The sequence below is a fragment of the Orcinus orca genome, chromosome X (assembly GCF_937001465.1).
Source record: "Orcinus orca chromosome X, mOrcOrc1.1, whole genome shotgun sequence".
In the NCBI taxonomy this organism is placed as follows: Eukaryota; Metazoa; Chordata; class Mammalia; order Artiodactyla; family Delphinidae; genus Orcinus; species Orcinus orca.
Genome location: NC_064580.1, coordinates 3,045,474 through 3,117,562, shown reverse-complemented (window position 1 = coordinate 3,117,562; position 72,089 = coordinate 3,045,474). Strand labels below are relative to the sequence as shown.

Genomic DNA, 72,089 nt, shown 5'->3' with positions numbered 1-72,089 from the left:
TAATTCAAAAAAAGTCATGTACCAAAATGTTCATTGCAGCTCTATTTACAATAGCCCAGAGATGGAAACAACCTAAGTGTCCATCATCGGATGAATGGATAAAGAAGATGTGGCACATATATAGAATGGAGTATTACTCAGCCATAAAAAGAAACGAAATTGAGCTATTTGTAATGAGGTGGATAGACCTAGAGTCTGTCATACAGAGTGAAGTAAGTCAGAAAGAGAAAGACAAATACCGTATGCTAACACATATATATGGAATTTAAGGGAAAAAAAATGTCATGAAGAACCTAGGGGTAAGACAGGAATAAAGACTCAGACCTACTAGAGAATGGACTTGAGGATATGGGGATGGGGAAGGGTAAGCTGTGACAAAGCAAGAGAGTGGCATGGACATACATACACTACCAAATGTAAAATAGATAGCTAGTGGGAAGCAGCCGCATAGCACAGGGAGATCAGCTCGGTGCTCTGTGACCACCTAGATGGGTGGGATAGGGAGGGTGGGAGGGAGGGAGACACAAGTGAGAAGAGATATGGGAACATATGTATATGTATAACTGATTCAGTTTGTTATAAAGCAGAAACTAACACACCATTGTAAAGCAATTATCCTCCAATAAAGATGTAAAAAAAAAAGTCTACAAACAATAAATGCTGTAGAGGGTGTGGAGAAAAGGGAACCCTCCTACACTGTTGTGGGGAATGTAAGTTGGTGCAGCCACTATGGAAAACAGGATGGAGGTTCTTTAAAAAACTAAAAACAGAATTACCATATGATCCAGCAATCCCAGTCCTGGGCATATATCCAGACCAAACTATAATTCAAAAAGATACATGCACCCCAGTTTTCATAGCAGCACTATTCTCATTGGAAACAAGTGTCCATAGACAGATGAATAAAGAAAATGTGGTACATATATATATAATGGAATATTACTCAGCCATAAAAAGAATGAAATAATGCCATTTGCAATAACATGGATGGACCTAGAGATTATCCGTTACCAAGTGAAGTAAGCCAGACAGAGAAACACAAATATCATATGGTATCGCTTATATGTGGATTCTGAAAAATAATACAAATGAACTTACTTACAAACCTCAAATAGACTCATAGACATAGAAAACAAACTTATGTTTATCAAAGTGGAAGAGGAGGGAGAGATAAATTAGGAATTTGGGATTAGCAGATACACACGACTATATATAAAATCGATAACCAATAATGACCTACTGTAGAGCACAGGGAACTATATTTAACGTCTTGTAATAACCTATAATGGAAAAGAATCTGAAAAAGATTATATATGTATATATATGTAGAACTGAATCACTTTGTTGAAACTAACCAACACTGTAAATTAACTATACTTCAATAATCATAAAAAAGGATGTTGTTATACGTCTAAGAACTGATGGTAAAAAAGACCGAACACTTCAGTCTGCTTTCAGATTTAACTTTCATCTGTATGATTTCTGTTCAAAAACAGTCAAGGTCCCTTTCAGTCCAGTTGCTACTAACATCTTAGGGACCGGTTCCAGAATTTCAGGAGGTTGAAAGCAGGCATGAGACTCAACTCTGACTTTCGACCTCAGTCCGTCTCACTCATCACCACAGCGCCACCTCACTGATTGCCTAGAGACCTAAGGGTATTAAGGTGGGCTGCCCTTGAATTTTATGTACGTCTGAACAGCCACACTTACAGAGGCTACACACAATCACCAAAGTTACACTGCTCCATCCGGCAACACACACAAATCCCACTACATTCCATATCAGGAAGATCACTTGGCAGGCTGTGCATTGCCCGTGGTCTCCAGGGGCATCTAGTTCAGTTCTGCTAGATGCAGATGAAGAGGCTGAGGTCCAGAGTAAGAGCCCTACTTGCCCAAAGCCACAGACCTCAACAGCAGCCTACGCGTAGAATCCAGGCTTCCTGACTATCAGTGAAAGATCACACTTCTCCCAGTGCTATTTTAGCGCTGCGCAGTTGGCGTGAAAACACTCTGACCACGGTGAACACTATACCTAGCCAAGCACGTGTGCTTTGAGCATGCATGCTTCCTTTTGCTCAGACGCTGAACAAGGTACACTAGCTACCCAGCCCTCCAACCAACTGGGTCAGAATTCAAAGAACCTGGAGCAGCCCTGAGGTCTAGAGGCTCCGATAAGAATATGATTCCCTCTACAACAAACATAAGAGTAACCACCACTGAATTAAGCACATACTACGTGAGCTCTCTATTAGACCGTGGACATGCGTTTTCTTTCGCCTAGGAAGAGGCCATCGGAGGATAAAGTTACTCGGGGTCATGCAAACCCAGCCTGGATTCTAGAATCCATGTTTTTGCTGTGGCACTGCTGTCCACCCGGGTTTCCAGGGTTATATGGAAGTTTCCTGCTCTGGGGGGTTGTCACCCTATCCTGAGCGTGGGCAGCCTTGCCTGAGGCTCTGACATAGGCCGGATATGTCTTATGAACCCCCTGCCTGCAATAGCTGGACCTGACTTGTGGACTCAGGCACTGCCTGCAGCACTGCTCCTTCAGGGATGGGTTTCTGGCAACAAGGCCATTCACTGTCCAGACCAGAAGCTCTGGGGTGGAGTTAGTTCACCCAGCCTGACCTACTTTTTTTTTTTTTTTTTTTTTTTTGCGATACGCGGGCCTCTCCCTGTTGTGGCCTCTCCCGCTGCGGAGCACAGGCTCCAGACGCACAGGTTCAGCGGCCATGGCTCACGGGCCCACCCGCTCCGCGGCATGTGGGATCTTCCCGGACCAGGGCACAAACCCATACCCCCTGCATCAGCAGGCGGACCCTCAACCACTGCGCCACCAGGGAAGCCCTGGCCTACCTTTAATACCTTCTCCACAATAACCTCTGATGAGCAATGTTTGGATGGTCCCCTACTGTGGGCCAGCATTACAGTAAGCTCCTAAAACTTATTGTTGAACTTGAGTCGTCTTCATGCACCCTGGACCCTCAGGTAGCCTCTCATTCAACCCCACATCATGGCCAAAAGCATGAAGAAATCTTCTGGTTTGTTGACAGAGTCCAAAAGGCCCCGTGCAAGAGCTACCCCAAGAAGCAACAAATGTGTGATGTACACAGAGACCCCGGGTTCCTGCAGAATCATAGTACACTTCACATTATCAGTGGGAAAGTCACCCAACACAGGTTTGTAAAGTCATATCAGTGGTGATAAGGAAGTTGGAAAAGTAGTGATCGGTAAGGTGGAGAGTCACAATTAGTCTCAGGTGAGAGCAGTTCAGTGTATGGGCCGCTACACCGTACATCAGTTCTTTACAATGGGCATGAAAGTCACCTGGGCCTCTTGCTCCAATGTGGTTTTTTAACTCAGAACAGCTGAGGTGGAGCCTGCCTTTCTATCAAGCTCCCCTAGCATGCTGAAAGCCACCGGTCCTCAGACTACACTCTGCATAGCAAGCCCATCGACCTCCTTGACGCAGGTTTCAAAAGGAAAGAATGGAGCTGGCTTACTTGGATGTAATCACGCATGTAGGTGGCTCTAGAACCTTCCAACTAAGCTGACGATCTTACCAGAAAAGTAATCACTCACAGAGGAAGAAAACCACGCCAGCACTGAGTCTCAGAGCTTGAGGCAGATGGAGCCTGGGGGTGAGGGGTCTGGAAACACACACAGAAATCCAGAGAGGGAGAGAATGCGCGGCCGTCATAGAAACAGCAACAACTTGTTCAACTGAGTAAACGATCTGTGTTTCCAGAGCAGAGAAGAAGGGAGCCGGGGGTATGTGAAGTGGGGCCCAGACACGCCCGAACCACACAGCAGACTCACCGGCGCAGAAAAGGCAAACTTCCAAGTCTTAACAACAAGCAACGGCAAGAAATCGGCACAGGCAAACCAAAGACGCTAGAGTGAGCGCAGGGTCACACGTGACCAGAAGGCCACCCGGTGAATTCCCACATGTGGGACGTGAACTCACCTGCTTGTCTTCAGCTTCCAGAAGGAGCGGAGCGAGGGAAATCCAGGCGTCCTAGTCTCAGAGGAAATGGCGGGCCCAGCGAGGAATGCAGGAAGGGATGAAGGACGGGAGATGGAAAACTCAGCCAAGGCTCAGGTCTGTTACCAACGTAAAAGCTGCCGTAAAGTGAGGACGTAAAGTTGGGCGGTGCTGACCCAATGAAAGGCCTGTATTCCTTCCTAACTGCATGGGGCAGAAAGAACGCGCCCGAGCTAAGTGGCTCTAGCTGTGGAAACCCGCAAACAGTACACAGCCCGAGGCACGCTGGTAGAGCCCCGTCTCAAAGGAGGTCCCATAACAGCTGCATCAGTGTCACCTGGGAACCTGTTAGGAAACGTAAGGTCTCCGCCCTGCTCCTAAGCGACCCGTCAGACACTGCGGGGCTGGCGCCCTGCAGCCTGTGGTTCTGCAAGCCCTCCAGGTGATTCTGATGCAGGCTCACTGCAGCAGGGTCCGCTGGCAGCATGGGGGAGACGCAAGGCCAGGTGTGGCAAAGGACAGTCGTTATAAGTGGGCTTGATGATGCCATTTTAAAGAGCTAGTGAACAGCAAAGCCTGTTTGCAGGGAGAAGAAACCCCAGGATACATCATGTAAGATCATAATTAGTAAAACAGGGTCCGTGATCCACGAAGTTGGGCAGTGCCATTTCTTTATCCGTTCATCTCATGATGTATTTTTAAGAGACCCACTGAAAGGAAGTGCTATCTGTTGCCCAGGCTTGTAAAGAGACCTTCTCAGAGGGGGGAAACAAACTTGAGGAAAACTAACGTGGTGGTGTAATGTGATGTATTTGACAGAAATATTGAGGAGTTTTATTTTAAGTATAAACACAAGTGTAAGACAAAAAAAAAGCAAAAACAACATGCGGCGGCTTTCATTACAGGCGCACCTTTTCTCACTGTGTTTGCTTTATTACTCTTCACAGATACGGCATTTTGTACAGATTGAACGTTTGGGGCAACCCTGCATCGAACGAGTGTATTGGCTCCATTTTCCAAGAGCATTTGCTCCCTTTGTGTCTCTGTGTCTTGTTTTGGCAATTCTCGCAGTATTTCAAGCTTTTCTATTAGGATTCTATCTGATATGGTGATCCGTTGTCTTTCATGCTACCACTGCCAAAAGATTGCCACTCTCTGAAGGTTTAGATGTTGGTGAGCATTTTTCAGCAATAAAGCAAGTTTTCATTCAGGTGTGTGCATTCTTTTTTAGACATAATGCTATTGTACACTCAATAGACTACAGTCCAGGGTACACATAACTTTTATAGGCTCTGTGAAACCAAAACGTTCCTGTGACTCCCTTTATTGCCATATTTGCTTTACTGTAGTGCTGTGGAACCACACCGGCAGCGTCTCCAAAGTCTGCCTGTGTACAGATTAATTCAGCCAGTACGAGCTAGACATCTGCTCTATTCAGACACTGAAGACGCAAATAAAACATAACGTCTTTCAAAATACTTGCAGTGTAGCGATAAGGGTGGGGCAGACAACAGGACGATACATTGAGTTGACAGAGCTGTACTAGAAGTTCGCCCAAGGAGCTACAGGAGCCTAGAGTTTCTCCAAAAAGCATCAGAGAACTCTTCTCAAAAGGGATTAATGCTTACTTTGACTCTGAAGAACAAAAGAGAAAACAACATTCTAGCAGAGGAAGTGCGCTGTGGGAAGATGTGAAGGCGCGAAATGCCTTCTGGGAAATGCTGGACGCTTGGAATGGCTGGGGGGAGAGGGGACGAGGCCAGAGAACAAGTGGGCAGCTCATGGTGGCCCTGGGTGTCATCCTGGTAATGCGGTGAGCCACAGAGGACCAGGAAGGGACGCAACCTTCAGAAGGACCACTCTGTCTCGCTCAAATGGGGAATGGATTGAAGAGAGGGCCAGGAAGGAGGCTGGCCAGATCAATAAGGAAACTAAGGAAAGTATGGCCACAACTCAAGTGACGGACTAGGACATAAAGCCCAGGAATGCAGAAATTACGCAGTTCTAAGGGATGTGGCAACACCTAGGCTACAAGCAAGCTCAGAACCACTCATGCAGCAGGACCCAGTGGGGGAGGGGCCCTAGCAACAAATGGCAATCAGTTTCATTCTTTTTACACACGAGAGACCATTTAAGGCTCTCCATGTCATAAGGTCTGTCTTACATTTCAAGTAGTAACAGTATCTATAATTCATTTATCAACATAAAACACAGCATGCTTTTAGTCTTCTTTTATATGTCTAGACGCTTATCTGCCTAATATAGTGATTTTTAATGCAATGTATTCGGTGGTAGTCAGTGTTCCTCTGTCCTTTTTTTTGAATAATTGTTTCTTTTTCTTTTTTCTTTTTTTGTTTGTTTGTTTGTTTGGCCAAGCTTCCTGGCTTGCGGGATCTTAGTTCCCTACCACGGACTGAACCTGGACCCTCAGCAGTGAAAGCACCGAGTCCTAACCACTGGACCACCAGGGAAGTCCCTCCTCTATTCCTGTAAGAGCTGCCTGTGAGGGCTTCCCTGGTGGCGCAGTGGTTGACAGTCCGCCTGCCGATTCAGGGGACGCGGGTCAGTACCGCCCAACTTTACGTCCTAACTTTACGGCAGCTTTGGCGTTCGTAGCAGACCTGAGCCTTGGCTGAGTTTTCCATCTCCCGTCCTTCATCCCTTCTTGCATTCCTCGCTGGGCCCGCCATTTCCTCTGAGACTAGGACGCCTGGATTTCCCTCGCTCCGCTCCTTCTGGAAGCTGAAGACAAGCAGGTGAGTTCACGTCCCACATGTGGGAATTCACCGGGTGGCCTTCTGGTCACGTGTGACCCTGCGCTCACTCTAGCGTCTTTGGTTTGCCTGTGCCGATTTCTTGCCGTTGCTTGTTGTTAAGACTTGGAAGTTTGCCTTTTCTGCGCCGGTGAGTCTGCTGTGTGGTTCGGGCGTGTCTGGGCCCCACTTCACATACCCCCGGCTCCCTTCTTCTCTGCTCTGGAAACACGGATCGTTTACTCAGTTGAACAACAGTTGTTGCTGTTTCTATGACGGCCGCCCATTCTCTCCCTCTCTGGATTTGTGTGTGTGTTTCCAGACCCCTCACCCCCAGGCTCCATCTGCCTCAAGCTCTGAGACTCAGTGCTGGCGTGGTTTTCTTCCTCTGTGAGTGATTACTTTTCTGGTAAGATCGTGCAGCTTCGTTGGAAGGTTCTAGAGCCACCTACATGCATGATAACAGCCAAGTAAGCCAACTCCTTTCTTTCCTTTTGAAACCTGCGTCAAGGAGGTGGAGGGGCTTGCTATGCAGAGTGTAGTCTGAGGACCGGTGGCTTTCAGCATGCTAGGGGAGCTTGATAGAAAGGCAGGCTCCACCTCAGCTGTTCTGAGTTAAAAAACCACGTTGGAACAAGAGGCCCAGGTGACTTTCATGCACGTTGTAAAGAACTGATGTACGGTGTAGCGGCCCATACACTGAACTGCTCTCACCTGAGACTAATTGTGACTCTCCACCTTACCGATCACTACTTTTCCAACTTCCTTATCACCACTGATATGACTTTACAAACCTGTGTTGGGTGACTTTCCCACTGATAATGTGAAGTGTACTATGATTCTGCAGGAACCCGGGGTCTCTGTGTACATCACACATTTGTTGCTTCTTGGGGTAGCTCTTGCACGGGGCCTTTTGGACTCTGTCAACAAACCAGAAGATTTCTTCACGCTTTTGGCCATGATGTGGGGTTGAATGAGAGGCTACCTGAGGGTCCAGGGTGCATGAAGACGACTCAAGTTCAACAATAAGTTTTAGGAGCTTACTGTAATGCTGGCCCACAGTAGGTGACCATCCAAACATTGCTCATCAGAAGCTATTGTGGAGAAGGTATTAAAGGTAGGTCAGGGCTTCCCTGGTGGCGCAGTGGTTGAGGGTCTGCCTGCCGATGCAGGGGGCGCGGGTTCGTGCCCCGGTCCGGTAAGATCCCACCTGCCATGGAGCCATGGCCACTGAGCCTGCGCGTCTGGAGTCTGTGCTCCGCAACGGGAGAGGCCACAACAGTGAGAGGCCTGTGTACCGCAAAAAAAAAAAGAAATGCATACCCAATGGCCACACTGCACAGCTTGTGGGATCTTAGTTCCACTATCAGGGATTGAAACCGTGCCCCCTGCAGTGAAAGTGCTGAGTCGTAACCACTGGATCACCAGGGAATTCCTTTAAGTCCTTTTAAATCTTCCTATTTTCCTGGGCCTGTAAGCGTCTTTCTCTAGCAAAGTCTAAATGGACACTTATTTCCATGTTTCAAGGTGAAAACTCATCTACTGACCTTGACAAACAAGTGACGTGTATAAATGAAATGCACAACACCTATAGACATTTGTTTTCTAAACCGGTTATGGGAAGAATTCATAAACACAGAAAGAGCTGAAGTCAGTGGAGGTTTTATTTCAATATTTAGTCAAAGCCTTTTTGTTTAATTGAAAAAAGATTTTTTTGGCTGCGTTGGGTCTTTGTTGCTGCGTGCCGGCTTTCTCTAGTCGCAGTGAACGGGGGCTACTCTTCGTTGCGGTGTGTGGGCTTCTCATTGTGGTGGCTTCTCTTGTTGCGGAGCACGGGCTCTAGGCACGCGGGCTCAGTTGTTGTGGCGCGTGGGCTGAGTAGTTGTGGCTCGCGGGCTCTAGAGCACAGACTTAGTAGTTGTAGCGCAGGGGCTTAGTTGCTCCACAGCATGTGGGATCTTCCCGGACCAGGGCTTGAATCCGTGTCCCCTGCATTGGCAGGAGGATTCTTAACCACTGTGCCACCAGAGAGGTCCCAAGCTTAAGTCTTTTTTTATTAAAGTGTTGAAATACGATTGTCTGGCGTTCTGTCAGCGGGATTCTAAAATAACTAAAGACAGGAACCAAATCTAAACATGATTAATAAAGGGTGTTAAGGAAACAGCAACAACTTTACTTTAAAAATACAATAATCACCTGAGGGAATACTATTACAGTTGTGATTGTGAATAAAAAGTGTTTTGAAGTATCTACTGGGATCATGAATTCATGTATATATAAATTTAAATTTAACATAACTTGAGCAATAATCATTTTTATTCCTGTTTTATTCATTCCTTAAGCATCATTGAGAGTGAAGAAATAGATATTTCAGTTAAAAAGTGTCATATTCTGTTTTTTGTTTTATTCCAATTTAAGCCAAGTTTATCAAAAAGCCTTGGTCATGCAGGACATGAGTATATTAGTCTATTAGTCTTCTTGGGTGGCCAGAACAAAATACCACAGATTGGATGGCTTAAACAACAGACATGTATCTCTCCCAGTCCCAGAGGCTGGAATCTGAGATCCAGGTATGGGCAGCGCTGGTTCCTCCTGAGGCCTCTCTCCTGGGCGTGTAGAGGGCCATCTCCTCCCTGTGTCCTCACGTGGTTGCCCCTCTGTGTGTGTCTGTGTCCTAATCTCCTCTTCTTATAAGGACACCAGTCCTATGGGATCACGACCCACCCTAATGAACTCATTTTTTTTCCCTTTCGATGAAGGGAACCTTCATCCCCTCTTTACAGACCCCCAACTTCCATCACAGTCTCATTCTGAAGTCCTGAGGGTTAGAACTTCAATAATTTTGGGGAAGGGGAGAATACACAACTCAGTCCATAAAAATGGATAGACCATGTCGGATCTCACTTCAGAAGTCACCAAGAGTTTTTCTCAAATATTGAGTATTGTGATAAAAATATCCATATTCTCGCCCACAAATTTAAAAATTGCCTCAATATATATGTAAAAATATATGAGGCAGGGGGCAGAAATGGGTGACCTCTTGACACATTTTAATGGAATACTCTACAAATTAGGAAGACAAAATTGGATAAGCATTGAATAAACATTGCATCAGAAATGACAATCCTTTAAGACTTTGAATATCAAAGGAAATAAGCAGGAATTCCTTCTAGATTAGCTGTATTAGGAAATATGCTGTTAGATTTGTATGCACATGGACTGTCAAGTATATATAATGCTAGCTATAGACCCACAGAATATATAGTGTAGATAGAACAGTAGACTGTTGGTGACCTAGAGTTATGAATTGTCTTCTATCCTATAGATTGCAAGCTACGTGCTTTATCTTTCAATTGATGGTGGTTCTCAAGTTGGGTAATTTTACCCCTGAGGAGAGAGCTGGAGTTGTTGGGGTTATTTCGGGTTTTTGGGTTTGTTTTTTCTGCGGTACATGGGCCTCTCACTGTTGCGGCCTCTCCCATTGCGGAGCACAGGCTCAGCTGAGCACAGCGCAGACTCAGCGGTCATGGCTCACGGGCCCAGCCGCTCCGCGGCATGTGGGATCTTCCCGGACCAGGGCACGAACCCGCGTCCCCAGCATCGGCAGGCGGACTCTCAACCACTGCGCCACCAGGGAAGCCCCTGGAGTTGTTTTTGGTTGCCATAACTGGGGCAGGGGGAGCTTCTGACATCTAGCGTGTGGAGGACACGCATGCTTCTATGAATTTCCCACGATACACAGGACAGCCCCCTGCGACCAAGTTGCAGCTGGCCGCAAATAGCAGTAGTGCCAAGGCTGAGAAATTCTGAGGACATTCCCAGTATTATCTGCAACATCACTCAAATTTTTTTTTCTTTTAGTTGAACTATAGTTGATTTACAATGTAGTCTTAGTTTCAGGTGTACAGCAAACTGATTCAGTTTTATATATATATATATACACACATGTATATATATACTCCTGTATATATAATTTTCAGATTCTTTTCCATTATACGTTATTACAAGATATTGAATAGAGTTCCCTGTGCTCTACAGTAGGTCTTTGTTGCTTATCTAGTTTATATATAGTAATGTGTATGTGTCGGTTAATCCCAAACTCCTAAGATACCGAGTTTTCCTCCTTTGACCCCCTTCACTAATCCAAGACAATTTGTTCGTTTAATTTTCTCTTATTCCAGCTTTCCCATGACTTTCCCAATTCACATTTGCCTTGAGGATTCCTCAAACTCATTTGGTCATTTCCCATGGGCATATGCAGGACTAGAGGGTTCTCCTCTGCTCCTGTGCTGTTATATCACGACTGTCCCTTGTGATGAATTGGCTCAATTTTCCGTCCACTCCTTCCCATCAGCCAGACAGCCCCTAATGAACAGTCTGAACGGCATGATCATTCATTCTTTTCCTGCCCCACTTTCAGCAGAACCTGAACGAATTTAAATGTCAGTGGCGTAGCTGCTAGAACAGGTGGATTGTGTTTCAAAATTGCTCTTGCTACTATATTTTAAATAATGTAAAGGGAAAGGTGTTTAAACGTGTCCTATGAAAGTACATAATAGGAAATATCTGTTCCCTCCTGCCTCCTCATTACAGTGATTTAGAATGAGGACTCAAATCTAATGAATAATAAATGCCTCAAGTAAAATTTCATTTCAATTAAAAACTAGGGCACAAGCCCACTTGTAAAATATTAGGATTTGGGAAATGGTTTTTAAACTACTGACTGGTTTTTCAAAACTTAGTTCTCTGAGTTATGCTACTGAAATAAACTCTGCTGTTTTCATGATTAGCTCACCTAATATATAAAGCTATCTTTTATCGTTTGGGGCTATTTAAAAATTTGCCTTTCCTTTCCTTTTTCCCCTCCCCTCCCCTCCCCACCTTTTCCCTTCCTTCCCTTCCCTTCCTTTCTTTTCTTTTTTCAAAACATATTTATTTATTTATTTGGTTGCACTGGGTCTTAGTTACAGCAGGTGGGCTTCCTAATTGTGGTACATGGGCTCCTTAGTTGTGGCTCGTGGGCTCCTTAGTTGTGGCATGTGAAGTCTTAGTTGCAGCATGCATGAGGGATCTAGTTCCCTGACCAGGGATTGAACCTGGGCCCCCCTGAACTGGGAGCGTGGAGTCTTAACCACTGCACCACAAGGGAAGTCCCCCTTTCTTTTCTTAAATGATGCTGCCATTTGATGGCCACCTGTATATTCATGAAAGAGGGTTTTAAGAGCTGCCAGCTGTCCACCATGACTAACTCTTACTTTTGAACTCCTTTGCTCAGAATCTGGAAAATTACATGGAGTAATCAGTTCCCGATTCTCCATTTTTTTAATAGATCTTTATTGCAGTAGAATTGCTTCACAATACCATGTCTGTTTCTGTTGCACAACAAAGCGAATGTCCCCGTATCCCCTCCCTCTTGAGCCTCCGTCTCATTCTCCCTATCCCACCCCTCTAGGTCCATCGTTTTAGTGAGTGAAAATTCTATGGAAATAGTAACGTTTGGAAGTTGGTCAGTGGCAAGCAAGGAAACATGAATAGGGCAAGGGATTATGGAATTCCCCAATTAGCTTCTGTGGCAGGAGTAGAATAACTCAGAGCATTATTGTGAATCAGATGTGGTGATGCAGTTCAAACGGGGAATGATGGACAGAGAGAGAAAGACTGTGCATGCTAATATGAATGTATTTAGTTTGTCCAATCCCCGGTGGGTACTGGTTCCGCTCTGCAGTCCTCTCTACGTATCCTCCAGTGTCCTCCAGCTAATGCATGCCCAGCTAATGCATGCATTTATCCTCTGCAGAGAATTGGGGGGAAATGGTTGCTGAAAGGGGCATCACTACATCTTAAGGTGCAATAAAGTCACTCTCTGGATTGGGCATTTATGCACAAAATAGCAATATTATTCTATTCAGCTGATGGAAATGCATCCTGGAGAAAAAAAAATAAATCCTCAAATCTCCCATATGTGTGCTGAGGTAGTGAGAATGTACCCAAATCAAAACTACCTTTATGGTTGTCTTTTCCACACAAATGGAGGTCTTTACCAGGTGCATTCTTCCATCCATTTGTACCAAAAATAGCCAAATTTCAACTGAAAATTGTGAGAATAAATCCAGGGTGATTTTGGTAAAATTGGAAATCAAAAGTTTCAGAGTTGTGATTTCCCATATTCAGAGGGAGTTAAATATCTAGTATCACATTTTTTAATCACTGGGCCTCAGAATTCTTTAACAATGGAGATAGATTTTAGCTATAGCTATAGTTATAGTATAGACATGTAGATACAGATAGATATAGACATAGATATGTATCCTCTATACATATATTTTCTCTGTGTACTCTTTATATATGTATATCTATCATGATTAACATCTATCTACCATCTATCATCTATGTCTGTCTCTCTATCTTTATCATCTATGTATCATCTATCATCTATATATCCATCTATCTGTCTATCTGTCCATCCATCCTCTTGTTTATACCTATCTATCTATCTAACTATATCATCTATGTATCATCTATCATATCTATCTATCCATCCATCCATCCTCTGTATTTATATCCATCCATCCATCCTCTTATATATACCTATCTATCTATGCTCAATCCTTATTATTTGCTGAATCCATATTTGCAAACTCACCAGCTCGCTAAAATTTATTTGTAACCTGAAATCAGTACTTGGACTTTTGAGGTCATTCTTAGGCATTCGCTGAGCGGGGAGAAATTTGTCACTTGTCATGCAAGTTTCCAAGTGATGCGGAACAAAGTTACTCTGTCTTCTCATGTCAATCCTCTTCCTGTAAAGTGTTCTTTTCGTGGTCTGTTGAATGCCATGCATTTCCTGTTCCTGTGCTTTTGAGTGGTGATTTTCCTGTTTACAGTGCGCCCCTCCCCACCGTAGGGCTGAGGTGCTGTCTAGTGTCTTAAGCACAAGAAGGCTGTGATGTGCTTCACAGAGAAAATACGTGAGTGAGAGAGAAGCTTTGTTCAGGTGTGAGTTATAGGCCGTGAGTTCGGTGTGGTCGAATTAACAATACCGATTCACTGAGGTGTCTTTAAACAGAAACACAGGTAAAACAAGGTTAGGTACTCATTGATGAAAATGTGGTGACCAGAAGTTCACAGGAACCTAACCCTGGAGTTCCCCTGGAACCAGTGGTCCAGTATTCACTAATTTGGGGCAACTTTACAGAGCATCACAACCATGAATAATGAGAACTGACTGTAAATGGTTATAAAAGTAATGCTTTCCTTCATAGTGTGTGTATTAGTGCCCTTGGGCTGCAATAACAAAACACCACACACAGGGCGGCTTAAAGAGCAGACATTATTTCTCCCAGTCCTGGAGGCAGGAACTATGAGATCCAGGTGTGGGCAGGGCTGGTTCCTCCCGAGGCCTCTCTCCTGGGCATGTAGACGGCCGTCTCCTCCTTGTGTCCTCCCGTGGTCGTCCCTCTGTGTGTGTCTGTGTCCTAATCTCCTCTTCTTATAAGAACCCCACTCCTATGGGATCAGGACCCACCCTAATGACTTCATCTTACCTTTATCACCTTTTTAAAGACCCCATCTGCTAATACAGTCCCATTCTGAGGTCTTGGGAGTTAGGGGTTCAGCACGTGAATTTTTTTTGTTGGGAGGAGGGTGACAGCAATTCAATCCAAAATGGTGTTGCTATGGTTTTGCTTGGTCTTACAGTCTGCATTAACTTTCTTGCTCTTTGCGTTTTGCAGAGAGATTATAAGAATCAAGAATACTAGGGGGGAGGTTCATGGTTTTGTTTTTGTTCATTGTTGTCTCCACCCTCCAATCATCTGAAGAGAGGCCATGTGAACCCACGCTGGAAAAGCTGAGGGGTATACGTGCTGCTGAGACCGATAATTTAAGTCATGTGAGTGTTCGATATGATAGTCAGAAAAGCTGTAAAGAGAACTGCCAAGCCAGTTTTTCACTTAGATTAACTCGTGAAGTGTGAGCCCCCCCCCGCTTGTGTTGAGCCAGTGCCTGTTTGCCATGATCATTTCCAGTTATGGCTCTCAAGTGCCTGGAATAATGGTCAGTGATTGGTACATTATAGAGGGACACAATCACAGTCAACACAGTCTCACAGATTGTGAGAACTTCAGAATTAGAGTAGTAATATATGTACAGTGTTGCTGGAGAATCCCTGATGTAAATGGGTGAGCACTCTAATTAACCTGGGTGTTGCAGGAAAGTGAATAGCAGCTGTTCTTAAAAACGATGAGTCATTCTTCTGTCTGTGATTTCCAGTCTTTGTTCAACGGTTTACTCTTTTTTTGTGTGTGCCAAAACTCCACTTTGTGTCGCCAAAATATTATTTGATATTTTCATTGACTTTTAAAAATTACTTTTTATTTTATAGACCAAAGCACAATTGATGTCTGACTCTTTGCACACAGGACTTTTTTTTTAATCCTGAAATATATATAAGTGGCAGGTATTAATAAATATCATGAGTGTGTGAGTGTGTGTGTGTGTGTGTGTGTGTGGTGGGTAGGCAGCTCTGGACTACACATCATGCAGTGTTGACTAACGTTAATCATTTAGGTATTTGGAGGTAGCCTAGAAGATTATGTACCTAATTTTGGTTATATCCGAGCAATATGGCATGTGACTTTATTTCAGTCTATGTACTTATGCATAATTGGTTTGACGATATTGACTTGGTTAGGAGTTGAGTCAATTAAGCAGTAAGGAGAGTTTTGCTGCTCTTGTATTGGTGATGAGGGTTCTTTCCCTGATGTAGTAACTTCTTACAAATTGCTTTGGAGTATTTACACGCAGCCTTAGTATTTTCCCTCAAATATGATTTTAGGATGAATGAAATGACAATCTAAGAGAGAGAGACGTTCTTTGCGCTGTTACCAATAAGAATGTAGGAGCTTCTGGTGACTTGAAAACCACGTGTCCATAATGCTATTATTTAACCTGGGAAGAGAATGATTAGTTAGTTATGCACGAACTGTGGTTAGTGTTATAGTTGAATGGGAGTGTTGAAGGTATTACTATTCCATCTGGATTTTAAAATCTTAAGTGAGTATAAAAAAAGTTTAGAAGACTTCAGATATCTCATGTGAAATAATAGAAAACATTTTATTGGTCTCATCCCAGGTTCCCGGCACAAGCTCCTAGGAGGTTCTTCTATTTTTTTTTAATTGAAGGATAGTTGATTTACAATGCTGTGCCTATCTCTGCTGTACAGCAAAGTGACCCAGTTATACACATAGAGACGTGCTTCCTTTTTATATTCCCCTCTGTTATGGTTTATCCCAGGATATTGAATATAGTTCCCTGTGCTCTACAGTAGGACCTTGTTGTTTAGCCATCCTATATATATAATAGTGTGCAACTGCTAATCCTAACTCCCAATCCATCCCTCCCTGCTGCCACCCCCCACCATGGCAACCACAAGTCTGTTCTCTATGCTTGTGAGTCTGTTTCTGTGTCATAGATAAGTTCATTTATGTCATATCTTAGGAGCATCTTTTGTTCTAATATCTGGTTTTTGCTCCCTTCCCAGACTCAAGCCTCCTGAATCCCTTGGAATTTCCTGGGTGATAGAAACGTCTTTTGTTCTATTGAGGTGCCTCTCAGTGGGCTCCTGCGTGGGGACTGGTCACCAGAGAGACCACGGCTAGATTAGAAGCTTGGAACTCCCCACCTCCAGAGAGGGTGGAGGGGCTGGAGGTTGAGTTTTGACTCGAAACTTGGTGAAACCTTCACAAAAATCCCGATAGTAGTGGGTTCAGAGAGCTTCCAGGCTTGTGACCGGGTCCACACGTCGGGAGGGTGGTGCACCCCAGCTCCTCGCGGACAGAAGTTCCTGTACTCGGGACACTTCCTCACCTCACCCTGGGTATCCCTTCCTCTGGCCGTTCATCTGGATCCTTTATGAAACCCCTTATTGTGTAATAAACTTGTAAACCTAAGCAACTGTTTCCCTGAGTCCTGTAGGCTGTTCTAGCAAATGATCAAACCCACGCAGCGAGTGGTGGGAACTCCGATTTATAGCTGGTCGACCAGAAGCACAGGTGACAACCTGGGTCTTGCTTTTGGCCCCTGGTGGCGGCTGTCTTGTGGGACCGAGCCCGTCACCGGTGGGTTCCGCACCAACCCCGGCTAGCGTCATCCTTGAACTACAGGACACCCAGCTGCTGTGGTGGAGAACTGCTTAGTGGGAGAAACCCACCCCCACACACATCTGGTGACCAGAAGTGTCAGAAGTGAAGTGTTCTGTGTGAGTAGTGAAGGGTAGGCACACAGAACTCACTTTTACCTGGGTATCTTTTACCGTATTTTTGAGATATGACTCTGTCTATTCAGGCTTAAAATAAAATGCATATGATCTATCATGAAGGAGGAGATGGGCTTTTTGGTTGGTTTGACTTTTTATTTATTTACTTTTTAAATTTTTATTTTATTATTATTACTTAAAAAGTTTTTATTTTATATTGGAATATAGTTGATTTACAATGTTGTGTTAGTTTCGGGTGTACGGCACCATGATTCGTTTATACATACACATGTATCTATTCTTTTTCAGATTTTTTTCCCATATATGTTATTACAGAATATTGAGTAGAGTTCCCTGTGCTATGCAGTAGGTCCTTGTTGGTTATCTATTTTATATATGGTAGTGTGTGTATGTTAATCCCAAACACCTAATTTATCCCTCCCCGCCCCCTTTCCCCTTTGCTAACCATAAGTTTGTTTTCTATGTCTGTGAGCCTGTTTCTCTTTTGTAAATAGGTTCATTTGTGTAAAATTTTTTTTTTTTAGATTCCACATACAAATGATATTATATGATATTTAGATGGTTTTTGCATGGAAAAGGCCACATGTCCAAAATTTCCTAACAACGATTTTAAAAAAGCTTTTTTTAAAATTAATTTATTTATTTACTTATTTTTGGCTGCGTTGGGTCTTCGTTGCTGCACGTGGGCTTTCTCTAGTTGTGGTGAGTGGGGTCTGTTCTTCATTGTGGTACGCGGGCTTCTCATTGCTGTGGTTTCTCTTGTTGCGGCGCACGGGCTCTAGGAGCATGGGCTTCAGTAGTTGTGGCTCGCGGGCTCAGTAGTTGTGATTCACGGGCTCAGTAGATGTGGCCCATGGGCGGGCTCGAGAGCACAGGCTCAGCAGTTGTGGCGCACATGCTTAGTTGCTCCGTGGCATGTGGGATCTTCCCGGACCAGGGCTTGAACCCGTGTCCCCTGCATTGGCAGGCAGGTTCTTAACCCTCCGCCACCAGTGAAGCCCTCCTAACAACGATTTTTTGCTTGGTTTTGCTTTTTGGGAGGGAACAGGAATACAGCATTGCTTTTTCTGGCTGTCTGACAAACACATGAATCAAAAGCACCCATTCCTAAAACTACATTAGACATGCTTTCCAACCGTATCAGAGCAGCGTTCATCCTCTTCCCTGAATTGAGGCAATGAAAAGGGACTCACCCTTTAGGAATGCTTGATTTCTTTGACTACAAGGCTGTGTTGTCCATGCAGAGAACGTTTAACGTGCGGACAAGCCTAGTTCACCGGAAGTGAATTGTTGCAGGACATCTCTATGCAGCCTGGACCCCCTAGGCATCCAAGGCTCACTCGTGACCCCCGTCCACTTGCCTTTGGGGAAAAATTGGCATTCTAGCCATCTGTGTTCCCACTTCCCTCACACCGGGGGTCTCGCTTCCGAGATGCTGTGTAAAGAGTAACATAAGTCACCTTCCTCAGCGCGTCTTCCCTATTTCATTCTTATTCACCACGACTTGCGAACGGCCTTGAGTAGTCAAGATGCAGTCTTATCGCCAGCACCCGGCACGTCCCACTGCAGGAGCATCCCAAGCAAAGATGCAGCCCCAGTGGAAACCAGTCTCTGTTACAAGGGAAACCGTTTCTCGGTGAGACCACAGACCTTGAAGAATGCCCACCTTAGGCTCCTGACCAAGTTCTCCCAGACCTGCTTAGAGGCAGTTTTCGGAACGTAAAAGGGTCATCAGTGCTCACACTGCAGGGAAGAATCACCTTGTTCCTCATGGAAGAGAAGTCTCCTTGGCTTGCAGCAGGTGGCAAGCCCGTCGTCAGCCCGTTAAGGTGTCAGACCCTGGGGACGGCAGGGACTGTCCCTGCTCTCTCCTGCCATGTGGATCTCCTCCAATGAAAGATGTGCTTTTAAAAACATTTTTTTTCATTTTAAATTTTTAGTTATTTTTCTAATTTTTATCTTTTATTTATTTTAAACATTGAAGTGTGGTTGCTGTACAATATTATATAAGTTCCAGGTGTACAATATAGTGGTTCACAGATTTTCAAAATTATACTCCGTGGATAGTTATAAAATATTGGCTCTATTCCTTGTGCTGTACAATACATCCTTGTAGCTTACTTATACCAAATAATTTGTACCTCTTATGCCCCTACCCCTATGTTGACCCTCCCTGCTTCCCTTTCCCCTCTGGTACCACTAGTTTGTTCCCTATCTCTGAGTCTGCTTCTTTCTTCTTATATTCACTAGTTTGTTATGTTTGTTAGATTCCACACATAAGTGATATTGTACGGTATTTGTCTTTCTCTGTCTGACTTACTTCACTGAGCATGATCATTTCTAGGTCCATCCATGTTGCTGCAAATGGCTTTATTTCAGTCTTTTTCATGGCTGCGTAATATTCCATTGTATACATGTACCACATCTTCTTTATCCATTCACCTGTCAATGGACATTTAGGTTGTTGCCATGTCTTGGCTATTGTAAATAGTGCGGCAACAAACTTTGGGGTGCAGGTATCAAAGATTTGCTTTTTTGAATCCAAGAAGACAGAGGGAGCTTTGCCAGCAGTTTTGGCCCTGGACCTTAAAGAACCACTCATTTTTACAGCACTAATATCTTTGTGATATTACAGCACTAATATCTTACAGCTTCACACACAAGAATCTCTTTTCCCAAAGTGAACTGAAATTCTGAGATGACCCTAAGAATTTTTTTTTTTTTTAATGTGGAAGAAAGGTGATTAAGTTTGAGTACAGCAAGGATGGTGAAAATTAGTAAATCACTGTCTTTTCTTTCCTGGCATTGAAGCCAATGTTCAGATGTATTTATCATTCTGGTGAAGGAGCTGCCCGTTTTAGAAATGTGCCTTTGTGGTTCAAAAAAGAGACATTTATATCATTTTTTTCTAGCCCCATGGTTGACCTTTCCATATTTGGAGTTCAGTTTTACTCAGAGATTCAACCAAGCTCAGACACCCACAGTCCCCAGCTATTTCTTTATGTGGAGTTACATTCCTAAGTCAGTTTGGTGTTAGACAATGGTTTTTTGTTTGTTTGTTTGTTCCCAGTTGGGTGATTCCATTTATAGCTTTTCCCACCCAGATTTCTTCAACAGATTTGATCCTAGTGAGAACACATGCTCTCTTAAAAGGAAGGAAGGGAGGAAGGAAGGAAAATTAATGTGTGAAAATTAGCTGTTCTATTCAGAAATGTTCATGTTATTCCACAGGCAATGTGATTTAGGAACAAAACATGTTTTTAAAAAAATAACTTACAGGGCTTCCCTGGTGGCGCAGTGGTTGGGAGTCCGCCTGCCGATGCAGGGGGCGTGGGTTTGTGCCCCAGTCCGGGAGGATCCCGCGTGCCGCGGAGCGGCTGGGCCCGTGAGCCATGGCCGCTGGGCCTGCGCGTCCGGAGCCTGTGCTCCGCAACGGGAGAGGCCACAACAGCGAGAGGCCCGCAAAAACAAACAAACAACAACAACAAAAATAATAATAATAATAACTTATAGATTTTTTTCATAACCAGCGTGGGTTGAGAATCAAACGTCTTCCTATGCCTTCTGAAACTCCCTGTTTACATTTTGTTCTTCTTTTTAATTAAATGTGGTCGATCTTCTATCAAACTTCTGCGTTTATCTGTCCTTCCCATTCAGAAGAGCAATCATTTATGATCCTATGATTACCTTGCAAAGCCACATCGAGAATAACTTGGGTGCCTGGGCAGCCACACCTAGAGATTTTCAACAGCATCATCCTCCCTGAGAAGCAAAGCTTTCTCACCACAGCGCCTTCTAAGCTAGGTTGTGTCCAGATTATTAGAACGTTTTCCTTTGGAATCTCATTTAGTTTTTGCACATGTTTTTATTCATCAAGAGCTTCTCTCTCCCCTTGTGAGGGGTGTAAGCTTCTGTTTCAGTGCAGGGAAACCCTTCTTCCTAGGAGTACCTAGAGCAGCTTCTGTTTCCTTGCCCCAAACCTAGCAGGTACCATCCTGAGCCGATGGGGATGGTAACTCATGCCGTGCAGACTTGCCACGGTGGACGGAAGGAGGAAGGCTGGGTAGCAGGTGAAAAAGAACAAACAGGACGATGTGCTTCGTTGCGAGGGATACTCCTTACTTAATTCTGATTCATTAAGGTTGTTCAGTTTAGATTAAGTAAGTACTTTCAATTCACATTTTCACACAGTGAATACATCGCTGACTGTCTTCACTGCATTTTAATATCTAAGTCAAGGTCACCTCAGCATTGGAAAAATCCATTTCCTAAAGCACGGGAATGCCTCTGTGCTTTAGCAGAACAAGGAATTCTGGAAACGGAAGTTGCCTTAGAGGTCATTTCATTCCCCACCCGTATCCTATAGTTGGAGGAAAATAGTGGTGCTTCGCAAAGATTAATGAGTTTTAGTTGGATCATGACTGAAATACTTCAGTCTGAATGAGCAGAAGGCCAATCATTTTTATATCCTGATTGTACAAAGTAAGTCTGCTATAAGTAATTTTAATAATGGGATTTGCACAGCTGCTGAGAAATGTGAGAGACATTATAAACAAACGCAACTTAAAACTACTTCTTTTAAATAATGTTTAAACCCCCTGAGTGTTCATTTTAAAATTTACTCTTTATTGAATCATTGAAGGGTATACACTTTAAATTACTAAGCAAGTGACAGAACCATAGTTAATCAATTTTATTTGCTATGCTCTGATTCAAGTATATGCCCAATTACTTTCTGATTGCTATTAGATAAGTTTCTACTTTAAGAAATAAAGTTTGAAAATAAATTATGTTTTCGATATTACTTATTTTTCTCCACAAATGTATACAGATGTCCACTGTCTGCCCTATTTAACGTTCTGACTTTAGCTCATTCAATAAACTAGTACCTTTTGCTAAGCACTTAAATGTCTAAATTAATTCAGTACAAGCAGAAATCCATTTTATAAGGCCAGCTAATTTTTTAGTTGACAAAAGCGCTCAGTATACCCTTAATACCCGAAATAATTAAGCTTATTCATTACTCAGTCAGCAAAGCTCCTTTCTGTAGGATATTTGTTCAGGACGCCTAAAATGAAGTGGCAGATGGCCATTACATACTGACCCTTAAAATCTGAAAGAGCCAATTGGCCATAATTGTGTTGTCACTCTTGCTGTTTTTGAAGCCACCTAGACTGTTGGACATACTGTAGAAAAATTAGAATTGTTAATTATACAAAATAAAACATTCAATCATCTGTGACTTGATAGCCTCATAACTTATGTCAACGGAACTGAAGACCATTTGGAAAATGGTCAATTCGTTACCGAAGTTCTATGAACGTTGCTACCCTGGTGGGTGTATTGGGTCCGACGTGAGCAGTGAGCTGAGATATAAACAGGCACAGAGGCTTCCTTTAGCTGATCCCCTATGGCCTGCGTCCAATCTTAGCCTTGTCATGGTTTTCCCACAAACAGCAGGAGACGGTGCCCATGAACACACACACAGACACACAGACACGCACACGCAGACTCCATCAAAGGGAAACCACATATCCCATCCTCCCCAAGCCCTGGCCGCTGTCATCTACTTCAGCAGGTGTCTGGCTCTCAATGGCGTTGAGTGATGAATGGGTAGAAGAGAGGGATGGAAGCCCTCCTCTCAGTTTATCCTGGAAGCCAAGGAGGATGGAGGCCTAAGAAAACCCACAGTCTCCCTCGTGCCATTGATTTTGAAGGCATTGAGCATCTTCCCTCATCTCCCCGACCCCGTCCTGCGTCCGTGGAAAGAACAAAGTGTGTGTTGGTTCTTTGCCGTTTGCTTTAAACACTCTCAGTCTGTGTGAATTCGTCCCCGGCAGAGGAAGCCAGCAGGGTCGTCCTACTTAATAACAGCTTGAGTGTCAGCGAGTTAGAAATATTCTCGTGAGGAAGAACTAACACATACCTTTTCTGTCTCTGAACATCATGCAGCTTCTTGAAAAGTTTATAAAACGTCTCTATAAAAGATCTCTGCACCTTAGTGGACAGACTAGATATCCACCATGTATCTTCTTCAGAGATCCAACCCTGCTGGTAGAATGAAGTGAACAAATTATTATTACTTTTCATCTTTTTGGTGATGTAGAGTTATGTACAATATTATATAAGTTTCAGGAGTACAACGTAGTGGTTCAATGTTTTTATAGGTTATACTCGGTTTGTAGTTATTATAAAATGTTGGCTGCATTTCCTGTGTTGTACAATATATCCTTGTAGCTTATTTTATACATAATAGTTTGTGCCTCTTTTTTTTTTTTTTTTTTTTGCGGTACGCGGGCCTCTCACTGTTGTGGCCTCTCCCGCTGCGGAGCACAGGCTCCGGACGCGCAGGCTCAGCGGCCATGGCTCACGGGCCCAGCCGCTCCGCGGCATGTGGGATCTTCCCGGACCGGGGCACGAACCCGCGTCCCCTGCATCGGCAGGCGGACTCTCAACCACTGCGCCACCAGGGAAGCCCAGTTTGTGCCTCTTAATCCCGTACTCCATCTTGCCCCTCCCCCCTTGCCTCTCCCCACTGGGAACCACTAGTTTGTTTTCCATCTCTGTGAGTCTGTTTCTTCTCCGTTGTATTCGCTAGTTTGTATTATTGTTGAGATTCCACACGTAAGCGAGATCATAGAGTGTCTCTTTCTCTGTCTGATTTATTTCACTCAGCCCGATACCCTCCAGGTCCATCCATGTTGTTGCCAATGGGAAAATTTCATTCTTTCTTATAGCCGAGTAATATTCCACTGTGTATATATATCACATCTTTGTTAACCATTCCTTAACCATAAAAATGTATTATTTTTTTTAAATTATGAAGTAACGACCATGAATCTAGTAGCTAGGCTTTCTTTGGCAAAGATTACTCCAAACAGCAGTTATTATTAAGGAAGAAAGCAACTTCATTATATTTATATCGTTGTATGATGTTTTTAACACGTCTTCTTTATCTCTGATATAAAGGAGAAAAAAAAAGTTAGTATAACTAGATACAGTCTTAATAGGTTTATTGGTCTAAATAGTTGGATGATATATTTTTTAAGTAAACTATTTCGGACAATTTCTATCCACTAATGAATTTTACCTGCCTTATATTCTACTGTATTGAACCCTTTCAGGAAGAATAAACTTGTCCGGATAATTTTTTTTGAAACAGCGACTGGAACCACTTTTTTAGTCTGGTAGAATTCTGACTAGTAAATTCTTTCCATCAAATTTTGATAGTTTTTAAGTCTCGCCAATATTCTTCATGTCACATTGTTTTAAAAATTAATCCAATGTGCCATTTTATGTTTACATACAAGTTTATGACTTGGAAAGAAAATCAGGGTAGAACGTTTGCTACAGCTCTTCATCTGGGCCTAAAACAATTTCTAGATCCATCACTAGAGTAGCCCCCGCTCACCACAACTACAGAAAGCCTGCACGCAGCGCTGAAGACCCAAAGCAACCAGAAAAATAAAATAAAATAAAATAAAATAAATAATGTCTGCAAGTGACCGTCGCACATCTGACCCTCTTGCCCTGCTACGATTCACAGCTATCTTTGGGGATAACAGCTGAAGCTACTCTTTATGAGGTATGTGTGTCCAACATTGCAGAAGTGCCTCTTTTTAGGTGAGATAAGCACTACAGTGCTACATACTCTGCCAACGTCCTGAGAAATGTGCAAATCACAACCGTCGGGTTATAGACGAGATGCAAATCATGAACGTAAATATGGTACATAGGGGAAGAGAAATCTTGAGTTTCCCATTCCGCGCACTTTTCACATTTCTACTTTCTTGGATCTTTTCTAATCTCCTTGGTGAAATTTTGTTCTGTTTTTTTCTATTTGTTTTCTTCTAAAAACAAGTTGAAACCTTATCTATTTTTCCCTCCCTCCCTCCTTCCTTCCCTCCTTCCTTCCTTCCTCCCTTCCTCCCTTCCTTCCTTTTTTCCTTCCTTCCTTCCTTCCTCCCTTCCTTCCTTCCTTCCTTCCTCCCTTCCTCCCTTCCTCCCTTCCTTCCTTCCTTCCTCCCTTCCTCCCTTCCTCCCTTCCTCCCTTCCTCCCTCCCTTCCTCCCTTCCTCCCTTCCTCCCTTCCTCCCTCCCTTCCTCCCTTCCTCCCTTCCTCCCTTCCTTCCTCCCTTCCTCCCTTCCTCCCTTCCTCCCTCCCTTCCTCCCTCCCTCCCTCCCTCCCTCCCTCCCTCCCTTCCTCCCTCCCTTCCTCCCTTCCTCCCTTCCTTCCTTCCTTCCTCCCTTCCTTCCTTCCTTCCTTCCTTCCTTCCTTCCTCTCTTCTTTCCCTCTGGTCTCTTTAGATTTTCCTTATTAAAAATCAGTGTGCAGCGTGGAGCGACATTTCCATCTCTGTGAAAATAACAGTTTGGGGTAAACATTGGATTCTGTAATAAGCAGAGAGCAGCGTGTTAGAATTAAATCATCCACCACCAAAAGCAGAGTAAATAAATGTTAAACGGAAGGACTGAGTTTTCACATCATGCTAATTACTATCATGCTGTTTGATTAATCATTGGAAGTAATTACTATACTTGTAGCTTTAAAAAAGGAACTGTACGGCTGCCTGCGTTTTTCAGTATCAGACCTCCTGATAATAATGATAGACCTTCTGATTCTTTTTTTCTTTCTCTTCCTTTGTTTTCCTAACTTTATTCTAAAAGAGAACAAAGAAAATATGATTAACCTCCCACCAACCTGGTGAAATATATATTAAAAGACCAGATTAGAGTCTGGAGGGAAAAGGAGTTTGACAGTATCTGTCAGCTAAGTGCTGGTTTCTCTTTTCTCGTGATTTCTTGTAATGGGAATCTCTCTGCTTACATTACAGGGAGACCCTCCCTGTATACGGAGAAACAGCACGGGCCAATGATGCGGCATCAGCCAGGGCTGAATGGTTCGGAATTCAGGTTTATACAGGGGATATCACAAAACACTTCCTTCACGATTATGTAAAACTATCACTTCACACGTTCATTTTGTAGTAACCAAATGCCAGATTTACCATGTGAACAAAAGTTTAGGTCAAAGAAAGACAAGTGGAGGAAAAGAAATGTAGCAAAGACCCAACCTACAAAACTCCATGGCTGTGGTGATCCAGGCCAGAGTCGCATTCCGAGGAGCTCGTCTGAATCCCAGGTCCTTCACCTCACCTGTAATTTGTAGCAAATCTTGGATGGAAGTCCCCTCAGCTTGGTCTCCATAAAAGAAGTTCCGTTCACCCTACACGTTGGGGCCTGCACACCAATTCAAAGCTGAATCGGCTTCCATGATAGAGACGCTGATTTTCTGATGTCCAAGCTGAAAGTACCCCTCTAAACTAAACAGGTTAGCTTTTGGTAACCTAGGCAGATCATAGCAGGGTAATTAAACACTAACCAAAAGCAAAGGGCAGGAAAAGGGGGAAAAAAATGAGTGTATTTCATAAGAGCTCTAGGTGCCTGTTTCCTAACACTCACCCCAAATATTGGGAAGCGAAAATGAATATTCTGTGAATTCGTTATTCCTGTGAATAAAAGAAATAGAATTTATTCTATCAAAGAACAGAATATTCATGTACAAAGAGCATGCATATATACTTCCATCGTATCCTCTGCAACTTTCATAGTGGACCCACTTGTAAATTTTCCCAGAATTGTCATTGTATTTATTACAAGCTTTTTGTTCTATGTGAAGGGCGGGTAACTATGGCCCATTTTTTGGTAAAAAGTTTCATTGGAACACCGCTCTTCCCACTGTTTATAAGCTATAACCACAGAGTTTGGTTGCTCAAGAAAACATGTGGTCCCCAAATTCTAAAATATGCACCACCTGGCCCTTAACAGAAAAAATCCCCAACACTGTCATATTTGGTGTTGTGTTAAATTTGGGGTCTTTTGACATGGAGACGTGTTTAAATTGGTTTTTATGTAGTTATACGAATCAGTTATTTTCTTTATAATAATAAAAATATATCTTTATGATAATAAAGATATTTGGTTCCTGGTATTTCTCCTTTGAGTGTCAAGGCCTCTATCAAAATATGATTACCGGGGCTTCCCTGGTGGTGCAGTGGTTGGGAGTCCGCCTGCCGATGCAGGGGACGCGGGTTCGTGCCCCGGTCCGGGAAGATCCCACATGCCGCGGAGAGGCTGGGCCCGTGAGCCATGGCCGCTGAGCCTGTGCGTCCGGAGCCTGTGCTCCGCAACGGGAGAGGCCACAACAGTGAGAGGCCCGCATACTGCCAAAAAAAAAATATATATATATATATATGATTACCTACATATTATTATTAATTATATTCTGGTCTGGTTTGCTCATATGGAGACATAAATATGCATGAGTATAGCTTTTATGGTTAAGAGCATTCACTGTATGAGGGTTTTATATATGTGTAATTCATCATACATATTTCACATCTATTCTTATTTTACCATACACACATATATAACATTATTACTGTATATTATAATATTACCAATCCTAGTAAACAGTAGAAAGAAAGAAAAATAAACTAGCTGAGTAAAGATTGTCAGGGAAGAGTTGAAATGGCCATTAGAGAAGATGGGATCTCCTACAAGACAAAAAATTATACTGTATCTCTACGACTCAAATTTAATGAGAACCCAGCAAGAATACTACACAAAGGATTAATTTACAAAATCAACTTTAAAAATTTTATACTGTTTTTCTGCTCCTCAATAATGAAGTGCTAAGTATAATGCAGATTATATTTATTGCAATATCAATTTTTAAAGTATTAAAAATCTGAGAATTAACTTATCTAAACATGTACAGTTCAACAAAGGAAAACAGACTCATACAAATGATCATCAAGATCTCGGAAAGCGTGACAAATATAATAATATAAATTCTCCTCCAGATTTAATCATGCTATCAGAGAAATACCAGTCAGAATTCCCACTGGTTCTTTAGAAGCTCCGTTAACATACCCGAAAGTTTATGTGGAGAATAGAAAAAACAACGTAGCTAAGTCAAAATTGAAAAGTAAGGATGAACAGAGCTGTCTTACCAGGTAAATATTTGCAAAGCCATGTATAGTATTAAAAACAATTTGTTGATGCTCCCAAGATTGGAAATAGACTAACAGAGCAGTCCAGAAATTGGCAGAACTATGACTGTTTGGAAACTTAATATACAGTTCAGTTGGTGTCATGGATCAATGAAAAAAGACAGCGCATTCCGTATATGACACTGGAAACTAGTTCTGTGTAAGAAATAACAGTGCACCTTTCTCTGGGTCCATATTCAATGTCGGATTGTAGATGGATAAACCTACAGGTGAAACATAAAGGTTATACATTAATAGAAGAAAATACAGGAAAATATCTAACTGGTTTAGGGTTGTAGAGCATTTTTTTTTAATGCAAAGTATTAGATAAGAAAATTGGTGAGTATTTTTACCATCAAAATATAGGATTAATATGGGTAAATATTTTAAAAAGTGTTGATCAATGGGTGTAACATTTTCACTATGTTTAATCTCACAGCCAAGGAAATAATACCTAGATATATAAGAAATTCCTCCAAATTTATAAGGAAAATACAGTGGTCTGAACAATTAGGGGCAAAAGGATGAAGGAGCAAATAACAGAAGAAATGTAACATGCGTACTTTGAGGGAGATAAATCTGGAATAGATTCACAATGCTCATTTCTTCCTGGGCTCAGAATTAGACTGGTTAATGTGCACACGGAATTGTTTACTTGACATGTCTACACTGAAGAGACAGGCTGTCCCATTATAAGTAAGCAGAATGTTCAGAGAAAACTCCAAAATAGTGTCGAGATAATTGAGGAAAATCTCCTCACCACCTTTTGCAGAAACTTCCTGATTACAAGAGAAATATATAAGGGTGAGGAGAGAATTCTGAGAACATACTCTGGTGATAAAAGGCATCATTTTGCCCATGTGTTTAATACTGGTTTTCTATATTATTCCTTTGGAATTTCATTTTCTAAAAGTTCCTTTCAATTTTAGGGTCAATACACATTTAAATATAAACATAAATGTAAATATAAAAGTCAGGATAGATGCTTAGATAACTACGTAGATCTACATAGGTATATCAGCATGCAGGTGGATGGATGGATGGATGGATGGACAGATGGATGGATGGATGGATGGCTAGATTGCTGGATTTCTAGATAGATAGATGGACAGATTGATAGATCGTTAGATTTGGATAGATAGTTGAATAACTACATAGATCTAGATTGGTAGATCAATATGTAGGTAGATGGATGGATGAACAGATAGATGGGTAAAGAGAAGGATAGATGGATAGCTAGATAGCTAGGTTTTGAGATGATAGATAGATAGATAGATACATACATACATACATACATACATAGATAGGTAGATCAGTAATTCTCAAAGTGAGTTGTTTGCTCTGGGGAGCCCTGGGTCACCCGCAGATACTTCTAGGACAGCTGTGTGTTCAGTTCTATTTTCTTAATTATACAGAGATGTTATTTTTCATTTGCGACCTCATTCCATCACTGGAGTTTTCCAGAAGCTGTGTTCCATGTGACATTACAATAGATTGAACACAGAAGCAGAGGTAAGACTCTAACTGCCTTCTATTAAGATAGACATTACAGAGATTTGCAAAGTGAACTATAATATCAATATTATTACTACTTTTTCTTAATTTAGAAAATGTCGTTATTTCCATAACAATATGTCATAAATGAAAAAATGTCATGAGTTTTTATTGTTACGTGTAAATGAGTTAAGAAGTATAAATTTTTCAGTTTTAATTTCTAATTAAAATTAAATGATTTAAAGCAACCAGATTAATGCATGCAAATGTTCGCTCTTAGATTAATTTTCATGAAATGCTGTAAAGCAAATCCTAGATGTGTTTTAATAAAGAAAATAAAATCCACTAGCACATGAAATTAAAACGTAGCAGACCAAAAAGACACAGCAAGATCCATTACAAGAGTGCTTTTCGTTCTTGCTGTAATATTTTGGCATCACGTTAACACCAAAAAATTCTATGTTTCTTTCATTCTCTGCAGCTCCCCAGATGAGCCATTTCCGTTTCTCCAACCCATATTTTGATGTAATCTAACAGTGATTTTAGATCTTCTGCTATCAGCTGCTGGACAGTTCAATTCAGTGAGCTCACTGTCAGAAATAAAGAAGGAAAGGAGGGAGGGAAGGAAGGAGGAAGAGATAGGAGGGCAGGGAGGGAGGGAGGAGAGGAGGGGAATAAAATACTCCACATTGCCTGCTCCTGGCTCATCTAAGATGGTGGGATGTGCCGGTCCTTGACGAATAGATGACATGGAAACGGATGTTCTCAGTAGTGTCCAGTAAATGTCACAGGGTAGACTTCAGAGTTGAAAGTTGCGACTTTGCTTCCTAACTCTCTCTGGATGGCTGACGCTGCCCCTGTCACTGGCACACCTGCTTTTTTTAACCAGCTGTGGACAGAACCAATATGTCTGTACTGTCTGCTATTTGTGGGCAGGCTCGTAGCTCAGCCGCCGAGGGGTCATGCTTGTTCACTGACAGTAGAGGGGCACCTAAGCTGAGAAGGAACTCCAGGGTTGAACCTCTCGGCACCGGCAACATTCTCACCAGTGCCCATTAACAAGGTTCAGGTGAGAAAAGGCTTTTACACGTCCCATCCTCTGAAGGGATGCTTCCTTCTTAGACGTAGTAGCAATTTTTGCTTCTTTACCATGTACAGACACACAAAAGACATGCTATTGTTGAATGTGTTTGTACCCCAAGGCATTCATCATGATCTGTACAAGGGGAAGGAAGACACGGTTTAGTTGACCAAAGGGTTTTGTCACACAATAGCAATAGCTATTTTTTCTGCAAGCAGGCAGTAATCACTGTGTTACACAGTGACACACACCTACCAGGAAATCTGTAAGGACCTGTTGTTCTATTATCCTGGCAATGGGTACTATTTAAGTAAAACTGCCTACGTATACTGTACATCAAGGATGAAATATTTATTCTGCAATGTAAGAAGTTGAATCCCTGCAGAAATTTCATGTTATGTTTAGTTATATAGGGACTGTCCATCCTGTGTTTCATGAAGTTCATCTATGTCAGTTAAAATAAATGGTCTCAAAATAAGGATTACAGAGTATAATATACATATACACATATATATATATACACAAATGAACCTGTAATATTTTCCTATAATCCTTACCTTTAAAAATAACTAAAAATCTCACTTTCTTTTCCAAAATAACATTACCAGGGAAAGAATATTATTTCAAGGACTCGGCGTCGTGTTGAGCTAAATAATTTCCCGGCGTTGGCATGGAAATAGTGAAATGTAATTAACTACAGTTCCTTGAAGCAGAGGGGCTCACTGCCGTCTCCTCGCTAACACCACAGGCTTTTCTTCATACTAGCACCGTTTCATCCCCGGTGTGAGATTGATTTGCATATGCTAGTTCCATCCTCAGGTGGATGACAGGCAGAGACGATATCACCCTTTTTTTGGGAATACTATGCTCTCAGGGACTGTCTGCTATCAAGTATTTAAACATTCACTGAATTATTCCCAAGAGCTCGATGGCAATGGCAGAATCAGGATTGCTCAGAGTAGTGTATGTATGTCCATGCCACTCTCTCACTTCGTCCCAGCTTGCCCTTCCCCCTCCCCGCGTCCTCAAGTCCATTCTCTACCTCTGCGTCTTTATTCCCGTCCTGCCCCTAGGTTCTTCAGAACCATTTCAAAAAATAACTTTAAAGAGTGAGTCTCCACAGCAAAAATGGGTTAGGAGTTTGTGAGCCAAGAGGTAGGGAGGTGATTTTATAGTTCATGTTATATCACTTAGTACTTTGGAGTTTTCTCAGATAAGTACCCTTTAAAATATATTTTTAATGGAGGTATAGTTGGCATATCACAATATATTAATTTCAGGTGTATAATATAATGATTTCAATATTTGTATACAATGTGATTTGATCACCAAAATAAGTCTAGTTAACATCCACCACCACACATAGTTTCAAACTCTTTTGTTGTGATGAGAACTTTTATCAATAAAATCTACTCTCTTAGTAATTTCACATATACAATACAGTATTATTAACTACAGTCACCATGCTGTACATTACACCCCCAGCATTTATCTTGTAACTGGAAGTTTGTAACATGTGACCTCCTTTACTCATTGGATAAATACCTTTTCTATAAAGTTCTAGACCTGGGAAATAAATCTTCCTCAGAAAACAGCATTATATGAGATCTTATTGTTTTTAATCTAGGTATGAATTTTATTTGGGGGGAATTGATAAAAACTTTTTTTTTTTTTTTTTTTTTTGCGGTACGCGGGCCTCTCACTGTTGTGGCCTCTCCCGTCGCGGAGCACAGGCTCCGGACGCGCAGGCTCAGCGGCCGTGGCTCACGGGCCCAGCCGCTCCGCGGCATGTGGAATCTTCCCGGACCGGGGCACAAACCCGTGTCCCCTGCATCGGCAGGCGGACTCTCAACCACTCCGCCACCAGGGAAGCCCGATAAAAACTTTTGAGAATGAACCAAATAGTGAGCCCTAGAAATGAGGGTTGTTATATAGATTACATTATGTTACACTGTACGTTAGTATATTGTATACACTTTAATAAATTTTACTCTTCATAGAGGTAGTTTGTGCTCACACAGAAATATCTGATTAATTAGTAAAGGCAAGACAGCAACCTCAAAATGTGAGACACCAGTCTACATATCCAGAAGCAGGGTGGGTGCTTCCTGTACATGGAATCACTACACAATTTTGCCTACACCAGAGGCCATCAGTGTGCTCACAGAATTAAGTGAAGTTTAATAAATCAACACACAGGCAAATCCTACACATATTATTATTAAATGGGTAACCAAAGTAACATGGATAATGACATGGAAAATAGGAAGAAGTTGGCACTCTCCTTATGCATCACAGATGAAATACAATGAGAAATACCTAGAGTCAGGTGATTCTTCCACTTGACTTTTTCTTCAGTTCACTGAATTTAACATCAGTGGAGTGGATTTAAAAGCTCTCTATATCCTACTTTATTCACAAGCACAATCTTGGAAAATGGCATTTTGACATATATCCATTCAATGGCTATTTATTGAGCAGCTACTATACTGAACAGTATTCTAGGAACCTGGGAATTATCAGTGAATAAAGAGACCAAGCAGAAAACCATGGGGCCAGTGTTCCAGGCAGAAAGAGCAGGTAGACCGTACAAAGGTTAGTTATCATTTTTAATGTTAGTAACAAATGAATAGAGAAAGCAGTTGCTTATGCTCCTCAGTAATTACTATCCTGTAAATTCACTGTGCTCTTTGAATTGCAGCTTTATTATTTTATTAGTTACCAATCAATTTTGTATAAAAAGGATGAATAGCAGGACTAGACAAAAATTATCTCTAACAAATATATGTTATATATGTTATAATATTCAGATATATATATTGCATGTATAACATAAGAATATATGTAACACATATTTGATTTGTAACATATACAACATATAATCTAATAATGCATATATAATTATATCTATTATCTAATATAATTAATAATATAAATAAAATATAATAAATTATAAGTTAGTTATTTATAAATTATATATATTTTAAAATATGTACAATTTATAATGTCATATATTATATTGCAGTGCATGTAATACGAATGTGTATGCATACCTTTACATATTTATTTTCTTCCCACTATATTATTCACTATTTAATTTCATGAAATAAAAACGAATCATTCTTTTTCACCTATGGTAATTCGGGTGAACATTTTTTTTGTTAAACATATAACACAAATTTATATTTCTCTTTTCCTTTGCCATAATAAAATATTTATTTAAAATGTGTACCAGGAACATATACTATTTTTATTTAATCTCCGTCTGTAAGTGTAATATCCGTGATAGAGATAGATGACTATTGGCTGAAAGGGAGTATCAGATTCTGATGCTCACAGTTAAGAAAAGTAGTTCATTTCAAGCTTCCTGGAGAAAACAGTCAGCACGCATCTCTCCATATGTTTAAAGAAAAATGGCTCTGAAATCAGTTTCTTTGGCCAAGATGCTATTATGAAGCAAATTATGTTAACACATCAAGTCATTAATGGAATATACAATTTTAAAGCTAAAGTGTATTGGAGAATTAGTTATTTTTCATGGTGTCTGGAAAATAATAATCCTTCATATTGACTAGGTAGAGCTAAGATCCCCATATAGTGAGTTTTTATTCCATGATACGGTCTAATAGTTTATTTAGACCCCACTTTCTGCCAAAAACAACTTGAATTTTGGAGGAAAAATGCACTTTTTAAAGCATTATTGTCCTCAAGAATAGAAGAAGAATGTCTAAGTTGGAAGCTCAAACATGAAAAAGTAAGCAGAAAATTAAAATAATAAAATTGTAAAGCTACCAAATATTTTTCATTGAAATAAGTGACAACTATTTTAGCAGTTTAGTTCCTCAAATCAAAATTGGATGTCTGAAGCTAGTGGGGTGGTACCTTCAATGTGCTCAATTTACAGGGTTGGGGATTATCGTATTTATAGAAACATCATTTTCTCTCCAAATCCAAGTCCAAGGTAATTATTTTGTATCATATGCCATTCTGAACTCACCAAGGATTTTTTCTTTTGGCATGAAAATGCAGAAGTCCGTACTTTTCTAAAGCAAAATCAATTTGAAAAGAAAAAAAAATTTTTATGACTTCTAAGGAGAGAAATTGAATCTAATGTTAAAAGTAATAAAAATACTTATTTCTTCCGAAGCATTTTTCTTGTTAGATTTGGGGTGTGTGTGTGTGTGTGTGTGTGTGTGTGTGTATGTGTGTGTTTTGGCTTCATATTTTTTTACCTTCCTAGTGGAAGGAGGAATGATTTTAGGATGCTTTCCAAAAGCTTATTCTAGTAAAGACTAGAGCATATTTTTAATTGAATCATTCTCAACTTTGAGGAAAAAACTCTAGCTTAGTGAAGAAATATTCTGCTATAAGTGAACAGAATTTGAAGTGGAAAGAAAGAATACATATTCTGCATTCATATACATATGATCTGTATGGAAATGAGCTAAGGTTTAAAAATGGATGTGCTTCTCTAATTTGCAATTAATTATGATAAAAGGGTTTGGCCTGATAGCTTTTTAAATTGCACAGTAACTTATCTGGAAACGCCACAGAACTAAGTCTTGTTTTTCTGGGGCAGGTGTGGGGTGTCAGACGTGTCGGTTCATTTAATAAGTAGGCTCAGAGACGATACATCTGTCTTTTACAATTTAGAGAACTTTCCTTGAGAAAGTTTGTGTTTTGTCTCAAAAAAAAAGAGTTAAATCTAGGACTGCGCCATTTTCCTTTTTTGTCAGAAAGTGCTAAAAAAACAATAAAGTTGGTCGTGGATGAACTGATGTAGGTTTGGAGAAGGAAAAATTTTAGGTCTTGTGCTCCTATGTCAGATTCAATAGAGGAATCTTATATATGATTCTATCAGCCTCCACGCTGCAAGAGAGATAAAAGCAAGTTAACGTACGTTTGTAATATTTTGAAATGAATCAGAAAGCGTAAAGATGATTTCTTTTCTCTAGGTATGAGATTAAGTGCATAGTGAGATAGAAAGAGTGAAAGACAGAGAGAGAGAAATAGAGAGAGGGAAATATACAGAAAATTGCTAATAGTTTGTCCCCTGGAAACCCATATAGCAATTAGACTCCCCCAGGGTAGTAGATTAGCACCGTAGGAAACGGGGGTGAGGGGCGGTGGCACGTGGAAGCACGGAGATGGACTAAGCTTCTGTCAGAGCAAGGGTGTGTTCGTACTTCCCATTGTATCCAGTCCTTTCACGGATGAATTATTCTCAGTGTAGACATCGGGACTCAGAGTGGACAAAATACCACTGTCACGGAGATTATGAACGGCTCCCCATTATCCTGTAAAGGAAGTTAAAATGTGTACACTCATCCTTTAGTCATATCAGAGACGTCTAGATAAGGGTTTGCACTACTTAAACACATAAATCTCAAGAGAAGGGTTAGGACACTCCCAAGACTCCCGCAAACTGCTCACGATTCCTACACAAAAAGGCTCTTTAAAAACAAGTAGAGTGTACATGCCCCTGTGTGTTCCCAAACTAACACATAGTTCAGTCGATAACATACACAGAAACACACTGTGAGAATTTCAATGATCTACCTTTTCATGAATGAATTAGCATTTAAAATTCAGAGCAAATGCAAATTGTAAATAGTGGCTTCAACTGTATTTGGCCTCGTTGGAAATATCTAAAATACACAATAACACGTTCATTTAATGTTTTCAGGATTCAAATGAATATTATAACCTTGAAGCAAAAACAAGAGCTTAAGGGAAAAAAGAATGCTTATAGTTGTTTTTTAAGTATCAAGACTATGGAAACAATCCCTTGTGTGAAATAAATTGGAAGCCCTTTGTCCTCTACAAAAACTCATTAAAGAGGAGTCTTGGGCATGAAATGTACAGCGTGGGGAACATAGTCCATAATTATGTAATATATTTGTATGGTGACAGATGGTAACTAGACGTACGGTGGCGATCATTTTGAAATGTATAGAAGTATCAAATCATTGTGTTGTGTAACAGGAACGAACGCAGTGTTGTGGGTCAATTATACTTGAAAAGCAAACAAACTCATAGAAAAAGAGGTCGGATTTGTGATCACAGGGAAGGGTGGGAGAAGGCGGAAGTGGATGAAGGTGGGTCAAGAGATACAAACTCGCAATTATATGATAAATAAGGATTAGGGATGGACTGTACAGCTTGGTGAATATAATTAACACTGCTGTGTGTTGTGTATGAAAGTTAAGCGAGTATATCCTAAGGGTTCTCATCACGAGGAAGAACCTTTTTTTCTATTTCTTTAATTTTGTGTCTGTACGAGAGGACACATGTTCACTAAACGTATTGTGGTCATTGTTTCATGTTGCATGTAAATCAAATCATTGTGCACCTGACACTTACACAGTGCTGGGTGGCAATTACATCTCAATAAAACTGGAAGAAGAAAAAAAGAAATGCTTAAAAGAATAAGAAATTGTTCTCATCCTTGTTGGTTTCTTATAAAAATGAGTACATGTGCAGGTTTTATGTCATGTCATCCAGTGAGGAAAGTCGCTGATTCATTAGAAAAAGTAATAAATAGGATGTGGCGCATAAAATGCGACCTCCCCATCATCACGGATGCAGAGGACTCAGGCTCCTGGAGTCACACGTGGCCATCCCAGGTGCACAGGTCCCCTTGCTTTTGCCCTCTCTCCATCACCGTGGGTCAAGGTGGGGACCCTACCCTGCTCCAGGACCCACCTCCCCTTTCTCCTGTATCTCTATGGAAACATTTAATGATGGGTCCCCTGACTGTCACCCCGTAGGTCTCCCTGCCTTTTGCTCCACAGCTCTCAGCCTCATCGCTTCTATCGAATCCATCTGGCTGACATCTTGATGCCCTTTTTTGATGATGAGAAACAATGCCGTATTTTATTTTATTTTTTTTTGCGGTGCGGGCCTCTCACTGTTGTGGCCTCTCCCGTTGCGGAGCACAGGCTCCGGACGCGCAGGCTCAGCGGCCATGGCTCATGGGCCCAGCCGCTTTGTGGAATGTGGGATCTTCCCGGACCGGGGCACGAACCCGTGTCCCCTGCATCGGCAGGCGGACTCTCAACCACTGCGCCACCAGGGAAGCCCTTGATGCCCTTTTTTAAATTTCATGTCATTCTCCCATGGGAGCAATGTCTCACCCTCTAATCTCTCTGGCTTCTAGAAAATAAACTGAATACGAAATTTTTATTTATTTAACAAGGCTGTGCACATTCCCTGCCCTCTGCCCCACATCCATCCTTCCAAACTCTTGAAATTTGTCAACACCACTCTTGAGAGTCCAGTTGTATCCTGATCTAAAGATTATTGAAGAGTTCTCCTATATGGTGATGGATGAAAACTAAAGTTTTGTTGGTGAGTATACTGTAGGGTATATAGAAATAGAAATAGAATGTTGTAACATGAAAAAAGTTCTAAACTGTAGACATTACTATTTATATATTCTATCAGGGATCATAATATTTCTTAAATTGCTTCTAAATATCTAATCAAACAAGTTCAAGTTGACCCTTGAACAACACGGGGGTTACAAACTCGGACCCTCCACACAGTGGAAAATCCGCATTTAACTTTACAGTCAGCCTTCTGTATCTTTGGTTCTGCATCCCTGTATTCAACCAACTGTGGGTCATGCAGTCCTCATTTAATGAAAAACAAACCAAAAAAAGCCCACAGACAAGCAGACCGTGCAGTTCAAGGGCCAACTTCGTATTGAAAAATACCATTGCAAACATGACACCAAAGAGAAAGCATCTTGCCTTCACCTCTGTGTAGAAAGAACATTAAGATTTACAGTGAAAATTAACATATTCAAAATGTATATTTACTGTCTCTTGCTCTTCTACACTTCCCACAAAATAGCTGTAAATAACTAGAGGTGCAAAATTGCACTTAAAGGCCACGGTAAGGGACTTCCCTGGCGGTCCAGTGGTAAAGAATCTGCAACCCAATGCAGGGAACGTGGGTTCGATCCCTGGTCGGGGAACTAAGATCTCACGTGCTGCCGCGGGGCAACTAAGCCCTCGCGCCACAAATACTGAGCTCTCGTGCCTCAACGAGAGAGCCCGCGTGCTGCAAACTACAGAATCCACGTGCCCTGGAGCCTGCCCGTCACAACTAGAGAGAGAAAACCCGCACACCACAACTGGAGAGAAGCCTGTGCGCCGCAACGAACAGCCCGCATGCCGGAACGAAAGATCCTCAGTGAAAACACCGTGTGCCACAACTAACACTCGACACAGCCAAAAAAAATAAGCAAAATAAATAAATATTTTTTAAAAAATAAATAAAGGCAATGGTAGACCCCAAAATGAGGATTAATGTTACTGTGTGTGAAGCAAGGGAAAAAGAAATGCTCTGCAACTCACAAGTACGGTCACCATTCAGCTCTTTTTTTAAAATTAATTAATTATTATTATTATTTTTTGGCTGCGTTGGGTCTTCGTTGCTGCGTGTGGGCTTTCTCTAGTTGCGACGAGCAGGGGCTACTCTTCGTTGCGGTGCACGGGCTTCTCATTGTGGTGGCTTCTCTTGTTGCAGAGCACGGGCTCTAGGCACGTGGGCTTCAGTAGTTGTGGCTCATGGGCTCAGTAGTTGTGGTTCATGGACTCTAGAGCGCAGGCTCAGTAGCTGTGGCGTACGCGCTTAGTTGCTCCGCGGCATGTGGGATCTTCCCAGACTAGGGCTTGAACCCTTGTCCCCTGCATTGGCAGGTGGATTCTTAACCACTGTGCCACCAGAGAAGCCCAATATTCAGCTCTTAAGTTGAATTTTGATGTTCGACGCCCCTGCACTTGGTGCAGCGTTTCCATGTATTACCGTTTCCACGTATTACCGATACCTCTATCCTTTGCTGTTACAAATGGTTCTCTCTTTTCAGCTCATTTATGTTTGCCTTCTTACTCAGCCTAAAAGCAAAGGTCCTCCATTAAAGTCACTTCCTCATGAGCAGGGCTTTCCTATTCTATAGGACTGGCCTGAATAAACCATATCTCTGATTCAGCCAGCCGTTCAACCAATCCTTGACCTGCCCAGAATGTGTCAACATCGCTAGAGAAAACACACAATTGAAGGGGAATCTAACCTCCAAGGCAGGAACACAGATATCAAACGCATGCTTTGGAAATGTCCATGGATGCTTTTTGAGTGAACAAGCTCATTCTGAGATGAATACTCTTACTCTCCCTTCAAACCCTTTCTACCCTCTGTGCTGTCCCTAAAGATACTGTCTTGTGCCGCACTCAGAAAATGAAACTCTTTGGAAGGGACCTCTCGTGGTCCCAGTTCCATCAATCTTCACTCAGACTTTACCCCTTCCTGTTATAATGGACCACGTGTACCACTTCTATCACAACTTCCCACATCCACTTGGTAGTGGACTTCTTCCCTGATAGCCTTCTCTGTTCTCCACCATGAAGATGACCTCTTATCTCTTTTTCATCATGAGCCCATCTGTATATATTTTTTTCTCATCAGCAAATAATTATGCTCTCTTATATTCCATGTCAGAACACAAGAAACGTGTTTCAGAGGCCCATTTCTAATGTTCACAGCCACCTTATTTTTCTGCATCTTCTTAGAGAAAACAAACTCTTTAAGAAAAAACTTGCCCCTCCTAATCTTTTCCCTCACAAGAGGTGGTTGGTCACACTCTGTCGTTTTGTAGCCTACAGAAGGCTCATGAACGCATTGGCAAATTGCACACACACACGCCTCTGTCTGCAGCATGTATTGCATATAATATGGTGATCATCTCTTCCTGGATGGTTTTGTGGAATTCACCTTCAAATCCATTTTCACCTGCTGTCCTAAGATTATATTGCTGTATTTTATCCGTGTCAGTGATTGTACTAAGTATGCTAATTCTTCTCAAATCAGACTTGATAATCGCTACTTCTCCAGAAAGCCATCCATTAGAATAATGGTGTGGTTGTTCCTTCAGAATGGTCCTCTTCTAACCTTAGAAGAGGCTCACGTAACCGGGAGATTTTAATGACTCCACTTTACAAAAACATGGAGTCCGGGCAGCTTGATGCCCCTTAGAGAACACACTAGTCTTTACCATTTGGGGCCGCACTCAGATGCTCCCCACACGCACCCTTGGAGCAGGAAAATATGGCATCATGCAAAGTGGACAATCAGACATAATTACTGGGCGAGTGAACGTAGGAGCGTGGGCAATAAATCTCACCCATCATAGATGCCCTTCGGCTCTGCTATCTACTATGTGAATTTCTTAGGCTTTTATGACATTATCTGCAAACGTGAGAATCATAGTGACTTTCATAAGAGTGAACTATTCACGAAAAATAGACCATGGTACTTGGCATTTAAAGAAGTGTTAGTTAATAGCATTATCTTTTAAGTATCCTTTATGACTTTTCTCCCTTAACATTTAGATTGTGATTGCCAGTGAAAATGGTCGCGTTTTTCAATGATCTCAGTTGGAATCAATTGATCTAACTATTGTGCTTCCTTAAATGTGTCTTTCTGACGTTCTTACAGCGTCTTTCATAATTGTCTCGTCGTGGTCCTCTTTATACATACATTTATGATGGTGGAGGACGTTGTCAGTATTTTCTTCATTTTAGCTGCAGTCACGTCTCTGAAAGTGCTGTAGACACTAGGCAGGCATTCGTTCTTGATGAAAAAGTGTCAGAATAAATGAATGGAGAGAGTTTCTTGTATAATAATGCATTCGTAAGATTTTAGACTGGAATAAGCTCATTTAAAAAACAGGTACATTTTATTGCTATACATTTATTATTTAACTTATTCCATTATTGCACACAATTGATTAATATTTTAGTATTAGTATTTTCTATGTGTATGCTGCATATATAGGGAGATGTATATATAATGGACATAAATATATCAATCATATATGTATTGATAAATAAATGCAGCATAGATATAGAGAGAAATATTGGTGGATAGATCCATCAGGGTTCAATCAGATGAGCAGAAACAGTAAAGATATATAAATAGGTAATACATAATGTATTAATGTAATACAGTTACAATAATTGCAATACATTTATATTATCTATGTATAAAATATATCTTAGATATACTATAATGTAGTATACAAGCAGTTGTCTCAGGTGAATGTGGTGATGTCCTCAGTCTAAAAACCATAGACAGCTTTTCACAAACCGAAACTCACCTCACAGGCTGCAGCTCATGGGCACGGATCAAGCTGTCGTACACAGACCGACTGACTAACTCTTTGTCTCCTGTGTGTGTGTCTCTCTCTGTCTCTCTGTCTCTCTCTTTAGTCATCGAGTTCCTCTGCAAAAAGTAGGGGTCCAGGAACATAAACCTGCACTATCATCTCTCCAGATCCCTTTGTTTCTTACATTTATAAAATGTTTACTTTTCACAAAATACATATATTCACATCCAAATCAGAGCTCCCACATTCTCCTGTCAAGAGAATGACCGACGTCTCCGACACTCTGACATCAGGGCACTCTTTAGCTCGGAGGGATTTCTGCTCCATCGCCTCCCAGCCTCTGTGATGGCAACATGGTCTCCCCATGTGCTTGTCAAACTCCGATGACAAGGCAACCTTGAAGGATAAAGGTGCTGATAGGAGCAAGCCATAAAGGAGTGAAATGCATACTGTTTACTATTTCAGACAGCTCTTTAGTACGCAGTTCTAAAATCCAAAATCTAAAATCCATAGCAAAGAGGGAATACGTATCTTCGCTTCTATTCTCCATTTTTTCACCATGTCTCTCTGCTCCCTCAATTTTCTTTTATTTTCTCCTGATACCACTTCAAGTGTTTCCTTCGAGCTAGGTTGGAACAAAAAAAGTGAAGGAGAACGGAAAGAAATGAAGATGCTGCGCATCAAAAGATCATTTCTCTTTACGTTTGTGTAACATGAATAGCTAATAGATGCAAAACAAAACAAAACCAAAACAAAAAGGAGAGAGAGACAGAGGGAGAGGAAGAGAGAGAGGGAGAGAGAAAAGGGTCATTTCCTTTGGAATCCACCAGCTACAGATTTGAAGTTTGGGAATACAAATTCCTACAGTAAAACTGGGAAAACTTTTGCTAATATTTCCATGTACTAAGTCCAAATGGCCATAGCTTGCTCCCCTTTACTTAATGCAAAGCATAGAGTAGACACTAAACAAAGTATATCAATTGATTAAATTCACAAATTTCGGTGAATGATTCAAACAGCCATAGGAAAACATAGGTGACCAAGCCAATCACTTTCACTAATAGGCATACATTTTTAAAAACATGCAAATACTCGATTTACATGTGCAAGTGTCTGCATAAACATTATGAACTGAAGAACCATGAGCATATGCTGCATTAAATATTAAAAATGTCCTGGGCTTATGTTCATCCTACATGCTGAAAACTCAATGTTTGGAACGAATTGCTTGTCGGTGGTTACCGTAATCTGATTACATTTCTTAATAAACTGAAAACTATTGATCTGGGACTTCCCTGGTGGCGCAGTGTTTAAGAATCCGCCTGCCAATGCAGGGGACAGGGGTTCGAGCCCTGGGCTGGGAAGATCCCACATGCCGTGGAGCAACTAAGCCCGTGCGCCACAACTACTAAGCCTGCACTCTAGAGCCCGTGAGCCACCAGTGCTGAGCTCACGTGCCACAACTACAGAAGCCTGTGCGCCTAGAGTCCGTGCTCCGCAACAAGAGAAGCCACCGCAATGAGAAGCCCGCGCACTGCAAGGAAGAGTAGCCCCCGCTCGCCGCAACTAGAGAAAGCCTGCACACAGCTTCGAAGACCCAACACAGCCAATAAATAAATAAACAAACAAACAAATAAATAAATGTAACAGCAAAAAAAAATCCCCAAAACAACCATTGATCTTAAGGAAGGATAATTAATATGGGTTCTCTCGCCCTGGCATCAACTTCTCGTAGCTGTGATCTCTTGCCAGCGTAAAGGACTCAGGAATGAGTCAGTGACCCATGCGGGCCACTCAACCATCTCCTAAAAATTATTTCTGACATAATAAAAACACTCAGAGACGGATTGCTGGAATATAAAAACTGGTGGTTAGCTTGTGCAGTGTAACCTGTAACCATCTGGAAATGCCAAGTAGCTGTTGTGAATGGTTGACCTGTAATACGCTGAAGGTTCTACCGGGGTCTTCGTCAGGTTACGGTGGTGAGAAACCATCTGCGTGGAGGCATGTAGAGGATGCTCAGGAAAGGGTGCAGAGCTCCTGGAATGGCTACACAGAATAAACGTTGTTCTGAGGGTGCTGTCTTTAGTGATAAAACAGTAGCTTACTGTCGTAGGCAAGGAGCATCGCATTTGACTGACTTTTCACTTTTTTTTTTTTTTGGTCTCACCATGCGGCATGCGGGATCTCAGTTCCCCGACCAGGGATCAAACCTGCGCCCCTGGCAGCGGAAGCGCAGAGTCTTAATCACTGGACCAGCAGGGAAGTCCCTCTGATTCACTTTTCACAACGTAGTCGAACAATTTCATCTTTGCTCTCTCCGTCTGCTCTTCAAAGATTTTCATTCCAATTATCAGGAGAAGGCATTTCTAAAGTGGCACACATCTTGTGTTCAGTGTTCCTGCTTTACTCCGTTTATCCACCACGTAGTTAGAAAGCGGCTGATAAAATATCTATATTTTATAACGTCCGCTGTCTCAGACACATAAACTCTGTCAGCCGTTACGGATGTTCTGCATTTATTTTGCATAGGAACGTATTGCTATTAAAAATAAACACAGACTTTTTAAAATTAATTGTTATTAGCACGTAGTTGATGTACAATGTTGTGTTACTTTCTGCCGTTTCACAGCAAAGTGAACCAGTTATACATACGTATACCCACTCTTTTTAGATTCTTTTCCCGTATAGGTTACGACAGAGTATTGAGTAGAGTTCCCTGCGCTATGAATAGGTTAACACAGATTGAATAATTGTATATACATCTATTTTTATACAAAACAATGTTGTATACATATGTCAAGTTATTTACATAATTGTCTCACTGTTTTCAGTGAGGGACTCCAAGTTTTGAAAATTTAATATATTAAAGCCATGTTTCTGAAAATGTTTTCAGGTGCTCCTAGGTGTAACTAGAAAAACAAATCAGTGTTTTGCGATTAACTAGGTCTGGGAACCTATGAGACATGGTTATTTCCTCTCAAGCGTCCAGATCCATTGCCCCGTGTGACTCTTCATGGGTGGGATAGGGAATGTTGTTTCCGCAGCGTCTTTTCCCCACCATGTACCATCGGAGACCAGGTTCCGTGGAGCCCCGTTTGGAAAGCTTTGCACTGTGGCTTTACTCCTCGCGGTACCGGCTCGTCAATGGCTGACCTGCCTTGTTGGATCAGACAGGGGTGCACATGTGGAAGATGAAAGCGCCTTGTGTGTAAGAACCCAAGAGAGGTGACAGGACCAACACACTCACGTCCTCAGCAAAACTCTTCCGTACGTGGCTGCAGGACACACGTACTCCCTCCTTCTGAGACTATGCTTCACCTCTTGCCAGGGAGCATCTTCCCCAGCTGTGTGCACACCTGCTTGCCCTAGAGATGGGCACTGCAGCCCTGTTTCCTGTTATCTTTTTTTTTTTTTTTTTTTTAACAATACGCGGGCCTCTCACTGTTGTGGCCTCTCCCGTTGCGGAGCACAGGCTCCGGACGCGCAGGCTCAGCGGCCATGGCTCACGGGCCCAGCCGCTCCACAGCACGTGGGATCTTCCCGGACCTGGGCACGAACCCGCGTCCCCTGCATCGGCAGGCGGACTCCCAACCACTGCGCCACCAGGGAAGCCCTCCTGTCCTCTTGATCCAGGCAGAATGGAACGCTGATCAAGGAGCAGAAAGGTCACTGTTTACCCTGTTCCCTGAAATAACAGGGCATCAAACAGGAAATGAAATCCATGCGGCCTTCAGCTCAGGAGTTAAAGCTTATTTGGGGATGCGGAATCCAGCCCACATTCCACAATTAGCCAACAGGGTAGCCAAGAATACACACCAATTTTGCAGCATAACACGAAGGAAAAAATCAAATACGTGTAACAGAAATTTATCTCATTTGTACTGATCAGGACCTGAATTGGAATAAGCGTACATAATTGATGTACTGGAAACCACTCACATTATACTTGCTTTGTGAGGATAAATTTAGATTTTTATTGAAGACTGCTAAACATGCCTCCTTCCTTCCTCTGATTAACCTGAACTTCTATCACTGAAATTGGCCTCATCATCTTGGTATAGCAAATATAAATGCCTTATCTTCTAATTTCAAACATAATCATCTCCCTGCTTGCATACTGATAAGAAGGTAATCAAAGTGAGACATCTGTAACAGTTTATGTCCCTATAAATATTACCAGTGTATACTTGATGCCTTTATTTTTCAGAGACAAATTTCATGGCTATCTACTTCCCCATGTAGAACTGTCAATGGACAGTTATTTTCCTTTTCATTATGAGTATCTTTCATTTTTACATCTGCCATAGGTGACAAATTTTGTAGAGTCAACGAAAAGATGATTCTTCCTAAAGAATAGGCAGGACAGTAGAGAATTAAAAATGAAAGAACAGAAACATAACATGTAACCACATTTTGCAGTCACATTTCTAAATGTACTTTAGCTTTAAATCTATTAATAGCTTCTTTGCTTAGGCAAGTCAGGAAACCAATCTCTAATTTTGTCTTTTGTCTTGTGTATCATGTCTCAAGTTTAGAGTAGTTGGGCTGGAGAAAATTTGTCATGTTCACATTTAGAAAAGGGTAATAAAAAATCTTCTAATGAATTTAGGCGTATCTTTTTTAAAAGTCGTATTTAAAGAATACCATTAAATCGTGAAAGGACTCACCTCCTTGAGTTAAGTTTTGTTTTCATCTGTGTCCCATTAATTCTCAAACACGAAATCATTTCCACTTCTTGGTCACTGAGAAGCAAATAATATTACAATGGTACTGAGTATCTAATTTTGGTTTGTTGCGAAAACTTGGTTTTCAAGAATCTTTTAAGCCACAAGCAAACAACCTAGGTGCTCAGAACTTTGTAGGACAAATTCTTCTCGAGAAACTACCTCCCTAGATTTTTTTTTTCTTTTTTCCTCCCAAGATTTTTAAAGAGCATGACGTTAAGATATGTTCTGAAATTATTCAACCCATATTTAATGTGTGCATATATATGCATAAGCAGAAACTTGCCTCTCTGTAAGTGGTAGAGTCTATTGTAGGGACAGCTAAGGTTTTCTCAAGGGCAACTTCAAGCTGGATTAGAATACTACCATCTTTGTAGTTTAATATTAAGTTGATCTATTTCTGTTAAGATTACTGAAAAAATGTTACTTCATAACTTTATGTATTTATGGCTTATAGGTTTGTTATATAGTCAAGACCAATATTGATTAATATTTCATTTATCCTCTGCTTCACTGATGGTCTTTTTGTGTGTGTGTGTGTGGTACGCGGGCCTCTCACTGCTGTGGCCTCTCCCGTGGCGGAGCACAGGCTCCAGACGTGCAGTCTCAGCGACCATAGCTCACGGGCCCAGCCGCTCCGCGCCATGTGGGATCTTCCCGGACAGGGGCACGAACCCGTGTCCCCTGCATCGGCAGGCGGACTCTCAACCACTGCGCCACCAGGGAAGCCCTGATGGTCTTGATAGACTCTCAAATTTCAGTTTTTTCCACTTTCAAACCCACTGTAGTTCTCAAGGTCATAGAGACTGCCATTCACATATTTTTTCAATAAGGTCTTTACCACACCGCTTTCTTACAAAGTCATCATTAGATAAATTTCTTACCATAACTTATCTTTGTGTGTGTCTACATTGCGTGTGTTTCCATGAGTAAAACTGTAATCATCAAATCTGTATCTGTAGAAACCTTAATTGAGGTATCTATCACTATCGCCATCTATGTTTGCATCTATGTCTATCCATATCTATCTAATCTGTATCTGCAATGAGATGATAAATAACCAAAGTCTTTATAGGTGGTTGTAAATGTTATAGTTGGGAAAGACTTTTCTTTTTTTCTTTGTAATTGCCTGAGTTTTATGTTTATGTCAAAAAGGTATATATTATTTTGGAATGCATAAGAGAGGAAAGGGAAAAATTCCATTTAAAATGTGATATTGATGCTATAGTAGTGACTCCCCATAAGATATATAAAATAACTTCTGTTTTAGTGCTCTGGAAATAAGGCATGGTCTCTAGCCATTCTGTAAATAGGCTCTCTTAACTTTAAACCAAGAATTGGGAGTAAGAAATGAGGAGTTCATATGTACGAGGAATATTGGTAGAAGTTTACAACCCAATGTTGAGGCTTTATTTCCAGGAAATAAGAAAAATATATTTGCATTCAAAAGCATGATTTCTTTTTTTTAGGAACTGAAAAACATCTAGAGCAGTGTTTATTTATACATCGATCTTGATGGATAAATCCAAACAATTTAAAATTTTAAACCCAACCATACACAGTTTTACTCTTTTATACAATACGCACATATCCTTGGGTCACTTTCGTTCCCTAACTATAGTAAATGAATCATAATCGTATTCATGATTATTGCATTATTGTATGTGATTTTAAGAATTTTTGATACATGATCTAATTATTCATGGTTGGCCAAGAGTAGGATATAGGGGCCGTGCTCTGTCTTTGGGATCAGAATTTACTGCAATTTTTATGTTCTTTTCTGGTCACTTCCTTTGCACCGTCCCTTACAAGGTACTATTTATAAAGCAGTACAGCAATTCATTTGACAGTCTTGAGTTCCTCTCTCTCTCCCTTTCCTTCTCTTTGCTAAAATTCTTAAAACTCAATTAGTTCAGTTTTGGTAAAGGTGATTTAAAGAAAAGAAAAAAAAAAAACTTGGGCACGGCTAAAAGCAGTAAAGTCAAAGATTTATTTACAAAGGTTCATTCTGCACCAACCTCCTGGCTAACTAAATGGAATCGTTTCCATAATCACATGGCTTTTCTGGTCTTTGTCTCAGTAATACTAATACGGTTTTATCACCATTAAAAGCAAAAAGGACAATGTAATGCCTTCCTGCTGTGGTTGATGAACATGTTGTTTGCATATGTGACCCTTCCTTCCCTCTCCCTCTACACAATTTTAATAGTATCTGTTCTTCTAGTCACCTTTTAGCAGCGTTTATGGCATGTAAATAAGTAACATCATGGAAACTGCATCCCTTGTCCTTTGACCTAGTGACAACATCTCCTCATGTCTGGTCCTGCTAGCATTCTTCCCTCTGCTTTTTCTCAGTTCATACACGAGAGTCTATTACTGGACACATTTAATTCCCAGAAGAAAAAATTAAAACGGCCGTTATGCTCTATGATTTCAAATTGGTGAAAACTTTGGAAGTCTGCTTGGACAGCAAATCTCATGTTTGGGCTACGTTCTAGCTTAAGCTATGTAACCAGATTTTTCTAACTTATAATAGATTCTTTTTAAAAAATTCATTTTACTCAGATAGAGTTAATTTACAATGTTGTGTTAATTTCTGCTGTACAGCAATGCGATTCAGTTGTACATATATATATACACATTCTTTTCCCTATTCTTTTCCATTACGGTTTATCACAGGATAACAAATTCTTATATATTCTGCTTATGCTTCTTAACCAGCTGCTAGCGTCTTTGAAAACACACTAGGATGCAGGAGAGTTATCAAACATGGTTTCTCTCATCTGCAATAACCAGGAGCCAATATGTCCCTTCATGGTTACATCTGAAGCCACTCCACTCTCAAGTGAATCCAAAATTTGACATTTCCCACTCTAAGCTCAGTTTAGTAATTTTCTGTGGATTTGGAATTGCAGTGTATGTCTTAATTCACTACGGACATATTTAACATATTAATTTTTCTTTAATTCCAGGATTTTAACATTTATTTTAAAATTAGATGACTCCATGCAAGAACTGTTATACATTTATATAGAAACCACACTTTTGTGGTACTGTCCTTGAAAACGGCATTTTTTTTTTTAGAGTATTTGATAAATACATGTTTCTTGAATGACTGAATAGAGAAGTGATAAATAAAGAAGATCTTGGTACATGTTTAAATAATCGTTATCAGAAAAACCCTTAAATGTTAAATCTGTTTTACATGCGTACATAAAACTCATGAAAAACTATATATACCCTATAATTCTTACCCTTTTGGACAGGGATGTATATATGTGCATATATGTTGTATGTATGCTTCTTTGTGTATATACACATATATGTGTATATATGTACAGACACCCATTTATATGTATGTAATCATATATATCATTGTGTATGTTGTTGTTTTATGTACATTCTTATGTGTATAACCTATGTATGTCCACACAGGAACGTACGCATTGTGTATTTTGCGTATCTGCGGACACACGTCATTTTTTCCTTTTAATTTTCCTCCGTGTGGTCACCAGCCACACAAATGGTGGAGAGAGCCATTCTCATACGTTCTCAACATTTCACTTAGATGATCAGAAAAATGAGCATTTAAATAGGAGACTATTAACTCAACCGTTTAAGCAGAAAATGTTCCGACAGTCATCCAAAAATAACTTCCCTCATACCACTTTCTTTTTCATTGCAGGAAGCGGGGGTTTGTAGACCATGATGTTCTCCTGGAAAGTATGACGTTTGCAAATAGGTACCAGTCAGCTGAAAGTGAGCACAAAGACTTATTAGGCTTCTGCGGTTGGCAGTTGACTCACTCAGTATGGCCTTGATTTTTTTCACCTATTGTCTCGATTTATTTTAGAAAGAAAGCGAAGGGAAAGGGAGATTTTAGACTTAATTAAAAAGACAAGTTTGGTTTTTCTCACTTGAAGCTGCCATGAGAGACGGCACTCGCTCACAAAGAGGAGAAGAGAGGCAAAGGGCACTCGTAAAAGCCAACTTTTCACGTTTCAGCGAAGCTTGTTTAACACATGTTTGTTTCCTTCTGTTTTTGATCATCTTTAAAGATAATGTCTGAATGGCTTCTACACTAAGACATAACTAAAAATTAGATTCCACGAAAAAAAAAAAGCAAGAATGCTTACCTTTGAAATATTAGGTACTCTCTTTTTAGCTCTTCGTTGGTTGGTTGGTTGGTTGGTTTTCTCTTTCTTAGGGCCCTGGAAAGAAATTGTTCGCCCTGGAGCTAATAAATTATCACAAAAAGAGCCTGTCCATTTCTTTTATTCTGGTCATTGAAGGCATCTGATTCAGTGTGGCTGCTCTAAGAATGATAGACTTGGAGCTTTTATTAATTTCATTGTCGAAGTGCTTTCCCAGTAGGCCACCTACAGAACACCTAACAGAAGGTCCTGAATTGTAGGAGACAGCCAAATGAATTTGGACAGACTCTCATCTGCTCTCCAACTGGACAAGCAGTTAATGGCTGGGGTTAAAAAAAAAAAAAAAGTGAAGCTAAAAGGAGACATTTGCTAATAGACAGCAGAACACGTTTAAAGGGGAGAGTTTGTAATTAAATGCCTTTCATTTGTTGTAGAGGGCTAATGTCTCCTGGAGCTTGACTTCAAAATGGGTCACTTCGCCTCACACCAGAAAACATTTCTTCAGCACAAATGTCTAAGGAGATAATATGAATTTCCTGAGACATGCAAAGACTATCCTTCAACACATGGGTGTCAAAAGCATAACCAGTTCACAGTTCATAAACGTGTGAAAATAGAATTGCTCATCCATTTATAGATAATTACAGTATCATATATTTCTACTGATCTTCCCAATGGGCTATCTGAAACAATAAGACATTATTTTTGCTGAGTCTTGGACCCCGATCCAAGGTCATTCTCTTACCAACCCTTTGTTTCCAAGACTGAGAGACCCTCCCACCCCACCCCCAGATCACAAAGAGACTTCTGTGGAGCCCTTTTAAGACTGTTGTATGAACTGTCATCATCTTTGCATGAACACTCATTCTGTAGGCTCCCATGTTGTCAAGCCACAGTACATGAAACAACATGACAGGTTCTGACAAACAATCGTTAAGGAAATGCCTGGGACTTGCTGACTCCTCAACATAAACAAATATTCGGTTTCAAAGCTTTAACTGACATAAATTAAAATGATGCCTAGTTTTGTTTAAAGTTATAATTACCAGAACAGCTTCTATGATTTAAAGAAAGACGCAATGAACAGCATGGTGACTATCATTAATAGTACTGCACATATACTTGTCATTTGCTTAGAGCGTAGATGTTAGGTGTTCTTATCTCATACACACACACACACGCGCGCGCGCGCGCATGTGCGCGCGCATACACGGTAACCATGTGAGGAGATGTTAATTCACTTGTTTCTTATTAAAACAGGAAGTACCATTTAGTCTTTGACTAATCCTTCCTGACAGCTTCTTAACTCCCTGTAACCTGGGAGAGTTCATTGATCCACATTGATATAAGCTCAATCCAGTTGCAATAGATACCTCTTCTCCAGGATTTGATATATTGTCAACTCGAGAAAGATCCTTGAAAATGATTTTTAAAGATAACTTTTTTTTTAATGGTTCATATTTCCTCCCTGGTGCCTAAGGTTGCTTCCATTATTCGAACTGCAACCGTTTCACTTAAAATTCTTAAAACTATTTTAATGGCCTGTCTCACTGGTCAAACTTCTTATAACCATTGTATCTATCATTCTATATATATATTTTTTTAATTAATTAATTAATTAGTTTCTTTTTGGCTGGCTCGGGTCTTGGTTTCTGTACACCGGCTTTCTCTAGCTGCAGTGAGGGGGGGCTGCTCCTCATTACGGTGCACGGGCTTCTCACTGCGGTGGCTTCTCTTGTGGTGGAGCACGGGTTCTAGGCCCACGGGCTTCAATAGTTGTGGCACGAGGGCTTCAGTAGCTGTGGCTCGCAGGCTCTAGAGCGCAGGCTCAGTAGTTGTGGCGCATGGGCTTAGTTGCTCCCCAGCATGTGGGATCTTCCTGGACCAGGGCTCGAACCCATGTCCCCTGCATTGGCAGGCGGATTCTTAACCACTGTGCCACCAGGGAAGTCCCTGTCATCATTATATATATATATATATATATATATATATATATATATATATTTTTTTTTTTTTTTTTTTTGCGGTATGCGGGCCTCTCACTGTTGTGGCCTCTTCCATTGCGGAGCACAGGCTCCGGACGCACAGGCTCAGTGGCCATGGCTCATGGGCCCAGCCGCTCCGCGGCATGTGGGATCTCCCCGGACCGGGGCACGAACCTGTGTCCCCTGCATCGGCAGGCGGACTCTCAACCACTGCGCCACCAGGGAAGCCCGTCATCATTATATTTAATAACAACTGTAGAGACCTTGCTTTCATTCAATAAGAAGTCCATTTATGTTGCAAATACTTTGAATAGTGTCTCTTCCCATCACCGTTATACCCCAAGGGAAAAGGGGTTGTATAATTAACACATGAATCAGTGTCTGTCCACCCAATCATATCTACTTAAATCAGCAGAGCTTCATTGTCTTCAGTAAGTGTTGTTGTTTTTGGCTGCATTTCTCCTGTGACCTATTGCCTCCTATCCTTCATCAGCTCTTGATGTCATTTTCGTTGGGTGCAAACAAATTCACTGAGAGCTCAGAGTTATGGAGAGTACAAGAGACACATGTTCCCATAGACTTTACTGGCAAAATATATGTGGGGAATAAGATAGCACATAGACACCTAAATGAAGCTCCGGATTTTATTTTTTTAAGTAGTTTGCATTTGATGTGGAGCAAACAATGAAATAGTTCAGAATGCTAAATTTCAAAATGTTCTTACGGATTTCCACTTTAAGAGCAGAGCAATTGAAAGAATGATGTTCAGGCAATAGGTATAGGTTCAGAAAAGGGAATTCAGGGGTGGAGCCCCATATGATTAATGAGGAGACAGCAGCAATGGTGATGACAGGTGACACAGAAGACAAATTCTATTCTGCCCCAATTAATGACTGAAAATGTTCTTGTTTTTCTTGCACAAAATAATGTGTTTTGAAATATTTGTTCTATCTGAGAAATACTTTATTAAGCAAAGAATTCTGCAGTACCATACTCACCTCAAGGGACGTGTAGTCTATTTACAAAAGAAACTAGAAAATTATATTATAAAATATTTTAAGGGAGATAAAGAATACAAAGGATGAACACATCACGAAGAACCAAAAAATAAAGAAGAAGAAAGTATTTGGATTAAACATGAAAGGACGGGTAGTCTGTCCTCAGGCAGAAATGTGGGTGTTTATCTTCCTTTCCAATACATATGTATAGCATATGGCCCCATCCTTTTTCAGTGATTTAAAAAAATACATTTTTTGCCAACAGTCTTTATTAGATTAATGAAAGTTTCTTCCATCACTACTTGGCTAAAAGTCATGTTTTAAAAAAATTCATAAATGTCTGTTGAATTTTATCATTGATTTCTCAGTTCATAGAAATGACCATGTCTTCATTTTCCCTCTCAGTGACTCTCGTTGAATGCTTTTTAAAGGGAAATCAATCTTTCAAGTGGCGATGATAGTTTAGCTTGTATCAGACGTTTCATTCAACCTATAAGAACTGTAAACAAAACACAGTCAACTCTTTGAAGTGACTGAGGAATGAACAAAAGCACACCAAGTCTGGCCAGGTATTGTCTCTTGAAATAAGGGAACACACTGGGTAAATTACACATGTATTTGCAACCACAAACATCATTTTAAAAGCTACAGATAAACAACAGTAGACAAATTAAAATAAAACCTTAAACATTACTTGACTAACGTGATACAGGTGAGGTTGGTGTCTACAGGGTAATGAAGTCCAAGAGACAGAAGAACTGAATCAACAGGCAAATAGAAACCTGAAAAACGCCAGACTCAAACCCACCCATGCAATTAACTTCGTTAAAAATAAATGAACTTGGGCTTCCCTGGTGGCGCAGTGGTTGAGCGTCCGGTTGAGCCGATGCAGGGGACGCGGGTTCGTGCCCAGGTCCGGGAAGATCCCACATGCCGCGGAGCGGCTGGGCCCGTGAGCCACGGCCGCTGAGCCTGCGCGTCCGGAGCCTGTTATCAGCAAAGGGAGAGGCCACAGCAGTGAGAGGCCTGTGTACCGTCAAATAAATAAATAAATAAATAAATAAATAAATTCAACACTCTGATAAATTAGAAGGCAGAAATTGACATTTTGGATTTAAAAAGGGAGACTCAGCTCCATGTATTCTAATAGCAGCGCATGGCATCTTTTGCTGCACAGACTCTCTTTCCGAGGGGTCTTAGGAAGTTGTGGGTAGGTTGCTCTATTTCATTGCTTAGTAGAACGCCATTGTGCAAATAGACCATCACTTTTTTATCCATCCTCCGTATGTTGGGCATCTGGGGATATTTCCAGTTTGGGGCTGTTGCGGATGAGGCCGCAGCTGGCATTCAAGAACAAGTGTGTTTGTGGACGTGGCTTGAATCATCTTGGGTAAATACCTAGGAGGGCAACTGCTGAGTTAAGAGATGCACTTAGATATTTAACAGAAGAAGGAAGGAATTTGCCAAAGTGGCTGAACTGGTTTACCTCCTCACCCGCAGGGCCTGACAGCTGAGCAGCCTCCCTTTTAAGAACCCTGTAGGCTCTATAAGGAGAAACACTGAGGAAGGGACACATGAGCTGTCTTTCCAAGTGCCTCTATTGGCAAACTCTTCTCAGAGCCAGTCTCAGTGAACTTGGTACACGAAATAAAATACCTACACTGTTACACAGCATCTATAAATAGCATAAACCAATGCCATGGTTTGGAGCATAGAAAATACACCCAATATTTCCCGCAGGATTTGTTGATCATCTTTGGCCTAGATATTATACTAGATCTTAAACCCCTATTAAAATGAAGAGTTTTGGGCTTCCCTGGTGGCGCAGTGGTTGCGAGTCCGCCTGCCGATGTAGGGGACACGGGTTCGTGCCCCGGTCTGGGAAGATCCTACATGCCGTGGAGCGGCTGGGCCCGTGAGCCATGGCCGCTGAGCCTGCGCGTCCGGAGCCTGTGCTCCGCAACGGGAGAGGCCACAACAGTGAGAGGCCCGTGTACCGCAAAAAAAAAAAAAAAAAGTTTTGTCTAATTTAGGAGCAGCAACCAGACATAACACCTTGTTTAAGGATTTATTTTTCATAATTTTAATCACTTTAATGTGTAAAATTCAGTGCCTTTTTGTACATTCACAATGTTCTACACCTATCACCTCCCTCAAGTTCCAAGGCATTTCATCATTCTCCCCCAGAAAAGTCACATTAAGCATTCTCGAAATTTCCCCCTTCCAGACCCATGGCAGCCAATCCCACTCCTGTGCACACATCCAAGGGAATTGAAACAGGTGTTGAGACAGGTACTTGGACACGACCCTTCACAGCGGCACCGGTTACAGTATCTAAAAGGTTAAAACAACCCCAAAGCCCATCAAAGGATGAACGGATAAACAAAATGCCGTCCATCCACACTGCGGACTAATAAGTCTTTATTTTATGTATTTATTTATTTTGGCTTTAAAAACCTCCTTCTTTAATCAAAGTCACGGAACCTCAACAGGGCGCAGTTTGCAGGAGCTCCTTTCCGGGAACTCCTTAGTCTCAGCCGCGACTAGTTGGGCGAGACTGGATGGGACCGAGGGCCCCGCCCCTGGGCCTGCGCGCATGTCCGCCGGAGCCTCGTGAACGTGCCGGGCCTGGAGCCTCGTCCCGCCTGCGCAGGAGGGCCCTTCCCGCGCCTGACCCCCGTCACGTGTGCCCGCCCTGCGTGCGCCGCCCGCGCTCACGCCACGCCGCGGCGGCGTCCTGACCCATCAACCTCTGGGCCAGCCTTCCCGCAGGCGCACTGGATGCCTGTCCTCCCCGCTCCTCGCCTGGTGCCTCCCGAAGGGACCCTCTCCTCGCTTCCACGCGCAGCATCTCTGCTTGCTGTGTGTCGGGCCAAACAAACTTGGTTTGGTGACCCATTGGGAAGCCAGCGGGAGGGAATCCAGAGGGACCTTTGCCCGAGGGTCGTGGCCCCCGGGGGGCACTGAGAGCTGCTGCGTGAGCAGCAGTGGCCGCGGGTCCCTTGGTTCCATCACCGGCCCCGGATCCCTTCACGGGCCACCGACCGCCAGAGCTCGCCTTGGTCTCCCAGGAAGAAGCGGCTTTCGGGTTTGTGTAGGAAGACGCCTTCGGGTGAGTATTCTTGTTACACCAACGCACCTGGCTCTAGATTGTTTTGCAGTTCTATGCAGGTCGTGGCTGGCGGCCCAGCGGGCGGGGTTTTGGAGTTGAGAGAAAAGGTTTCAGCTGCTGAGGTCCTCGTTGCCGGGGGAGAGGCCAGGCTCTGCTTTTTGGTCTTGTTTTGGTCTCATTTGTCCCTGATCCTTATATCTGGTTGTGTTGTTAAGAACAGGCTACTGGGGACTGAGGTTTTTGGTGACCGCAGCGAGGACCCTTAGATTTCATTGCTGTGACCGCTTGGAAGCGAAGCCCCTACAGAATAGGAGATGGTAAATCACCTTCCTCTTGTGATTCCCTTTAGGCTGCATCTTCCAAAACTGGGTGACTTTGAGTCATGAATCTATAGGAAAGGAAAGGATTGTTTTTTCCCCCTCCTCTCTCCCTCCCTCCCTCCCTCCCTCCCTTCCTCCCTTCCTCCCTTCCTCCTCCCTTCCTCCCTTCCTTCCTTCCTTCCTTCCTTTTTCTTAACACTGCATGGCCACACTACCCTTTAGGCTCCAGAGCAAAAAGGCCTGAATATAGACCCTTCAGTTATAGTACAACTTTGCAACTAGATTTATTTTGTAAACGGGAAGAAAAATGGGCTGAAATACTTGATGTACAGCCTCTGATGTTATCACATCAGAATAAACCAGTGCCAGTGAGGTGTAAAGTTAGGATCCAGCAGGGAACACAAAGGAGCCTGTTTTTCTTAATCCTAATGAAAATGCAGGTGACACATCTGACACTCAGACTCTGTCCAGGGCTCTGCGTTGTCACCTCCTGGCCGATCCCGGTGCCTTGTTTCCTGACCCCCGAGCCAGAGGTGGAAAGGCGGGGGCAGGGAGGTCTCACCCCAGGAAAGCCTCCTTTGGGGAAACAATTTTTTTTTTTCCAGGAAGAGAAGTAGACCCCATCCTCCCAGAGCATAGGGTTCTCTGCAGTGTCCCGGGACAGCTGAGGAGGAAGGTGGCCCCAGGCTCTAGGGTCAGGACGGCTGGACCTGACCTGACCTGGTGCTCACTGCTGGGCAGGTGGGCGCGCAGCCCCTGGTCAGTGCTTGTTGAGGGTGACCTCGGTATTGTGCTTTGCAGATACTGCATTTTTCACAGATCGACGCGTCGAGCAATTCTGGTGCCCATTTTCCCACGGCATTGCCTTACTTTCTCACCTGGCAGTCATTCTTGGAATATTTCAGACTTTCATTATTTGATCTGTGATGAGTGGTCTCACTACTCTGAGTTGCAGAAAGTTCAGGTGCTGGTTCGCAAGTTTTAGCAATAAAGTATTAAGGTGTGTACATTGTTTGGGCATCAGTCTATACCCATAACAGACTGAAGCATAGTGTCAGCAACCTCTGTAGGCACTAGGACGGCAAACAATTCGTGTGACTCGCGTTATTGTGATGGCGTGATTGTGACAGACGTGAACCCAAGATCTCTGCGAAGTCTGCCTGTCTCACGCCCGCGAGGGGATCCTGTGGAGTTCTGGGGGCAGGAATGGGTGTCCAGGATCACTGAGCCCCCCCCCCCCCCCCCGCTCCGCCCAGCACTGTGGAGAAGGGACAGCCTGTACCAGTGTGACAAGTGGGCTGGAGCAGAGGAGGGTCAGAGTCTCTCCCGGACCAAACTCTAGTCGGGCTCCAGGCGCTGACTCTGGGCTGCAGCGTCTGTCTTTTCGTTTTCCGATTTTAGCAAGATTCCTGCTGAGTCAGTTGAACGACAGCTCCCCAGGCTCAACATCAGACCACCCTCGCTAACTGATCAGAGTCTTCACCCCGCTTCCTCCCTTGAGTGAGGTCTGAGCCCCGGGCCTGTCATCAGCACAAAACCTGTAGCTGGGTTCCTGGGGTCATTCTGCTATGGTCTGAATGTCTGCGTCCCCCCAAAACTCATGTCGGATCCTCAAGTCCAGTGTGATGCTGTTGGGGGCCTTTGGGAGGTGATGAAGTCATGAGGGTGCCCCCCATAAGTGGGATTAGTGCCCTTAAAATGAGCCCCCAGAGAGCCCCCAGCCCCTCCCCCATGTGAGGACACAGGCGGAGAGGTCTGTGATCCAGAAAGGGGGGCCTCACCAGACAGCGCATCGTCTGGTTCTGGTTCATGGGCAGAGCCACATGTTCAGGTTGCAGACACTGTCTTAATTCTTGCTGTAAGATGACAGCGTTTGTAATGAGCTGGATGCATTCGTGAATGGTAGCTTGTTCTGCTGGGTTCAAATTTCCCACTCCAGCCTTCAGTTAGCTGACCCACCCACACGTGGGAGCTGTTTATGTGGATTTTATATCCTGCAACCTGACTGCAGTCCTTTATTCGTTCTACAAATATTTTGTCAAGTCTTTGGGATTTTCTAGTTAAACAGTGATGTCATCTGCACACAGGGACAGCTTTCTTTCTTTCTTTTCAAATTGTAAACATTTTATTTCCTTGATTTATTATATTGTTCTAGGTAGGTTTCTAGCACGATGTTGAATAGGACACCCTTGCCCTGTTCCTGATCTTAGGCTAAAATCATGCACTTTCTCAATATTGAATATGATGTTAGATGTAGACATTTTAAAGATGGTTACTATCAAGTTGAAAATTCCCCCTCTGTTAATAGTTTACTGGTTTTTTTTCATGAATTTTTACTTTCTTTCAAGTCCTTTTTTTCTGCATCAGTGATATGATTATATGATTTTCTTCTGCCTGCTGATGTGATGGGCTATTTTGATTGAATTTTGGATGTTAATCACCCTCGCATACCTGAAATACATCCCCTTTGGTCATGATGTATAAATCTATCTATCAATACACATATATACACACAGATATATAATTTTTGTAATTATTATGCTGAGGGTATTTGCATCTATAGTTATGAGAAATTTTTTTTTTTTGCGGTACGTGGGTCTCTCACTGTTGTGGCCTCTCCCGTTGGGGAGCACAGGCTCCAGATGCGCAGGCTCAGTGGCCATGGCTCATGGGCCCAGCCGCTCCGCGGCATGTGAGATCTTCCCGGACTGGGGCATGAACCCGTGTCCCCTGCATCGGGAGGCGGACTCTCAACCACTGCGCCACCAGGGAAGCCCTCCCAATAATTTTTATGATTAATATATTAAATTTTGCCAGTTACTTTTTCTTTATGTATTGAGATGATTATAGGAAATTGAATGAGTTTGCTAGGGCTGCCATAACAGTTACCACCAACTGGGCAACTTAAATGACAAAGTATTTTCTCACTGTCCTGGAAGCTCTAAGTCCAAGATCCAGGTGTTGGCAGGGCTGGTTTCCTCCGAGGCGTCTCTCTTTGGCTCGACCTTCTCTCTCTGTCCTTACATGGCCTCTCCTCTGTCCTCATGAATCCCTGGTGTCTCTTTGTGTATCCAAATTTCCTCCTCTTATAAGGACACCATCAGATTGGAGTAGGACCCATCCAATGGCCTCATTATACCTAATGACCTCTTTAAAGACTGCATCTCCAAATACGGTCACATTCTGGTGTATTGGGCATTAGGGCTTCAACATAGGAAATTTGGGAGGGGACATATTTCAACACATAACACTAACTTCCTCCTGGATACAGGTCTGTATAATACATACTTACTCTCTCTTATACTTACCTATATAGAAACCTTTATGACTAGTCTGTATGTCTTTATTTGTTCATGCTCAGCTGTAGACTTCTTTTAGTCTGCCTTCTGAGGTAAGGATGCTAGTCATCAATTCTCTACGCCTTCATCTCTGAAGGCATTCATTTGGCCTCCTTGTTTGAAGAATAGTTCTGTGGGATACAGGGTTTTTGCTGGGTAGCCTTTTTTTCTCTTTTAGCACTTTGAATATGCCATCCCACTGTTCTCCAGACCCCATCACATCCGATAAACACTAAGCTGTCAGTCATTTTGAGGTTCCTTGACTTGGTGGGTCATTTTTCTCGTGCCAATTTCAAGATGTTCCCTTTATCTTTGGCTTTTGGAAAATTTCCTATGATGTATCTAGATGTGAATGTCCTTATGTTTGTTCTACTTGGAGTTTCTTGAGCATTTGGGAGTAGAGATTAGTTTTTTGTTGTTTGTTTTCTCGTTGAATTTGGGAAGTGTTCACCCAATACATTTTCTAATTAAATTTGTGCTTTTTCTCTCTCTTTCCTTTCTGCGACTCCATTAGATATATGCTGATATTCTTAATGGAATTCCATAAGTCTGTGAGGCTCTGTTCATTTTTCCTCATTTTTTGTTCTTATTCTTCCTCAGCATGATCATAACTACTGACCTAGCTTCTGATTCACTGATTTCATTCTTCTTTCAGGTCAAATCTGCCGCTTAGTCGTGCTAGTAAATTTTTCATTTATTTTATAACTTTCAACTCCAGATTTTCAGTTTCTTTTTTTTTAAAAGGAAGTTTGATCTCTTTATCAGAAGCCTTTTTTGGAGGTGTGTTACTGTCATTATACTCATTATTTAAAAGTCTTTTTTTTTTCTTATTTGAAAATATTAGTAATAGCTGATTTTAAGTATTTTTCTCCTAGGACAATATCTGGGCCTTTCCATTAGATTATTTTCTATTTATGGGCTATCCTTGCCTCTTTGTTTTTATATCTAATAGATTTTTTGTTGAAAAATTGGACATTTTAGATCATTATAGAGTAACAAATTTGAATTCTGACTTTCTCTGGGATTTCCGTTGCTTCCATTTTTTTGTTTTACTGTTGTTATTTTTTTGAATGAGGGGCTCAGGAAACTTTGTTTTTTTTTTTTAGTGACCTGCCTGTAATAATTTTATAGAGTCTCTCTTCCCTGCAGTGTGAAGCCACTGATGTCTCTGCTCAGTTTGTTTTCTTTTCTTTTCTTTTCTTTTTTGTTTTCTCTTTTTGGCTGTGCCAGATGGTTTGCAGGATCTTTGTTCCCCGACCAGGGATTGAACCCGGGCCAAAGCATTGAAGGCGCTGAGTCCTAACCACTGGACCACCAGGGAGTTCCCCCACCCCTTTCTTTTAAATTCTTGTTTTTATTTTTAAGGCTGGCTTCTTAGGGGTTAGCCCTGAGTCAGCCTAGCTTAGTCGTCAACCACTGATTGTTCCGTTTTCTTTAAACAACTTGAGTCAACAAGGCATAAACATCTTGCCCTAGGAGACCTGCGTGTGGGTTGCAACATGCGTTCAAAGTGCACGCGGTTTACAGGGAGCGCTGGGCAAGTAGGTAACCAACGCCCTATTGTGTCTTTCCTGGCGCTGCTGCAGCCCTGCATGTGCATACAGCCTTCCAAATCCCCGGGAACATGCCAGAGGTTTCCAGAGTGGTCCAGGACTGTCTCATCTTTCCCATTTCCCTTAACGTTTTTCACCTAGTCTCTTGCCCGGTCCAGCACTCTGATGATTTGGGGTAGCCATGAGGCTCTTTTTCCCATCATTTCCCACCAATCAATTGCTGTTGATTTTGAAAACACCCCTGATACAGGATTCTTATGCACAGCTGCAAATCAGTCAGCGCACTCCATCAGCAGCAAGGCTGCTGGTCTTTGGAGAGAAGGTGGGACAGCAGCAGCCCTGAGTCAGACGCCACAGACCCTGTTCTTTTTAACCAACATTCAGTACTTTTTCTTGAGTAAATATTTTTTGTATTTGTTGTACACCCTTAACTAATTTCCAGAACCCTAACATAGTTGTCTGTGATAAGGTCATAGTTTTGTGAGTTTCACAGTTATCTCGTTGGAGGAGAGAATTCTATGGGCTCCTCATTCAGTCTTCCAGAAGTCCTGTACCAGCCTTCGGGCTTTTGTCACCTGAAGCTGCTCATGTAGCCCACGGGTGGATTGGTGGAAATCCATTGGTGGATTTCGGTTAAGAAAATGATGATCTCCTACATGCTAAGCATTTTGTTCATTGCTAGTAGGTCACTGGGAATTCTGTCTACCTAAGAAGCGACCCTGACTGTATGTAGGTATCCTGGTACTGTGGTCCCCTGATCATAACGGGTTCTGTAGAGTATTGGACTAATCATAATCTAATCATAATCGGGCTTTGTGCATCACATGTGCAAGGGCTTTGCTTTGCATCTTAACTAGACGCTCTCCCTATGGCTTAACCTCCTCAGATTTTAGCTTCTTTCTCGTCTTTGATGACTAATCATCACACTCTAAGGAAAAAATGAAGTTACCTCATTTCGGGACAGAGCTATAAGCATGTGAGGTGTGGTGAGAGGGTATCAGCTGGTGCTTCCTCTAAATTACAGTGTCGGTCATATTATACTGCATCCTGCCGAATCCTTAGGGCCACGCACACCCCCATAGCACAGGAATGCAGCTCAACCCCGTAATCATTGAGGTGTTTTCTGGTTCTAGTGAGGAAAGCACAGGCTCTTTTTTGAAGTAGTCTGACTAACCAGTCCCGCCTCTCAAGCGACATCTGGTGGGAGATTTATATCACATTATAAAAGCAGCATCTGTGATGTATTTTCTCTTCTCACCAAGACACTTCCAGGATTTACGCTACACATCCTAAACAGAATTATCTCCTGGTTCTTTGCTTACTCGGTTTTCTGCCGAGCTGCGTGCAAGTTTTCTGTGCATTGCAAGTATGCTCCCTTTCTTCATAGGTATATTGATCGATGTATTTAACCGTTTAGGAATCCAGTAACATCAACAAGGGCATAGGCGATTCATAGAAGGAAAGCCGTGAGTCCAGGATCATGACTTCCTGGGAAAGGAGAAATCATGATGTGAAGGGAAAGGCCGTTTTTATCTTCATATGGGTAATTCTGATGCATTAGCGACGCTAATGCTGCTTATAGCCTTAGGTCATTGTCTTCTACAAACATGAAAAAAATTAAAAATGTAGTTGAGCTGATTATGTTTAATATGATATTGGCTAGAGTATGAAAGAAAAAAATACAAGCGATTGCTGGGGGAAACAGTGGAAAAATTCTCCGACGGGACTCATTTCACAGAGCTCCGTCTATGTATGTGCCTGTGTGGGGTTGGAGAGAACGCTTCCACCAGATGCAATTAGTTGTGAGTGATCCTGTATTGGGTCTTATGCTGAGAGCTTCTAAGTTACGTGTTCACGGCTCCAAGACAGAAAATTACATACGGTGTAAGTCTGAAATGCTTACAGCTTCTCTAAATCTTATTTATAATTATAAAGCATGTTGTGGCTGCAAGATGATTCGTTCACACTGGGATTCACTAGGTTAATCATATTTCACAGTTTAGTGCTTCGCAAAATTTCCCCCCCTTTGTCTTCAAAGCATCCCACTGTAGAGTCTAGATCAGTGTGATTCTTTTGAATATTTAAATCCAAACACTTATCGAAGTCCTGGCCTTTGCCACCTTGCAAGTTGGACTGTTTTGTTATGCCATTCTTTTTTTTTAATTAATTTTTATGGAAATACAGTTGATTTACAATGTTGTGTTGGTTTCAGATGTACAGCAAAGTGATTCAGTGATACATATATGAATACAAATGTATACTTTTTTAGATTCTTGTCCATTATAGGTTATTACAAGATATGGAGTAGAGTTCTCTGTGCTCTACAGTAGGTCCTTGTTGTTTATGTATTTTATATATAGTAGTGTGTATCGGTTAATCCCAAACTCCTAATTTATCCCTCCCGCCCCCTTTTCCCTTTGGTAACCATAAGTTTGTTTTCGGTGTCTGTGAGTCTGTTTCTGTTTTCTAGGTAAGTTCATTTGAGCTCTTTTTTTAGATTCCACATAGAAGTGATATCATATGATATTTGCCTTTCTCTATATGACTTACTTCACTTAGTATGGTAATGTCTGCGTCCATCCATGTTGCTGCAAATGGCATGATTTCATTCTTTTTATGGCTGAGTAATATTCCATTGTGTGTGTATCCCATTCTTAAAGCAGTAAGCCCCAGGAAAAAAGCCTTAACCTACTAAGAAACTCGGGAGGTGTATGTATCATGTTTCTACCCACCCAACTGATGTTCTCAGTTCTTAGTTAGGACAGTTGTCTGTGAAAGAGCATGAATGGGGGGGAAATGATCATTGAAGTTCCTCTATTTCAAAGGATCATTTCATAACAGACTTTATAAAAGACGACTGTGAGAATAGGCAATTTGAATCGAGTATCCCAGTGGTGTGTTTTCATCTCGGACACACGTTGGCCTCTGGGACTTTACCTGTTGCAATGACATCTTCTGTGTTTTCCGTTGGGACACGTTTGTCCTTGGTCAGTTCCTCGAACTTGTTGAATTCTTCTTCACTGAGACTACTTCCTTTGGCGGGATTCCATAGCAAATAAGGCAGAAGAGATGTCCGTTAGAACCCTCCATAGTTTATAAAGTATGACCTGGGTCATAACTGTCTAATACTGTCTAATAAATCTCACCATCACCACCACCGCATCCCCGGCCCCTCCATGCTCCTCACCAGGTAATTTTTCAAGGGAGGTGCATCAGGTCTTCAGATGGTACCATGTGGTAGTGTCCAAATATTGAACATTTTATCACTTTCCTGTTCTTACAACTACTGAGAAAATTACAGACCACTCACCTGTGAGCTAAAGAAGCCCCACATTGGATACAGTCTCTAAAGGTACATCAGAGAACATAATGGCAGGGCCTGAGAGCTCAGAATTCCTCCAAACTCTGTTCCTTTTGAGTTTTGTCTACATTCTAGAATTTGTTTCCTGGCTTTCCTGAACGCTGATCAAGTGAATGAGAAAAAAAAATGCTGTGGAGTTTTCAGCAAAGCATACTGACCCCATCACACATGCTAATCGGGGAGAAAACTCACGCTTCGTCATTGTCCAAGACAAGCTTCAACCCCCATGCGCCTCCAGTGAGGATATAATATCGGAAAGGCTGAAAGGGATCTATCAGTGGCCCCGTGTGGTTGGCCAGAGGGCGGAATGATTGAGTTGACTGAGAACATTGCATCTGAAGGATTCAGTATGATTCCGTGGTTATTTGCAGAACATTGGGTTCAAGTCTCAACCATTATTTTGACGGTTGTGACAAAAATAAAGCATTTGTGGTTGAGAGGAAGGCAGTGATGCCTGGAAACTGGTGACTCTGCTGAACGCAAAGTTTAAATCTTGGCTCACTTAGGTGTCAGGACCTGGCTACTCCAGTGTGTGATATTTGGCAAGAAACTCATGGACCATCCTGGAATATTTTATCGGATCTCCAGAATAAGTGTGTATCATATTTTAAGAAGCCACTTGATAGAATCCCTAGTGGATGCATTTCATTTTTTTAGTAGACAACCTTTCAGCATCCCTGACTCAGCCAGCATGAAGTCTGAATTCCCATGTGTGAGCACCTTTCTGCTCCAGCGTACTTAATACAAAATAAGGTATATATGCACTTCTGTCCTTAATATAAAAATACAGATAATATGAACATATTTAGTTTGCGTAGAATAAGCTACAATATGTACTGACTACTTCAGTCAGGTGTGTGGTCTTGTTTTCATCGATGCTTTCAGCACAGATTACCAGCATGTTCTTTGATACAATAATCAGTTGGAAATAATTTCTACCCGAGACAGTGATAGAAAAAAAAATTCAAACCTCAATACAGTTAACTTTTTTCATTTTCAAATTGACATGCTTTATTTTTCACACACTGTGGTCAGTCTTTCCTTCAACGATGATCTCTGTCTCACCGATATTTCTCATAGTGTGTTGTTAGAACCAGTTAACGCACTTTTGACCAGAGATGTATTAATATGCCTTTTGTTACCCCGAATGTGATGGGCCGGAGACGTTTCAGTATTTATTTACATAACAAATCGCTGGCCACAGGCGTTAGTTTATGCAAAAACCCCCTGGTCAATAATGAGTTATGAGAGCTACTGAAGTAGGCAAGCTTCTTCCACAACCCTTCTTCTGAAGATGGTAAAGATTTCCAGTCCTTGAGACTGAACAGTCTGTGCACAATAGCAAAGTTGCTTATTGCAGAATTTGTAGATATATGATTGGTGGTGGACTGCAGCCCTCTCATACAAGAACACATGATTGTGTTACATTCTCAGGAATTTTGTGACCGAATTGTCAAGTACAGCCATTGTTAAAAAGTAATTCTATAAACTTAAATGAATCATATTAAAATAAAAGTTAATGCGTAACACAGTTATGCATAACATAACCACAGTTATTTCCTAGTATAAGAGGTAATAAAAGAGGTATAAATGAAGGTATTGCAAAATGTTGGAAATATATTCTCTGTAATGATTCCTAAGTAGATCCTGTTGCTGCATATCCACATTTAAAATGAAAAAATACGCATCAGACCAAGGTTAGAAGGCTACATTGTACATTTTTCTCCAGGAAAATCAAATATGTAGACATTTGATCACTTAATATTACAGTATTGATATTTGATAATCATTTCCAGTTATTTTAAACTATAGAGAGAGAAGTCTGTCCCAATGCCCACGTTGCTTTTAAATTATGTAAAAATTAGTTTCAGATTTTTGCTGTTATTTTAACTATTCTCATACTTATCTTTTGGATTTAAATTAATCAGGTTATACTTCTTAAACATGTTAATACAGAACTTTTAATATTTAAGAATTTTTTTAGTTAGAGCATATTTGATCATGTTGGTCAAATAAAAGATACAAAAAATTTTGAAAGAGATGGTATAATTTTAAATAGCTTTAAAAACTTCCGCATGCCTGAGGAACATATGAAATCAATGCTCTGGGACTTTTTCTCAGATACTGTCAGTAGCAACATTCCAAACTTGGACCTTATCCTGACGTTGTGTAACAAAATGAGTGCTTGGAAAATTAAATGTCTTTTTCAGGGTTGCATTTGTAATTAGTAGAAAAAATTGTTTACAGATCCAGACGTCTAGATGTCTTGGATGGAGCTAAGACTGTACATTTGAACACATTCTGTGGTTTTGAGAAGATGCACCCATCTGAAAAGGTCACACATTCACAGTCTGTTCCGTAAATATCTTTTTCTCTTCCTGTTCCCATTGCTGTGTGTTCTTGGCATATCCCATTAATCCTTAGAAACAAACAGAGAAGACGTTTCTGATTCCCCATCCATTCCTCAACACTTGAGGAACTGCAATAGTTACAATGCATTTTAATTGCTAAAAATTACAGATGTTTTTAATCTTAGGCTCATTTAATTGAGCCGCACTACTTGGTGCTTTATTTGTTCTATTACAGGGTTCCTCACCCACAGCACCATTGACATTTTGGCAGGATAATTCTTTGTTGGGGGAAGGGAGACTGTCCTGATCACTGTGGGGTGTGGAGCAGTATCCCTGGTGTCTACCCAGGAGATTCCAGCAGCTCCCACGTGAAACCAGAAATATCTCCGGACATGGCCACGTACCATCCGGGGAGGGAGGACAGAGCCACGCCCCACATTTAGGATTGCTGGTCCATTCCTTTAAACAGTCCCACTCTGTCCTTTGTCTCCATTCCAAAGACCATGTCTATCCCTCTGCCATAAATGTTGGTGTTCCTACAGACTCTGAAGTCACCTCTCTCCTGAAGCAAGTTGTTCAACTTCTGTGAATTCAGGTAGTACTTATTTAAGTAAGAAGCTTCAAATAGAATATCAATGAATGATAGACATACAGACAGAGATAGACACAGACACACACAGACATAGAAAGAAATGGAAATATATATTTACACGCCATGCACAGATCAGCTGTGTATAAATTCATTAACCACATCTCAAACTTATACCTCACAGGCACGTTTATTATTATTAATTCTTTTTCACAGTTGTTTTTCTCCACCTTATATGTTAGTCTGTCCTTTGGTTTAAGGGCATCACCATTTTTACAGATGGACAAATTCAAACTTGAGCATTTAATTTGAAAAATAAACTGTTGATACTCTAAATTTTTCTTAAAATGTTGATTTCAGTCACCCCGATATCTACTTCTTCCATTGCTCAAATTTTCCAAAATTATTTTACTGAGTACAGTCCCTACCATGTGAGTTCCTGGAGGACTAATACTTAGAAAATGAATTTTATGATTCCCTTATTTTAAAACCTACATCCGTGCTGACTTCCTACATAGTAAACATAAAATTAATACTTTTTTTTTTTTTTTTTTTTTTTTTGTGGTACTCGGGCCTCTCACTGCCGTGGCCTCTCCCGTTGCGGAGCACAGGCTCCGGACGCGCAGGCCCAGCGGCCATGGCTCACGGGCCCAGCCGCTCCGCGGCATGTGGGATCCTCCCGGACCGGGGCACGAACCCGCGTCCCCCGCATCGGCAGGCGGACTCTCAACCACTGCGCCACCAGGGAAGCCCTAAAATTAATACTTTTGATATAGGAAACTCTCCAGAACAAAGTCTGAGTTTTGTTTCCAGTTGGTGTTCTGGAATCCACTTCATACACATAGGACGTGACCGCACTGAAAATCCAACGTCCCCTGAATTCGCGATGCCTCTCTGCACACTTCTTCTGTTTCTCTGATTCTTGGTTTAAACTTTCATTTAGTGTTCAGTGAATAAATGCCACACACACCACCCCGTGCAAACCGTTTCCTACTCCCATGACTGGCACAATCGTTCACTTATCAATACTTCAGTATGACCTTTATCAGTGAGTCTTTTTGTTATTTTTTGCACGGGATGTCTGTGACCTTGATTCAGTTTTGAACTGTAAGGTGAGACATATTTTTTAATTTGTCATTTTTTATTCCCACATTTACACAATGCCTCCAATAGAATAAACATTCCATAAATGTTCATTTACTGCGTGAAAGTATTAATTTATTGATGGAAACTTGTCGCTAAGATGCCAGGTGAATAATCTTCTGTGTATAACCCTTCACACTGAAGTATACCATGAAAGCAACTGTATATAATCTCTTTCCAATATATGCAAAACCTGAAGAATCAAACACACAGATCCTAGGGATAGGAATGCTATTGCCATAACTTTCAGGCATTCAGGACAAGTCTTTCCTTACTGCCTTCATCTGAATTATTAATGACATAATTCCAACCGAGCTGCTCAACCAGTATGGCCTCTAAGAAGAGGCTACAGGCAGAGGTGCAGGGAGGGGGTTTGTGATGAGCTCTAAGGATATGACACCAAACCAAAAATGCTCTTCTATGAATAGAATTGACAGGCTCAAATTCGACAGCATCATCCAGAGACCTTTCACTGCAAATTTGAGCTTGGACCTCATGATCAGCTCGGTGCTTTGTGACGACCTAGAGGGGTGGGATAGGGAGGGGGGGAGGGAGACACAAGAGGGAGGGGATATGGGGATATATGTGTACATACATCTGATTCACTTTGTTGTACAGCGGAAACTAATACAACATTGTGAAGCAATTATAATCCAATAAAGATGTTAAAAAAATATTTCTTCCCATCCAAAAAATAAATAAAAATAAAAAATATTTGGTAGAAAAAAAAGAAAAGTCAATAGTTTTGTTGCTTGACGTTTAGGCAAATTCCACTTACTTGGTATAAAAAGTAATGTGGGTTGTTTCGCAGTTGTTGCTGCATTCAGTCCTATGGATATGACCCCTTAATGGGCCATTTTCATGTGTCTTGTCCACGTCATCGGATGCTGTGTAAATGGTGCGCCATTCTCCTGTAATCTAAAAAGGAAAGTTTCTACAAGAAATGTTAGTCAATCTCTTTACTGTTTTCTCACCAGTACCCAGCATAATCTTTGCTTCTGCTTTACCTCAGAAGACAAAGAAATTCAATCTTATTGAGCAAAGTAGGGTTCTACCCCCTACCTTGCAGAATAATATGAAATGAAATAGTGATTCCTACTCAAGCATAAAGGATAGAATTCAGAGTTTCTTGAAATAGCTAAAAGAATGCCATTAAAGTTGATGCCAATTCATCGCTATCTAAATGATAGCATATCATTTTTTCTTGCTATTTGCAGACAAATAAGATGAAAAAAATATAAAGAGCTGAAAGACAGAAGGGTTGTTTTATCCTCATGTAGATACATGGACCAAGGGATATATATATATGTAATCTGATCAGACATGTAAACATGAGTCTGTCACACACATGCACAACCAAGACCTCCTCCCAGATCAGCTCCTCTTGGGTACCTTTGAGAGAGCTTCCTCAGATGGAGGTTCCTGGTCAGCACACACCAGACCAAAGACAAGACTCAGCAGCAGAATCTTCATCTTCTTGGTTCTCATAATCCTGCTTCTGGAGAAGCTGAGGGTGTCCCAGTTGTTGGAGAGAATGTGAGTTTGTGCCACTCTTTATAGTATACGTCTCTTGTCATAACACATGATGAACAGTTGTTCATCATAAGACCTTGGTTACGTATAAATCATCTTACAGTATCCTGGTTGGCCGTTGACCTTTTCTGGCAATCTGTTGTTTTTATAAAGAGATGAGTTTTAAGAGAAGCCTAAGTGGATCCGGACATTTGGCCTGTAGTGAGAAATCACAGTCCCTATGAAGTATTTCAAGGACGGTAAGGTTTATTTTCTTTTATATGCTGAGTTTCCAAAATGGGATGAGCAGGCCAAGACACATATGCCCAACTCCTATATTATTTCTTTAACACTGAAGAGGTCTGTTGAAGCTTATTTTCTAAAACTAAAGATGTTCCTGTTTACTGGTTTAACAAGCTTAATACGTGGCCTCTATACCATGCATCGGCTATCAAGGCATTCCTCACAGGAGGCTGTGTTTATTTTTTTATTTTTTATTTGAAGTATAGTTGCTATACAATATTATGTAAGTTACAGGTGTACCATAATTTGTGATTCATAATTTTTATAGATTATACTCCACTTATAGTTATAATAAATATTGGCTATATTCCCTACGTTGTGCAATATATCCTTGTACCTCACTTATTTTATACCTAATGGTTTGTACCTCTTAATCCCCTACCACTATTTTGCCCCTTCCCTCTTCCCGCTCCACACGGGTAACCACTAGTTTGCTCTCTATATCTGTGAGTCTGCTTCTTTTCTCTTATATTCACTAGTTGTATTTTTTAGATTCCACATATAAGTGATATCATATAGTATTTGTCTTTGTCTGAGTTATTTCACTTAGCATAATACCCTCCAAGTCCATCCATGTTGCTGCAAATGGCAAAATTTCAACTTTTTGATGGTTGCATAGTATTCCATTTTGTGTGTGTGTGTGTGTGTGTGTGTGTGTGTGTACTACATCTTCTTTATATTTATATCGTTATGTTTAAATTTAACAAAATATTTCTAACAAGAACAAATTCTCACCTCCTACCCCACTCAAGGATCCCTCCCAAATTCATCTCTACAATTTCATTTTGTCCTGAGTGTATAACCTAATCTCACTACAATTTCTGGGAT

General features: G+C 41.6%; 1 protein-coding gene across 1 annotated transcript; it reads right to left on the bottom strand.

The window, feature by feature from the left end:
- Positions 1–37,025: 37,025 nt before the first annotated feature.
- On the bottom strand, positions 37,026–71,044 carry LOC125963098 (uncharacterized). Its single transcript, XM_049704937.1, has 6 exons — positions 70,839–71,044; positions 70,225–70,364; positions 64,940–65,052; positions 42,041–42,228; positions 41,807–41,931; positions 37,026–37,041 (listed from the first exon to the last, which is right to left on the bottom strand). Exons 1-6 carry the CDS (start codon positions 70,932–70,934, stop codon positions 37,026–37,028), a joined length of 678 nt encoding a protein of 225 aa, XP_049560894.1. The 5' UTR covers positions 70,935–71,044.
- Positions 71,045–72,089: the final 1,045 nt, after the last annotated feature.

Coding starts and splice junctions, on each gene's coding strand:
- LOC125963098 (XM_049704937.1), bottom strand. CDS start 70,934: ATGAGAACCAAGAAGATGAAGATTCTGCTGCTGAGTCTTGTCTTTGGT. Junction 65,053..70,224: donor CACATTACTTTTTATACCAA/GTAAGTGGAATT, acceptor GCCTTATTTGCT/ATGGAATCCCGCCAAAGGAA. Junction 42,229..64,939: donor AGAAGATGTCATTGCAACAG/GTAAAGTCCCAG, acceptor TGCTCCTATCAG/CACCTTTATCCTTCAAGGTT.